The sequence below is a fragment of the Uloborus diversus genome, chromosome 2 (assembly GCF_026930045.1).
Source record: "Uloborus diversus isolate 005 chromosome 2, Udiv.v.3.1, whole genome shotgun sequence".
NCBI classification, from domain to species: Eukaryota; Metazoa; Arthropoda; class Arachnida; order Araneae; family Uloboridae; genus Uloborus; species Uloborus diversus.
In genome coordinates, this window is record NC_072732.1 from 146,383,735 (window position 1) to 146,455,823 (window position 72,089).

Below are 72,089 nucleotides of genomic sequence, written 5' to 3' on the forward strand. Positions count from 1 at the left end.
AAAAAGTTTTTTTTGAAGTTTTCAGCTAAAAAACGTCGTAAAAGAATGATGAACGATTCATTTAATACGAAATATTCTTTTTATAACCGTATTTTCATGGTTTTAAGCCACTATAGTTACTTATCCAAACATGGCGAATACTCAAATTCTTTTCTTTATTTTTATATCTTCTCGGCATTTTTCATGCAGTCATAAGTTTGTATAAGTCCTTAGCATGTTTATGATGCGTATGAAGTCCAGTAATCACTAAATAAAACGAGTTTTTTTAGCATTACAAACACTGCGTAGTTAGTCAAAAAACCCGCAGACCGACAGTTGGCGGGACCGTTTCCAAACTTTGAATAGGGTTCATTTTGTCTTAGTTTCGGCAATATTTGCTTTAGGTGCTTTCCCTGTAAATTAGGAAGGTGCGAAGCCATTACTTATGAATAAATAAATTTTTAATGAAGGCTGTTTTGTTTTCCAGAAACATGACTGGTTTGGAAATATTTCTGATTTTTTCAGAAATATTCCAGGTTAACTTCTGCATGATTTCTAACTTTTAGCAAAAAGCTTTCTTGTTTCTTGCCATTTGGCAAGATTACTTTAATTTAATGGTTTCTTTTAAGACCATTAGAAATTAGTCTTTCAAGACCAAGACTAATTTCTAATGGTCTTGAAAGAAATTAGGCGCATTAGCTGCCCATTACTTTCCAGGAATGTTTCGGAATTATTTTTTACAGTTTTTCAAAATTTGTTGAAAGTGGACCAGATCGTTAAAGCCAAATTAGCTGGTGCTGCTTCCAAATCTCTTGGAGCACTTTTCCTTCTTTTAGTGCTGCGTCGACTTGTTGACAGAATAAAACTTTTATAATATGATTTGGTAATTGCGTTCTTTTGAAATCAAAGAAGAAATAATAGAACTAAAAAAATTGAACCTACCCTGAAATAAAGCCAGTAGTTAAAATTCTTAAATTAAATGATTCTTACAAGCCAAAATTGACAAAATGTATTGTTTTATTTCTATCAATAAAAATCGTGTCTGGAAGCGTTCCAAAGGGTACGACGGTAATTGGGCACCATTTTGGACTATTTCAGAACTGCTCTACTTACCTCCATTTTCCAAGCAATATTGTTCATGTTTACTATTGGTACCAGTTTAGCAGCATGAACTGAAAACATTATTTATAATATCAATGCACTTTATTTTAGTATATTGTTTTATGGTCAAAAGTTTAGCATTGACACTAATATTTCCAGAAATTACCAAAATTAGTGTTATTTTTTACGACAATATACAAGATAAAAATTTTAATAAACGTGACTGCCATCAGGGCCGCGCCGCCCCTATGTGCAAGGTCGTGCGACGCACGACGGCGTCAGAACCAAAAAGGCGCCGAGCTCTATCGATCAAAAATTCTCAAAATGAAGGAAGAAAAAAAAAAACTGCAACCAAAAGAGTAAATTGAATTCTTCATTATATCTAATGACAGCGATGAAACTGTATTGCTCATTGAAACAATTAATCCGTCTCGCTGGAAATCTAAAAAGGAAAATATTTGACTTGTTATGTTTAAACATGCTATTCAAAAGCATAATCTTGTACACTGAAAACAAATGTCTTGAATCTTCAATTAATGCATACATTATATCATTTTCCTTCTTAATGTGGAGCCGTGAAGGTTATTTCGGTATGTCTATAGTACACAAGGTTGAGCATACGAAGTGCAAGAAATTAACTACTCTCCGTTTTTGTTATTGAGGGGAAATACCTTTTTGTAATTTGTGCAATTATGTCTTTGTGCGAGTTTTAATTCGTGGTAATTCCACTGCTTTGTGTTATTATACATAAAAAATACAGTGAGCACATTTGCATATTATTCAGATGTGCGTAATATTTATAGATTGTAGACAATAATGTAGGTTAACATTTTAGTTCCGAAAAGTAACGACTTGACCACAATTACTCGGTTCTCCCCCCCCCCCACTCCCTTTTAATTCTTTAACTATTTGTGTATTAAATTAAAAAACAAAAAAACTTTGGTGAGGCTATGTATTTTGTTAACGGTCTCGTATTTTAGAATTTTTGATTTTTCTAGAAATTATTTCAGTTTTAGATTTCAAGAAAGAATATCCTCTACGTCAATTTATAAATATATTCAGTACTCTGTTGTCATGGTATGACAGGCACAAAACTTTGAATAATTACATTTATCAATTAGAGATAGAGAGATATTTAGAGCGGCGTCAATTTTGATATTTAAAAAATTTTCTTTTCCTAAGAACGCATTAGCATATAAAAGGCAGGGTTCGTCAAACCGGGTTCAGCCCGAAAACACCCGCCATTTTTGTTTTTGGGCAGGCATACTTGAAAAAATCCACTATCTCGGTAAAGTGAATTTTTCAAAATTTTCTACATTTTGAAACATTGACTTCAGAAACAAACTAAATATTGATCAATGCAAAGTCCAGAAATAGACATCTTCCTTTCTAGATAATAAAATTCCAAGATTTTTTTAAAAAAATTTTGCGGTAAAATGCTTTGATTAACTGACATTGGTCATCGTTTTTAACAGCAGCTCAATGCAAGGTTTCCAAGGGAAAAAAAATCGGATTTCAAAACTGAATTTCAATCGCCCCTCCCTTTCATCCGCTCTACTCGAAATAACTTCGAGCCATGAAGTAAAATCATACACTGAGTTTCAAATTAAATGCCAATCTTTTTTTTTTTCCATGTTACATTTGTCTACAAAATCTCACCCTAGGTGTTCACTATATTCTGCTCGAACGTTACTGCATAAAGGCGCTCAAAGGACACTTGCACGACGGCGCCGATCAGGCTTGGCGCGAGCCTGACTGCCATAATTAATAACTAACATAAATGTAAAAGAAATCAGTATTGAACACAGAAGAGCTGTTATCATACTAGAGTGTGCGTTCCTTTACCCGAAAGTAATAATCTGGCAACCGACGTAAGGAGAAATTAGTGGTCAAATTAGATACTTGAGGTCTTTCTCGCCACATAATGGTGAAGTTTAACAAATGTTTAACTAAGTTTGGCTAATATTTGGCTGAAAGTGAGACCATTTCGCTCGCTAAACAGCACAGTTTATAACATTTTCATGCGTACATCCAAAACTAGCCCAAGCGCTCGCTTTTTTTTTTTATCTATATATATATTGTTTTTTTTATATTCAACGTTAACATGAAACAAAAAGCATGCTTTTGGCTAAAAATGTGTCCAAAAACCAGCATATTTTTCACTCTCTCTTTCATAATATTTGTTTGTTCAATCATGCACATTTACATTTTTGCGGTGTAAATAAGCTGCAATGAAAATAACACGAAAAAAAGCGTTTACATTAGCAACAAACCATGTAATCTGATGGACGTTAATGCTAAATTTCACTTAAAAAAAAAAAAAAACTTCGTTCCTTTCTTGCCTATTACGAATAAAATATTTAACGCGTATTATATAAGTTAAATTAAATATATATATATCAACTGAGGAGGATGGGGGCATGCGTAAACCAATGGAGTACTTTCCATCAGTCAAAAGTACTTCTTTTAGTCACTAAAGTTGATAGAATGAGGGGAAAAAATACATGGAGCGAGGAAAATCTTTTATTTTCAAAACATTTAATTTTTAAGTTTTTTTTATGTGTCCAATTTTTTTAAACAAGGCCTGGTCTTTGTGACGTCACAAGCGATGAATTTTGGCACGTACCCCACTGGTGAGCTGAATGCTGACGCTTGATATCTACCGCGTTTCCAGCTTATGATAAGTCAGAAGCGAATTAAATAATATTGCGCTCTACGCTTACTATCAACCATATGGTTTCCAGTGCATGTGAGTAAAGATGCGAATTAAATATTATGCTCTGCGCTAATGGCATCAGTGAATAGATTTTCATCACTTGTGATGCTATGTGCAGAAGCGTAAAAAATAAAAATAAACCTGCGCACCATTTAAAAATATATATATTATTTAATATTAAACTTTGTCAAATTATTTTAAAAATGGTCAGAGCATTGTTTTTTAACAATGCTCTTTAGAAAAAAAATGCTTTTAAAATTTTGAAAAGGACTCCATTCCTATAAATATGTTTTATGTAATATAGTGTTATTTTGCTCTTGTAATCAAAATACTAAAGATTTGGCATTTTTTGACTTCTCATTTTTACATACAATGTGCCCTCTTTTTGTGTAACTTATGTTTTTGCAGGAAGTGTATTTTTTTTTTAAAGAAGCTTTTTTTGAAACATGACAAAACGTAAAACCTGGATTACAAAATAGTCTTAGATGTTAGGCATCTTAGATTACTTCTTTTCAAGTTAAAGAAATTAAACCTTTTTTTAAAGCCCAGGAATAATGTCACTTGTGCAACCGATTTAAAAGGTGTAGTGACGTATAATGAATAACATTAGTTTTTCTACTTCGGATTTAGTTTTATAACTGCCTCAAAGGCCAGAAAATAAAATTAGCACGTAAATTGTGCCTACATTCTTTAAGAAAAAGAGCCAATGAATAAAAGAAGTCCTTTGCTTCTTTTTTAAAATATTTTCCTCTACTTTTTAGCACTGCATTTCTATAATTTTTTTCAGAGTAAAAACGGAATCATTATTTTTAAGAAAACTTTCATTGAATAAACAAGGTTTTAAGTTTCTTCGTCTTCCATTTCTCTTGGGGATAAAGAAAATTGTTGTTTTTAAGTAATCTCACGGAACGTTGCTGTTTATTAGGTAAAAGAATGGTTTATTCAGAAAAAGATAAAATTCCCTCAAGGAGAGAAAAAAACGAGGCAAACCATTTCTTATTTCACCTTCTAATTTTATACTGGATTAAAAAATTATTCTTTAGTATAAAATCGGAGAATTTTTCTTTCGACGTTCAAAATCATTAACAATAGTTTTACTGATTTCCTGAAACATTTGGTTTTTTAAATATATTTCCTATGTCCAACAAAATGTTTTGCACATGCATGTACTTTTTTACTTTATGAAGAAAAATGTAATACTTTTCAGCATTTCTTTGCAAATTAAGAAGCATTATAACATAACCTTTCTTAAAATCAATATAAATCTCTATTTTTAGCCCTCTTGTTTAAACTTTCAGTTTTCCTTGCGAGAAAAGAGATGAACAAATACTAATATTGAAAACAATGGTGTTTCATACAGCAAAAGTCGTGCGTATTTAAGGAACTAAAGATTGAAGGTAAGGTAAAAAAAAAATAGGGTTCGCATGCGCGCGTATAAAACATGACGTGACAAATATAATGTTTAAAAGCGTGCCTCAAAGCAGAAATTCAAACGTGTTTCAATCCTGTAACAGGGTTTTTTTTTCATTTTGGTTCAGAATATAGATCTTCTAATTCATTCTGATTTGAAATTTATAAATTGTTGATTCAACAGCATTCACTTATGTTTAAATTATGTTTAAAAATATATATTTAAAATATATTTAGCACAACTGATCATCTTCAAACTGTTTTTAGAGCAAAAGTTTTTAAAGAAATGGTGGAAACAATGAAAACGAACAAAAGAAAAAGAAACTCTTAAGATTCGGAAGATTAAAAAATAAAAGAAAAAAATCATTAATTAAGCTGTTAGAGAAATGAAATTTAAAAAAAAAAAAGTTATCTGTAGATATGTGTTCTTAACCCTGTGTAGATTTGTAGTGAAATTTGCTCCTGTGTGAAAAGTGTAGGCGGAAAGATCGAGTATACTGGAACCAGTGAAGTTAAATATTGAGTGGGCATGTCCTTCTGCTAAAATAGTTAAAGCATTATCTAAACAAATATAAAAAGAGAAAGAAAGTAATGTTAGTTTTTTTTAATTGCGGAAAATTAGTGTTTCTGAAACTGGTAGCGAGATGCATAGTATGTCTTCTAAAATCAAGAATGCTGCAATGTATTTTTTTCTTCTTTATGTATACTGTTATGTATATTTATCTGAAGCTAAGTAAAAAACTTAGTGGATACATCTTTATGAAAATATGTTTCCCTTCACAAATGTGATTTGAAAAATTACTAAATTAAAAGTTTCAAGGTAAATGTAAGCAAATATACATATTACAACATTAATTTGGGTAATTTATGAGCTTTATAGTTAAAAGAACATACATATATATTAATAAAGCTTTGTAAATAATGAAAAAAAAACGATCTTTAACCATTAAAAGAAATCTGTTTCGAGAACTTGATGCAAAATTCTGTGGGAGAACTTTTTAACTGCCTTAGTAATACACCAGGTACACTTAGGTGGTACAGAATATATTTAAACATAGTCAGTATGATAAATCGCATTTTAAAAACTGTTTATGAGCTATCTGAAACTTTTCAAAAGCAATAAAAATGTTGATATAAATACTTCAAACAGGCCTTCATGCTATGAAAAATGACTTGGTTTGAAGCGAAAGTAAATATCAAGCATAAGCATATTTATCATTCCTGGTACTCAATTACTGTTTTTTTTTCCTACTGTTAGTGCCCATTCAGCTTGCAAACAGAAACTCGCTTCAACAGTTTCTCTAGAAATCATCGACAGATATTTTATCTTGTATTTGAGATGCTGAAATATTTAGTGAATGCAAAAGCCTGTCGGTTTTATCTTGAAGACTTTCAGTATTTATCGTAGCAATATACCCAAGAACTTCCCCTATAATAAACAACAAAAACATAATTCTATTGAACAATAAAACTTCAGATGCTCGATTTCTCTTCCATCCCTTTTAGCTGCATCAAAGTTCGTAAATCTACCATCGCGGAACAAGTGCCAAGTGAACCTAAGAAAATGAGGATATATTTCTTCTGCTGCTTGGATATAAATATGGGCTGGGCCTTTAAATGTCTACTCTTAATAATGCAAAAGACGTCAAGTGCATTTAGATAAAAGTGGTTTAACTTTGTTTTTTGTATGAAAAGCTTCATTTTTCATGGAAAGTTTATGTTTGAAGAAATGTTCCTTTTGCTTTGTAGAGCTGAAATTTTAAAATCAATACTTTAAACTCAGTACAGTTAAATCCTGTTGCAACGAACCGCAATTGACAGAGAGTTTTGTTGGTTGTAATGATGTTTTCTTTGTAATGGAATCAAAGTAACGTAGTGGAAATCAAAGAGGCACTGAAAATATTTTGTTGAAACGTATATTTCGTCGTATCGGTATTCGTGGTAACGAGATTTCTCTGTTTATGGAAAATTATTGTCAAGTACTTGTATTTATGTACTCCTTCATTTTGAAATCCGTCTGAAAGAAATCTGATTTATTTGCTTTGTAAACTGAACCTTTAAGTAATTAAGCGATTTTCTTGTTTGTTCGGATCTTTCTCGGACTTTGATTTTTTTTAAATCTTTGATTTACAATAATGAATATTGACCTTAATGGAGGTGTGGAGAAGCCAGGATCTTGTCTGCACTATTATTTCAGTCCACTGCAACTAAATGTTATTATCGGTAATTCGAATTTCGCACGTGAGTTTTGCTACTTGCTCCAAACTGAGACGAGTTGAGTAGTACATAGCCGCTACTTCAGATTACCGAAAATTACATAGAGTTGCAGTGGACCAGAGTGATAGTGCAGACTGTATCTGACGTCCCTACAGAGGTAATTACCTGATTTGAAACCTTTTTGGATTGATAAAACACAAGCACACGCAGCTGTGCTCAAAACATTCGTTCAGTAAATCGAATCTGAAGGACTCCTTCATTTTCAGGAACTAGTTCTTTCAACAGTTCTCTCACTCTTCCGTTAAAGAAAATCAATAGGTGGGAAGAAGGGACATAGTAATTGATAATTAATTGTTTTTTTAAAGTACTGATGAGTCAAATTTAAAACACTCTTCTTGGCTGTCGGAATTTCAAAGGTCGTCACGTCCCAACATCTACCCATGTGAGCAATTTCACCTTGGAATAGTTTAATTAGGAATAGAGTAATGATTAATAGTTTTTGGTACCTCAATTGCGGGGGAGGCGTTTTGTTCTCTCATCACCACGACCCTGACGTACAGAGGTGCTCAATACACCTCTGGCTATATTTTACCAAAATATATTGAAACAATTCAACCCGGCTTTCATAGTTCAGATGTTACTAGTGAATAAAGAAACGATATACGGCTCAAAATTCATTTTTCGGATGTCGGAATGTCAGGGGGAGGAAATATAAGCTCCAATATACGACCATGCCCATGACCCTTAAAATTAATTTAAAAAAACCTTGTGCATTGTCTATTTTACTAATAAATTTCTGGCAAACAAATGTACTGTAAATAAAAGGTTATTTTTTTATGACTTTCCTATTCTGGGGAAGGGAATTTTTTCCCGAATCCCTCCTGAATACGAAAGTTTATCACAAAATTATCTGCGATTATTAAATAAGAACTCTTTAGGTCGCAAAATCAAAATGAGGTAAAAAATGGCGATGATTAATACACTGTTCGAGATTGAAAATACAACACATAAGGCGTGGTCAGAAATTTATGCAAGTTTCAGGGTAGAGGTAAGTCAAACTTGTTAAAAAAAAGTTAAATGTGCAGCTCTCTAGCGCACGTGAAGTAAGATATAAAAGAAGGAATTTGTAGTGCGGGCAATACTTGTGCCGTTATGTCTACCGGACGGATCATCGAAGTAATTTTGTTTTTGTCTCAGAGAAGACGCGTAATAGGAGAGATTGCAAGGCCACCGTCAACGGAGGCACTTTCAGCAGACAGACGATTTTACGAGGGGTATGGTGATGGGCTGAGAAGGACAGGTTGGTTCTTAGGTCAAATCGCAGCTGATACCAAAATAAATGAGTCCAGTCAGAGTGATGTCAGCATGCGCGGATCGACGCATCTGTCGACAAGCGTAGCAACCCCGCAAGCCATGTGTACCCCCATTCTGATGCACGTGCAGGCAACATAGTTGTTCCCATATTGATCAGAACCATTCCCAGCCGATTGGATGCAAACCACCTGCACTCACAGCATCCGATAAGAAGACAAAGCGTAAACGTCAATGCTTGGAATATTGCCATGCCAGAACGACTTGGATACGGAATGGCGGAACGTCATTTTCTCAGATAAGTCACGCTTGTTTTTCAAGTGATAACAGCCTTCGAGTCGAGTGTGACGTTGACGTAGAGGCAAGGGTAATTCGGCAGCAACTGTGGAGCACCCACCACTCCATAAAGCGGCATCAGGGTTTCGGTGTGCTATAGCGTATGATTCATATCACTGCTAGTTCGTTTTCAGGGCACTATGACAGCCAAACGATAGCATACATTAAAAATTACTTACAAAAGCACAGGTAGCCCATGTGAGAAGTTACTGTCACATGTGGATGACTTTACAAATTCATTTTTACGTTAAGCAAACAGTAAAGCATGTACGAGATGATTTTTTTCTTGATATTCTTATTTTTGCTTGATTTCTTTTTTTTTATTTAGTTTTTTTACAAAAAAAGATCGGGAAAAAATTATTTAAGAAACTAAATCTGGCAAGATGTTTTAAATGTCTTTGTTTTGAAAAGGATTGATTTAGTTCTAGTTATAAAGCCTTTGTTAGTTTCTAATTTTGAAGAGCTTCTAAAAAGATAATATTGGATTCACTTTATTGTCACATTTAGGTATCCTTCCGCAAATTTCATTTCCGGAGACCAGAGCTTGGCATTTAGTAAGATGTCTCCCGAGCGCACAGGAATGACTTTAAACGTGTGACTCAGTTCCTCACCCGGTTTGGCACCACTAAAACAAATACAAAGCATTAACATAAATAATCTTAACATAAATTAATAACAAAGTGCCACTAAATCTACTAATTATTTTACTTCATACTAGTGGTACCCGCACGGCTTTGCCTGTAGTAGAAAATTAAAAGATCATTTTATCCGTCTGTATATTTCCAAATAATGGACGATGAATTTCTCGCGAATTTGCTATGTTCATTTTCTTGCCTATGTTATGATTCCACGTTATGATAATTTGGTAATTTACTCGTCCACATTGTGATAATTTGCTCGTTAAAATTTTCTTAAAATTGGAATAAAAAAAGAAAAAAAATCGAATTTTCGAAAAATTGCTTCAAAGTGCTATATGCATGCTATAAACTAATTCTGTAACAAATTGCATGGAAATCGGCCGAACGGTCTAGGCGCTATGCGCGTCCCAGAGATCTTGACAGACAGAGACAGATATCCAGACAGAGAGACGTTCAGCTTTATTATTAGTGAGAATAAATATAAAGATTAGATAGCAAACTTGCATATTACGTAGGATGATCCGTTAAAGCGAAGAAAAATGTTTACTTAATAAAATTACCGGTGAAATGTGCTGGGGTAATTCAAGAATTAACGCCAAAAAGGGGGGGGGGGCACTAGTTCACATTGGAGATGCATATGTGTATAAATTTTCGCCCGAGTTTATGCTGTAATAGTTCATTAGAACGGCAAAACTAGTCAAAAACGTTCATGTAGTCCGATATTTTCCCAAAATGGAAAAATTGAATGTATTTCAATGTATGTATTCCTTTAAAAAGTGCAAATCATTCAAAATTTGAAATTCGAAAATTTTTAAATCCAATTCTATAGATATAAACAAAGTATTCAAGTAAAGAAAAAAAGAGAAGTAGGGACAGATTTTGATAATGACTTTTTTGATTAGAAATAAAATACTAGGATCAAAAAAATAAAAAGGTTTTCAAAAAAAGAATCTTGTTACATTATCTTAATTTCTAAAAAGAACTGAGCACCTAATATACATATGTATCTTTCTTTCAACAATTGGCAAACCATGCGTGTAGCCCTTATAAACGTAAAACAAAAAGAAAAAGTAATCATACTCCCATCATTCCCCTAATGCTTCATCAAACTTCGAGAAACAGTTTCAAGAATATTTTTGTCAGGTATCGGTGAAAACAAAAATAAATAAATTAATTAATTAATTAAATTAAATAAATAAATAAATAAATAAAAATACACAGCTTGGATGATTTCTGAAAAATTTTCACTTAAAAGAACTGGATTCCAACTGGTTTGTGACCGTTTGATTTAATTGCATCGTTCAAAAGATGAACTGTTCATCCATCTAGGCAGGAGCAATAGTGTTTAAACTACGTTTACAGCACAAACATTTATCTATTTCAAAAATTAAAAATATTTCTATTCAATATGTCTTAAACTTTTTTTTTCAGCTGACCTAATGGTTAACGCATAACTATATATGTACTCCTTGTAGGTATAGTAAATTGTAAAATTTTAATTGTTAAGCAAATTTTGCATCAGTGAGCAAACTGGGGAAGTGAGAAAATCCTAACGAAAGAGAAAATTTTAATAACTCCTAAAGGAATGCAAATATCTTCTTGAAGGTTCACATACGCTCATTGAGTTCACATAACTTTGAAGGAATATCTATTTTTCAGTCATTATTTACATTTTTTCGTCAGTAAATGACTCAGGCATTTTCAACAATACGCCGTACTACTTTTCAAATGATTCACATATACGTCAGTTAATCATCAATACTTTTGAAATTAAGATAGTGAGGGAATCTCCTTTCGGCTGGAGTATAATTTAACGGATAAAGATAAAAAACCATTTTTGCTATACATGAAAATTTGGATCCTTTCACTTGATGCATGCAATACTACGTTTCTTTATTGCATGTATTGTAATACTTTTTGTACTCAATATTACGTCTCTATGGCGAATCCTGTTACCGATGAAAGACATATATCATGCACAAGTACGACTTTTTTTGACGTAAAAACATGTCCCATTCGAAAGATTGATGTAAGTGCTTTATTCAAAGTATGTTCTATCGCTTTTTATGCATTTCCCCGCTTTTTGTACGAAATGTAAACGCCACGCCCTGTAAAATCTTGAATTTTTTCTGACATTCATTAATAGAACCATTTTTTTTTCACATCCTCGTCCGAATCAAAGGGCTATTCAACAAGTGCGTTAATCATCGATAAAAAAAGTTGAAATCAGAAGGAGCCAAGTCTGGTGAGGAATTCGTATATGGTTAATTCCCAGTCCAGTGCTTAAACGGTGTTACGAAACTATTTTTCGTATGAGATTTCGTATTGAACATGGCGAAAATTGATTTTGTGCTGCATTATTCGGGATGCCATTTTTTTTTCATTTGGAAACAGCTCGTTATCAAAGGGAAACTTCTTTAGTGAGCTTTTATTTATTTATTTGAATTATTCTTTTTTTGCGCTTGTGACCCACTTTTGACAAACAATGCTTACAATTCCACCTCTTTATTTTTTAGGGTTTACTCCGTTTCTTGTCTGCAGAAGCGAAACCATAATTTTTGAGCCTCCTAAAATATCATTTACACGTATCTTGCGATAAAACATGTTAATCATAAGCATATCGAAGTAATCGCGCAGTAGTTTCCTTCAAATGAAAATAATAAAATTTATGGTGTTGGCGGATGCTCTTTGATCGATATAAATGTCGACATATTGAACTCAACAGCACATTAATCTGTACCCACTTTTCCAATTTTTAACTCGAGTGCTTCTGACACATGATGATAACATAAGAAAATGGTCCAGCGTCCAATACCTCTCCTACAAAGTGCCATGGTGAGGCAGTACTCTCTAAAATACACATGTCATACTTGGATAACTGGTAAGAACTCACTTTCTAAAGAGGTGCTTCTGACCTTCTCCAACACCACTCCCATGCAATACTATGTAAGCCTTCGATATGAATTTAGGCAGAGTATTCTTAAACGTGGTAGTCACTTGTAGCGGCTTACCTTTTACACGCTCTCCATGAGTCTGAAATGGAGAAGAAAAATCTTACATCAAACAGTTAATAAATGTAACTATTGTTGTAAAATGGAGGTTTTAAAAGGCGCAGAAAGTTTTACATCAAGTTATACTGAAAAGAAAACCGACAGTAGTGTCTAGACACTGACTACTGCTCAAAACATTTAGATCGCCTTTTTCCGATACACCTTGAAATTCCCTCGAATTACAACCGATTATTAATGTAAACAACGTATGAAATATCCCCGCGTTCATCTTGTTCTGTTTAATCATCACAGCACGTGAAAACTTTCTACTTGTTTACGTAGTTTTGTTTTAAGAAAGGGATTAACGGTCAAACGTTCCATCAACAAAGATATTAGTACTTTTTACTGTAAATATTCAGATTTTTTTTCCCTGTGCAGACATACGTTTGGCACTGAACGTGGCATCTGTTTTCTAAAGTATAAAACCTTATCAAATTTTGGATTAAATACATTTAGCACTAGTTTAAAATTTTTCCCAGATGCTTTCTGAAGGTTTTGGTCGTTAAAATTAAGAGTTCTGATTATGCCGTATTCCCTTGCTATGATTAAGATCTCAAAGTACTATAATCATTCAAAAACCGTATCATTGAAATTCGATGCCTGTAGAGGATGTCCATATCACCCACTGGTCTAAAGGAACAGATTTCACTAGCAAAAGTAACCCTACCCAAATGTGAATCTCCGATTTTGAATGAATAATTGATTCGTTACTCCATGATTTTGTCAATTTCCATTTTCGACGAACTAAAAACAAGGACAAAATAAACTAACACAACTTGCCACATACACGCAGTTTGGTGAACCACTAACAGCTCATTAGGTGTCAGGCAATATCGCGGACGGTAAGCGGGACGAGCTCGCGTCATGGCTCCTAGATTGTATGAGTTTGCGTATTTATTGGACAGAGTATGTATGCATGAACAAAAGGTGTTATGTAAAAGCTATAAAATATTTTTTTCATTTCAAACTACGCTTTATGCTGATAATTTATGGCTGTTGCATTATACAAAAGTACAAAAAAAAAAAAAAAAAAAACGAAATTCATTATTTTTTTGAAAAATTAAAATTATTAACATATTTTTTAAAACCTTTCAACCTCTTGTTCGAACTAAAGATGTCAACTTTGTTTTTTTTCCCCCAATGGAGGTACCAAACTACATCTTTTGAGTGGTAACGTGATTCCGAAGCAAAAAAATCGATTTTTTTCGAACCTCCTTACTGTCTAAGAGTCCAATGCATGTAGATTATAGGAGTTATAACAATAAAGATAAGTAGTTTGATAAGGATTTCTCCAGAAAAGGAGATACGAAATGTAAAGGATAGATGGTTACTCCAGAAAAGAAGGTACAAAATGCAGAGAATAGGTGGTTACTCCAGAAAAGGTGGTAGGAAAGGTAGATACAGGCGGTACAACAATGTAGATCAGTAGCAACATAATAGTTACTCCTGAAAAGTAGGCAAGAAACGCTGATAAAAGGCGGTATAACAATGTAGAATACTACTAAGAAATTGGCTACCCCAGAAAAGGAGCTTATGTACTTACGGTAACTTGGATATCCGGCGCTCGGACTCGGAATGACTGCTTCAGAAAATAGTCCAGTTTCAGTTCTGGCACACTTGCCAACATGTTGGCTCGCATATATCCTTGTTCCTTGTCCATTTTTGCATATTCATGGTAGGGTACCTCCATTAAAATTTGATCCGCTGAAAAAACCGGTTTCATGATTTAGTTTCAACATATTTTGGAGAGAGATATTGAAATGTAAGATAATTGCCACTCTACAGCATTTAATAAAATCTAAGTTTAAAAATTTGAAAGCTTTTCGTGTGTTTAAACTACACGATATACAGCTTTGTGCAAATAGCTATACTGTTAAAATTTCTTCTTCCCTCAATCTTAAATTTATTTTTCATTCAACGCTTTATAACTAGCTTAAAATCAACTGCATTTTTTTAGTTTTTGTGTGTTGTGTTAAGTATATATCGCTTACGTAAGGATATATCAAACGATATATCCCATATTTAATTTCTTTTCACTGTTTTAGAAGGACCAAATTCATAAATTTGACTTTAGATTAAAATTTATACATTTTTTTTTTTGTTTCGAAATGTATTTAAGATGAGACCGTTTGAAATTTTAAACATGTTTACCCCTTACCTATGTTAAAAACATAAATAATTCGGTATTCAGTTTGGTTCTAATGTAAATGTATTGCGCATAAGGAGAAAATAACTTATATTAACCACTTTTCCAATCGAAATATTGCAAGATTGTACTCTCAATTTCATAAACGATGCAGTTGAAAATTAAATAAATAAAACACCTCTAAATAAATAACTTTTACTTACATCAAATAAAGCCTCAAAAGTCTGCATTATTAATGAAGTTTGAAAAACCTAAAATCGGGAAACCTATTTTTGACTGAGGTTCAGTGTTAAAAATAATTTAACTTTATCAAAAAAAAAAAAAAAAAAAAAACTGTAGTGTGGATCGGGGAGGGATACCGCATTGTAAAAAATGCTGTATCAGCAAAAAACAGTTTGCCAACCAGTTGGAGTGAAGTCGTTAAAATATTTAGTTACCAACGGTTTTTGTTGATTAATTACAATTTAAGTGTTGTTTTAAAATGTGTCATCCCGGTTGTTCTTGTAAATGCTTGAGTCGCATACTAACATATTTTACTAATCATAGAGGTCACAGTTTTAATAGAATACAAATGATTCGGCTAGTTTTAATCAGTTGAAAGTGCAGACAGTCTATTAGTCGCACAATGGGACCCGTCTGTTTCTGCTGCATCGTGGTAGATGAACTGGCATGCTATCAAATGCTTTGAGGGACGATGACAAAATTTCAAAGCTGCTGTGGCAGCTCAAGTAGTTTTCCAACAAACACCGTTTATTTAATGGGTGTTTTTTTCTACTATTAGCAATTCTTTCGTTGTACCAATAAAGAAAAAAATCGAAAAGAATTTTTTTTGGCTCGGCATACTATTTACACATTGCACCCCGGAAAGGAAAGTGACACGACCCAGAAAAAACAGCTATGAAGAAAATCAAAGTTTTACGCAACAGCACTTCGATTCAATTTTGTCTCAAATATTACAATTCGTGCACAAAAAGTATGTGGTCTATTTTTTTTTTGTCTAAATTAATAATACATGCTTAAATTTCGAAAATTCTTCTCTAAAACTATGAAATTTTATTGATCCGTCACTATTGATTATATTGTCTTCGCGCCACCACGTACCAGTTATGTGAGCTAACTTTGTGCTAGTTTTGTGACAAGTAAGAGCACAAAACTTAGATTCTGAATCCAAAACGAGAACGTTACTTAAAAATTTGGAGTTGTATCACCTTCCTTTCCGGGGCACGATATGTATGGTCACCAGTATTAGACAAGAGTCAAATAGCAGGCAGTCATAAGTTTGGATTTAAATTATAAGCCCTTTAGGCGGGTAAACAGAGGTTGCTGTGTAAATACGGTGCAACCATCTAGTGTTATCAGAAGCCGCGTTCGCAACAAACTTTTTGCGACCTCGTAAATAACCGCTCCGGCTCCGAAAAAAAAACCGGTTGAAAATTTCCCGTTTACATGTAAAAAGTGGTTTTCCGTTGTACGAGAGAAAGCTGTTTTTACCCAGCATCCAAGCGGCAAGCCCAGGAAGTAAACGAACTTGTTTCGCGTGATGAATTCTGGGTAAAAACTCCGCTTTTACTCCAGAAGGAAGCAGGAGGAGAAAAATTCATCATATACCCCTCAAATAACCTGAATGCGGTGAAAAGCAGGTTTTTTCCTGGGTCGAAAGTGCTCATGGAAACGCACCTAGAGTGAATTTTATGAGCCAGTTGATATTTACGAGGTAGTAGTGGAAGATTAGGAACAGCTACCACCAAGGTCAGTTGGTGTTTCATGTTCATATGTTTTTAATAAGACTTTAGTTCTTAAAATGGATAACTTTTGCAAATTTTGAAGTTAAAAAAGAATTTTATCTCTTACTCATCCTTTCCTTATTCTGTAATCAGATTTGTCGGTGTCTGTTACTGGGAGTCGGGCCGTTATTTGATATCGAGCAAATAAAAATAGACTTAACCAATTCAGAGGATCCAGAAGCAGCCAAACGTTGGAGATAATGTTGTTGCATGGGAGAAAACAAAAAGTTTTGAAAGTCTAAATACATTAAAAGGTTCATAAAATTGACTTGACCTAAAAGCGATGTCTTAAGCATGTCTGTGACTAGTGCCATTTCCATACACATTTCTTTATATATGTATGCATGTGTGTGTGTTTGCGTGAGTGTACTTTAATGATAGTTGATGCTAACAACGGATAACCTACCGTTTTTTCCGACGACATGGTTGTACACATCTTGCTTTATTTTACCTAAATACTTATTTGTGTAAGTGACGCTTTCCAAGGTCAACACGACTTTAACTTTTAATTCATTATGCTTGCTCTTGTTATTTGTGCGAATACGTATCTGGAAAATGAAAAAAGAAAAACCACATTGATCCATAGTGCATTAAAAAACAATACTTAATACATCCCCCCAGCTCAGTCATTCAAGCCGAGAGCTGCAGTTTCGTGCTTATTAGCACTCATCAGCCCGGCATAGAAAGTGACTAAGCTGGAGGTCAGAAAACCTATTAAGGAAGCCAATACCTTGCTTTTCTGCCTTAGCCCTGGCTATAGGGCGGTAACTTACTGAAAAGACTGAGTAGTTTTTAGCTATTGAAACTATATTAGTCTTTTTTGTCAGTTAGCTCGTTATTTAATTATAGTCTGTGCCAAAACTTATATAGAAAGGGCAATCAATTTCGGACTAAAAATAAAAACAAAATATTAAAAAACTCATTTTAATTTTGCATCTTTGAACTCAATGTTTCTCGAAATCATGGATTGAGATAGGTCCCTACTCGTTGAGTTTCTTGTTCCTACGCATGGAGTGGAATGGAAATTCAGTAGAGATTCTAAATCGTCATATTATTACTGCTGATTTTTTAAATAAGATCATACAAGGTATGCTCATAAAGAAGAAATGGTCATTAGAATGCGGAAATAAAGATCTAGTTATTTGGCAAAATTTTCACCGGTATGCTTTTTTATTTCTCATCAATCTTAAATGAGAAAGTTTTGCTTTTAAAGTTCATCCATGTTGACGATTTTCCTGAAAAAACGTAATTTCACACCCCATTCTTCTTTTTTAAAAGTAAAATCCGCTTAAGTTTAATCTTAAATGAACACGGACGATTTGCAACTTTGACGACGAAAATGTGTCCTCTTAATTAATATTAAAACAACGAGGTAGACTTATTCTCGTCGTAATATAATTCTTAAAAATCAGAGCAACATCAACCTTGGTGAAATGAGCTTAGTAAGCAACTTGTGATTGATAAAAAAAAAAAAAAATCATTTCAAAGATGCTAGACTGTTGCTGATTCGACTTAAGAGTATATTATTCCGGTTATGCTTTCAACGATCATTATATTTGGTTTGCACAAAACTGGCAATTTTTTTTGAATTCAAGCAAATGTTTTATGAGTAACAAATAAATGTAAATATGAAGGAAACAAAATGTTGGTTCAGCTAAAAATCAGTATTACGTTTATTTCTCTCAATATAGTGGCAGCAATATTTATCACAAACATGCAATTGCGTCGATAATGTAAAGATTTCAATTGCAAGCTTGCAGCGTAATTTAAACTGCGATCAAATAAAAACTTCCGAGTTGCGTGTTTACAATTATTTTCAGACAATTTTCTGATAAAGGATGAGTTGATAGTAGAAGGAGGTTGATAAGGCTGGCACATTAGCATTTGGCATTCTGCATGAATAGAAAACGTTTAGATACTGAAAAGATAAATCTGCTATGTGGCAATTTCAAAGCATTGCATTCGTGTGAGATGTAATAAGATATTATGATGCATCACGTGATTATATCTTAAAACAAAAATGACAAATTAATAATAAGAATCTATTAGCATGGATATAGTAAAGCTCTGGCATCTTGATCTTGATTTTGGAAGAGCTCATTTATGTTATAGCTTATATTATGGGTTAAAAGAAAACAAATTCTAAAACTGACGCACCGCCAAAAGCCATTATTACAACGCAAACCAACTTTTTCAGACTATTTTGTTAAAAATGGAGAAGTTAAAACTTAAACAGATTGAATGCCTTCTTGTCAGAGCCCGACTTTACCGAGCCTCGCTGGTAGCTAAAAAGGACAACATAAAGTTGTCCTTTATACTGAGAAATTATCAGTTGTGTGTGTTTTTTTTTTTTTTTTCAACATTGAGTTTTCTGAGTTGGTTATGGAAATAGGTTCAATATATAGAAACAAAGCTCTTATTAATTTTGCCTGGTGCTAGAAGATTATTTCTGAAATTAATACTAAATCCTCACGATGCATTCTTGTGCACACTACCCTGTAAAGAACAAGTGTAGAACTACTTAAAGTATGTAAGAAACTAGTAACGATAGAGTAGTAACGATACGTTTCTAGTAACGATACAGTAACATTTCGTTTTGAAATCAGTACTAAATTCTAACTGCGTTCTTGTGCACACTGTAAAAAAAAAAAAAAAAAAAAAAAAAAAAAAAAAAAAAAAGTACTATTTTTAAGTCTTTTTGAAACCGGACTTTTATAAGCATTTCTAATTGCGACGCAGCTTCTCCTTAAGCAACATGACACCGTTATTCAAGAACCCGAATTGTTACTAGATTCTTTCTTGCAATTTCAGTTTTCTTAAAATTATCTAAAATATAGTAGGAAAATGTGCGGCAAAGTGAAACCGTGAAATATCTAAACCGCACTACTTACCTAGTAATATTTTACCTATGTGGTAACACATGTAGACTATTTCAATCAAGAAAAAATTACCCATAAAAATTAAATCATATGATAATACAAGAAATTTTAAAAAATGGATACCCAAATATTAATTTTTGTTAAATCAAAAATTATTTTGATATTATCAAATGATGAAGTTCTTCTTTTTAGCATTTTAAACATTAATTGGGACATTCTAATATTCGGTGCAGTAATTATTTAGCTAATATTTAGCTCATTTATATTTTTAATATTTTTCGCAATTATTTAAGCTCATGCGGGCAAAGTGGATGTGGCAAAGTGAAATAGTTTATTTTCGCTTACTTATTCAATCATTTATTAAATCACTAAAGTATTCATTTATTTAATAATTTACTTAGATTCGTTTACAAAATAATTCACTTATTAATTAATGCATTCACTTATTGTCTTATTCATTCAATATTTTAATCTCTCATTAATTTTTTTCTCATGAATAATTAACGTATTTATTTGTTAGTTTATTCTTTCATTATGTTTTCATTTATTCAAACAGTCATATCAATAGAAACTATTTCATTCGTAAAATATTTCATTCATTACTTTGCTCTATGGTAAAAAAAGTGAAAAGTTTCCTTTCTTTTTTTCTTTGAAGGTTAATTTTACCGCCAAAAATTTTAAAATGTTTCAATGCAAGTTTTATTACAAAGTACAATCTTCTTTCTTTATGTGTACTGTAATTTGAAAAAAAAAAATCAATTTGTTCCCTTCGAAAAAATTCAGTCATCTAAACCACTATGTTTCACATTCCCCTACAGCAGATTTTTTTACAGTGTAAGTTGATCTTGTAAAAAATGTGTATGTGCACCATTTTTTACAAGCTTTCGATTTAAACAAGCTAACAATGGCGCTAGATTGAAACCGGAGTTATTACCGAGAGAGTTTCTCCGAGCATCACGTCTTTCGCGGGATCCAATGAGAATTTCATCTCGGCTGATTCTTTGTTCTTTTCAAAGCGAGGGAAAACGTCGCCCATACGCTTCCAAGCCCAGTTCATTATATTGCGCTCTTCTTTATTACCTGAAAGGTTTAAGATTTGTAATTTATGTTTACGAAAGTATTATTTCTTCTTCTTTTTTTTTTGTGTTCAGAGTTTTTAATATATTTTAATTTGCTTACTGGATGCTGTATATAGTTTTTATTAACTCTTAATGTGTTATTGTTGTTATTATTATTTGCTCGCTCTGCAGAGAAATACTTATTGCGAACTTGGATTACTTTTTCGCTTAATCTTGAATGATAATTTAATGCTGTTTTTTAAAACTTTCTTCAGAGGTATCAGGATGCTATACAATCAATTGAGAACATATAACTTCCAATCATTTCCTCCTTCTCTCCTTGAGTCAGTACCAAATTTGTTTCATAAGTTCAGAGATCACACACACTTAAGTCACAAGTTATTTTATAAGGATTTTACCACCGTAATGCCAGAGAGATCAGTTTTCTTTCGAGTTATTTCCTTACTGGCCAAGGAGTTATATGATATAGTTATAAGCATGTACTGGTGAAAGTGTTTCCAAAATTAAGGTTTAAGAGTGTGTTTCTAAAACTAGTTCGACCCTAAATAATTGTAGAAAATGGATAATGCCTGGTAAATTAATGTTGTAGAGTAATTGCATATCATCTAAAATGTCTGGAAAAAGGTTAAACAAAATCTGCAAATCATGTGTTTCAATATAATTATAATACTTAGCTTTGGAAATGTGACAGCTAATTTGGAACAATATTTTCAGTCGAAATACAGCGAAATACTTGAGACAAAATGAATAGCAAACTTCTGACAAAAATAATTAATGTATTTTTTTTTTTTTTTGGCTTCTGCGTATTTTTAAGCTAGCTCTCTGATACTGCACAGATTCTCAACAAAGCTTAATTTTAAGCAAAATATTTGGCGGAGTTCTATATTTTGTGGATGTTATTAGTCAAAATAGTCTAAACTCTACCAAATACTCAATGTCTGTAGATGCTACCATGATGCCTAACGCAAAGTAAACTGATTCTTACTAAAATAAAAATTTCGCACTGTTTCAGATCAATTTATCAACGAAAAACTTAAGATGCCTACGCACATTAGACAGACAAAATAACCGGTTTGAAACCCAAATAGTTTCAAGTAGTTACGTTATTTTTGCTTGTGTAGTAGGCAATGCTAGTCAATAAGAACAAAATTTTATTTTTTTACAAAACATCATTTAAAAAATATTTCACATGTAAAAGCTCAATAGTTGTCAACTTTAACGAAATGTAGAGTATTCACATACTTGACGTAAATAAAAGCGGCTTCTAAAACAGAGCCCAATTTCCCAATAGGCAGAGCAGGCAGCTGCTTAGGATGACAAAATTTTCAGGGGCGCAAATTTTGCTTTAACCCAACAAATTTTTAAAAAATTTGTTCTTGAAAGTAAAATATTAGCATTCTTTCATTTTTCAAAGTCAATTTTTTCTTGTAATTTAATAGTGATTACTTTCACACATCTTACGAGAATCAAATGTATTTCAACCGTGGTAATTGATCAGAGTAAAACAGTAAGTGAAGACGAAAAACGGGCGTCGTTGCGTTTGACCAGAAGTCGCAACAAGATTGGAGTTTAAGATTTTTAATGAATACTAAAGTTTATTCAGAACTGATTTCTTCAGCGTAATTGACTTTTTTTTTTTTTACATTATTAATATTTATAATTGTTTTCTGTAAATATTAAGTCTCGGAGACAAATGAAAATGAGCGACAAGCGAAAAAGGCTGAATGATTTTAAATAAAGGAAACATGGTAAATTAAAAATCGAAGAACAAAAAAATGTCTTTATGTTTTTTAATGTGACATATTTTCTCAAACGGGAAGTTTGTAAACGCAGAAAGGAGAAGAATCTAATGAGAAGAATCGTTAGGCACCATTAAAAAACAATTTTAAAACTTTAAAAGAAGAAAAAAGAATATGTTGCAATATTATCACCAAATTTTACGAATCGTCAGAAAAACTTGCCGAATAAGGAATTTTTTGGAAGATCATTGTGACCTCCCATCGGGGTGCCGCGATCATTTTCATACGTTTGACAGTTTAAATTTCGGGAGCACTTTTTTCACGTGTTTGAGTTTTTGCTTTAGTTTTGCATAGAGCTAAATTCGACCCTGCTTTAAAAATTTTTGAATTCGAGCTACAGATCTTCTTCTTCACGTTTCATCATTCATTACTTCAGAAGGCAATGTTTATTTACAGCACTGCCTCTTTCTAAGCCCAGAAGTATAATCCAAACTTTTTATCAAAATAGATATTTTATCACCAGCGTGTTCCTTGTAACAAATTTTACTTGTATGTAGAATGCATCGTGGTCATTGTGACAAGGAAATGCTGCTTAAAAAAAAAGGAAAATTGTATACGGATTCAAAAATATATAGTGGCGTAAAACTTTGACACGGAGTAGAAGAAGGGTTCTTTTATTGGAAAAAGTTATTTATTTTGTTTGTTTGTTTTTATTCATCTAAATCATACAAAAATTAGAGAACTGATTATCTTAGGCTATATGGTAAATAAATGAAACATCGAATACTCAGATTTTAAAATTTCATGTTTATGTGTTTGAGACAATTGTATTTATATCCGAACGAAATAATAGTTATGCACGAAAAGTTTTGATTTCCTTTACTTTTATACTGCAAAATAATTTTACGCTGTTTTTTTTACTGTAAAATGTGTGCAAATCGAGCACGTACTGGTTTCAAATTGTTTGATGACTCCCAACAAACATCAAGATGAGTTCCATCAAGAATTATTTTATCAGACTACAGCACTGGGTTACTTTCTGTGAAAATTTTAATTTTCTATATATTGTCGCCTCAGAGCAACAGTGGGATATCTTTGTGTTATTTCTGGGATTAGATGTCTTAGTGTTGCCCTGAGATACCTTTTAATTGGTAGGAAATGGAAGGGGTTAAACATATACAGGGTATCCCCGAATGCCGTGTGCGATGTTGAAGAGGAGGTAGAGAGAAGGATAAACAGTAAGAATTATACTGGATCATATGATCGCAAACGGAGTGTCGACACGTTACGTGCTCACAAAACCAAAAACTGATGGATGTGAAACAGGTTACAAATTGATTTCACTAAGACGAATTCACGGAACATTTCAGTTGAAAAGAAAGTTTTAAAGCTACTGCTAAAATTTGGGGTATGTCGTATTAATACAATCGTCCCAACAACAACGCTGCAATCGATAAAAGCTTGTGAAAATGAATCCTCATTGCAACGACTCGTGCCTTGACATTGCGACGCATGTAATATAACTGCTGGCCTTAAATTTTAGCAACGGCTTTATGCAGTTCGTAAAAACTGAAATGTTTCGTGAAATCGTCTTTGTGTAATAGATTATTAACCTGTTTCGTATTAATCTGTTTCTAGCTTAGCGTACATGTATTATCCGTTTTATTAGGTGAAAGCACTTCGCCCTGCCTCCTCGAACGCAGAGTTCCATTTTATGCTTGGTTGATCCGGTTCGCATTCCTCGCTCTTCCAAATGAGAAAACCAGACAATCTTAACTTGGGCGTGTATTTTAATGTACAAAAATGTCTTAATGTCCTTTACATCACTTGTCTATTGTAATTTTTGGAATTCTGACTTTTTAAAAAACTGCTGCTTTTACAACAAAATTCTATGATCCGAATATACTTTCTGCCGAAAACAACGAAATAGTATCATCGGATACCACGTGACGAGGGAGGAGTTAAGTGTCTTATCTTGGAAAACGGACAATAGTATGTTAGATTTGCGTTTGCAGCCATTGCCCCGGTATAATTCTTGCTTGTCATCGTGTTCTCTTTCCCCTCGAAATTTATACACAGCATTCAGAGACACCATGTGTTTAGAACATTGAATGTGATCATCAACACAAAAATCAATAATACCACGTATAAAGCATTTCCAGCGTTGAGAACATCTGACTTCTTAAATTAGAAGTGAAACAAAACAGGTAAAACAAACACAGTGCTAATTTCAGTCCGATTGTACGATTAAAAACTGATGTGATATTTAAACGGTACAGATGCATCTATGGATTACACTTACTGCCAAGTACTTTGTAGTTAGTGATGATATCCTCCCTTTCATAGGATCCTAGTTTTTGAGTGACAATACTCTTTCCGATGCTAAAAGAGAGAAAAATAAACTTACGTCACGAATTTATATATGAAGCTTGTATAACACATGTAATTGCGCTCCATTATGACCTATTTCGTTTTTCTCTCTATTTCTAACTATATATCTATCAATTTATACATGTGTCTAATATATCTACCGTGTGGTTTTAAAATTTGTCTCAATCTGGAGCTGTCTGTAGCTTGAAGAAAAAATCCGAATGAAACAAAAATTGGTAAATTTACTAATCTGAAATGGGGAGGAAAGATGAAACATCCGCGTATATATAATAGCCAATGATCGAGTAACGCTCGTGTTTCAACAATGAAACTAGCGCCACAACATGATAACTTGATAATGTGTTTTGGTAATGTTTTGGTACATGCAGGGAAAGGCTTTATTGTGACAAGGCTGAATTCGATCCGTTAACATGACTGTTTTACTGGCAAGAATGTGTCATTTCAGGGGAATGAAGAAACAAAAAGCGTTCAAGTACGAACGCTATCTACTGCAGTTTAGGGCTAATCCACTGGAGTTAGGGTTAAAATTTCACCTATCAAAATATCACCAAACAGGCAATTGCTTCGTTAAAATGTAGTTGAAGAGAAGCAATTTTCACCCGTCATACCTTGACGAGCGACTTTCTAGTTAATAATAATAATTCCTACAATTACCAACATGTGGCACTGGAATGTACAAGAGATAATGCTTCGAGTTCTAACAGTTGTAATCTTGAGTAAAATCAAGGACCAGCCCTTCCTGCTTGGTCATTATGGCTTTTTTGTTTTGATTGGTGAAGGATAAACAAACTTGTAACATGTATGTCTACTGCACAAACATAGCTGCTCATTTTGCTATCATACTAGGACAGCGGATGGGGAGTAAAAACATTTGAATTGGGAAGTAATCATGAATTAACAATAGGACCCTACTCGTTGGGTGTCTTCTTTGTACACTTTGAATGGAATGGACGTGTAAAAGACACTTTCACCTCTCACATTATGATTCGTGATTTTCCAGATTAGGCAATACGAGGCATATCCATAAAAAAGAAATGGTATTGAGAATGCGGTAAAAAAGATGTAGTTATTATGGCCATTCAACACCCATACATTTATCATAAAGACTCGATTTGCATTATGGTACTTTTATTTCTTATTAATCTCTTGGATGGGAATTATTAGTTATGTGAAAAATTCATATTTAGATGAAATTTTGCTATTGAAGTTCATCTGTCGACGTGGTTTTCCTAAAAAAGCGTGATTTTACACAGACAATGGAAAAAAATAATTAACGTAAAGTCTTGTTGAGTTCAACCTGAAATGAAGACAAACCACAGACGATATGCAACCCTCACGCTCAAAATTAGTATCGCTAAATAAATGTTAAAAACAACGAAAGAATTTCGTCGTCATGCTTAGTCTGAAAAAGCAAAGAAACGTCAAAAACGATCAAGTGAAGATGAAAAGCAATTCATCATTGCTCAGAAAAAAAAGAAAAAATTGAAACAGCTCATTTTTTTCTGTAATCACTTTAAAGTACTTATTTTTGAACGGTATGTGGCGCAATCTCCAATTAATTTATTTCCTCTTACTTTGGCGAATCGTTCCGTGCTACTTCCCTGAATGGCCGGCAAAAGCCCGAAATCGAGAAAACATTGGATTTGGTAAGTTTAAAGAAACGTTGACCAAAACGTGAATCGGCTGGCTAATTCGCGAATTGGCCGATTTCGAGGTTTTGCTGCAAAATATACAAGCAAAATTAAAGTGGGAGTAAAAATTAACCTTTTCATTACTCAGTTATAAAATTTGCAATTTTTAGAAAGGACTCAAAAATTGTCGTCCAAAAAAATTAAAGAAACAACATAGTTATTGTCAGAAAATTTACAAAATAACGTCACGTTCCTTTGTAATTCTTGTAATTTAAAATTTCTCTATTTTCGTTTTGCAATACAAATTATCCAATAATCCGCTCAATATCTCCTACCATGCGAACAAATGAAAACAGTGCGATATCACTTCTAAGTAGCACATGCGCTAACACTTCTATTTCCGTAGAATAAACCACTGTGAAATCTTTTATTTAAACAAGGCCAAAGCTACTAAGAGCTTCTGTTTCTAACAAATTTCGTCAAGGTCAGTAACTTCATGAAAAATCGTTTAAATGGAAATTATTTTACTTATTTTTTTTCTCTATAAAATTCGGAGAAAAATGTGAAATTCAAGCTCATAGTTTCGTTAAACAACGCAAAGTTGCGATATTTTACCGTAAATGCTCTGAACAACCAACGTGCACTTTCATCTGCACACTCAAATACTGACTTGTACAACTACAGTTGAGACAAACCTAACCTGCCAGCACTGTGAAGGCTACGCATCTCCTATTCACACCACTTAAACGCTGGCAAGTAATGTTTGCCCCAACAATAGATGAAGTCTTTACGCGCTATATAAATTCTACTCCCAACCCCCCCTCCCCGAAGCCTTTTGTGCGCAATTTCTACTTCTCAGATTCTACGGTGTAGAGAATCACTATCATAAATGTATACGACGGTGTATACATACAGTGTGTTTTTATTATTAGTAGAGGTACCTATACGTATTTTACACTCGAACCCGCTTAGTGGAATAGCCACTTTGCCACGAAAAAATATTCTAATAAGCAGGATATTCCATTAACCGGGATCAAAATAACACAATACTTTGGTTTAGTACATTGAAAGTGTATCGTATTAAGCGGGATATTCTTTTAAACCGATATTCTAATAAGCGGGCTCGACTGTACCACTTTTGTATCCTTGATTTATTTCATAAAAGCAAGGAAATTAACAATGCCGTTCTTTATTCATCTTAATGATGAAATAGTCCATACTAACGAGATCAGAGGAATACTTGCAAGTTCGTTTGCCAGTTGAGTGCTTTGACAGGTTTTTCTTGGCCCCTGTATAGCCACCTGACGTAATCTGCATTCACTTCTGATAACACGTACGGCACGTCGTATGGACGTTTCACCTCACCCATCTTGACAGCTGCCACGCTGCACGGCCCCACTCGATATACTCCTGCAAGAATAAATGCCATACAAAAAAATTAATGCACCTTGCAGATATATTTCAATTGAAAAGCAATAATTATACACGATATTGAAAAACCTTACTGAACTGGTGTTTGCCCAGTGGCAGAAATTTGACCTTAATCTATATCTGAAAATTTGAGGAAAACAGACGAATTTTCATGCTTTCGATTCTTTTTCCATTTATGTACATTACATTCTATCACTTCACTTCTGGAAACATACAATTTCATATGTACTTAAATTACCTAACAGAAATAATTTATTCCAGTTTTGCTTTTCGTATGTTATTCTCAAAATAAATGAATGTAAGGGAATATTTAGATTATTTGGGGAATTGGGAAGTAGTCATCTTCCAGTCGTGAATAAATTTATTTTGGTAACTATGTTGCTTTCTGAGAAACCTATGCAAATACGCATTTCCTTATTATTTGTTTACGTATGCGAAGGGGGAAAAAAATCTCGCGCTGTCAATGGTGCCAAAAATTTTACGCCAATCGATAAATATCACAACTTTCCAAATTTTCGAAATCATCCCGAATGAAATGAGAGAACAAGGCTCGATTAATACACATGACTTCTGTGCAAACAGTATTCTTTGTAAAAAGGCACAGTAAATTGCACCTTTGTTATCAGAAATATAAAATTTCCAACTATAAAATGAACGAACTCGACTAGCAGGTAAATATAATAAATTGTTCATGAAAAAGCACGTGGCATAATAAAATGTCTTAAAGGGAATGTTTGCATGGGTTCCACCAAACCAATCTCGATGACCTGAGATAACGTTTTCGTGCAGAAAGAGTGAGTTCAAAAATCAATTTAAACTTAGTATTGCACGCTACTTATAGCTGCCGTAAACATAGAAAAATAATTAAAATTATGAGTTTCGCTAATTAAAAAATGATTATAAGTTAATTTTTAAGGTGAACCTAGGTTATTGCATTTTGAACATTTAGTGAAAATTTTCGTTTGGGATCTTTTTTAAGACTTTTCCAACGATATCCAATAAGAAGAAAACTGACCATCCATTCGCGTAGAAAAAAGCTATTTCGGGAGAAAATGCGTTTAAAAAAATCTCTATAAATTAGCCTCTAACTTTTAACATTTTCAACATCGGTTGACAAGCAAAGAAGAAAGTGGGACCGAAAGAAAACTTCTCACGCACAAACGTATACAACTGATTCTATTTTACGCTTTACTTTGTTGAAATTTTTTTAAAAAAGTTAATATGCGATTTACTGTCTGCGAATCATTGCTTTGTTTCCTGATTTTGACTATAACATGATTGTTGCTCAAAATCCTGAAAAATGTTTAAAGAAATTAAAAAAAAAAGATGATTAATTTGAATTCTGAAATTTTGAATCCAAATTATGTTTTTCGCAATCACGACTTGCGACAGGGCCCTACTCATTGGGGGCTATGGTTTCTAGAAACAACTCCTGTCCCCCCAAGCCTACTCCTCCTCCTGGGCGGTTACGTGTGTATAGTTGTGTGTGTGTGCAGGCGTGTGTGTATGTGTAGGTGCGCGTGCGTGCGTTTGTAGGCTTGTGTGTGTGTGCGTAGACCTGTGTGTATGCACGTAGGCGTGTGTGTATGTGTGTAAAGGCTTGTGTGCTTGAGCGTTTGTGTGTGTGTGCTTGTGTGTGGGGGGTAGGACATGGACGCCCCCGACCAGGAGAAACGGTTTCAAGAGGGCAGTGCTCGGAGCCGCGCCTGAAGAGGCCGGTGGGGCGGTGGTGCTGGTGTCTCTGGTTCAAGCTGAAAAAGGAACCACAACATCAAGGATGGTGAAATGAAAGCAATAAGCAATCGTGATTGCTCAAAAAAAAAAGAAAAAAAAATGAAACGATTTATATTAAAAAGTTTGCTAACTTATTTACAAGCAATACTCTAGAACAAGTGACATTTGTTTTTTATAGCTCGTGTGCAACTTTTTCACAACACTTGAGTTTATTTTTTTATAGTACAAAGCTGTGGTTGATAATACGGAAGATTATTGAAGCTTTTGCTAAGCTGTTTACAGCAACTGTTTTTTCCTTTTTTTTCTTTTTTTACAGACATATTTCATATGTCTAATAAAACAACCAAAGCCTTGAGTAAATGAAAACTTTAGCGCAATAAATACTAACTTAATCCGCGCAAAGTATCATACGTCGTGTAGCTCAACATTTTTGACGAAAATCTGAGAGTCACAAGGACGCACAAGTGGGTGTTTGACACCCCAAAGAGCTTTATTATTCGAACTTTTTAAGTTCTCTAATTTGAAAATGGATCAAACTCGGTGTAGCTGGTTTGAAGGTCACTTGCTGATGGGGGTATATTTACTGTGTGAACTCCTGCAACGGTTTCCTGGAATTCCTTATATGGGGTGTAAAACACCCCTTGCGCGTTCTTGTGATTCTCTGATTTTCGTCGAAAATGTCGAGCTACATGACGTATGGTGAGGATATGAGACGTTTGCAAAAGCTGTAGGATGAAGTTTCCACTAATGATCAATCGATAAATGAATCTGATGAGGAGGAGCCTGATAATAGTGTTAAATTACAGTTGCCACGTTTCTGATAGTGAAACTGAGAATTTATCTGAAGATAACGAAAAAACTGGTCGTAAAAATGAAACTTTGTCCATTGGATAAGAGGGTCAAATAGAAGAGATTAAAGCTAGTGGACTCGAGCTGGCTAGCCACGGGGGGGTAAATGTTTCTTCTGGAATTCCTCTTAATCGGTTACTTGTCTGAGTTTGAATTATGTATTAAAATATAGAACCACAACCGGACAATCGATTAACTCTCTGTTTATTGTCTAATCTTTGTTCCAACATGTTCGAGCGTTGGTTCATCTGGTGCCATGACCAGGATAGTTGAAGCACCGATTTGAGAAAGCATGCGTATATGCATGCAATTTTTTTTTTCTCCTTGCACCATTCTGTTATAGTTCAGCTCTAGGCATTGTTGAAGGAAGGCGTAAACTAAGCAAAATAACTATTTTCTGCAATTTTGACTTAGTATTCGTGCGTATTCCGGTCTGAGCCACGTGCAAGTTTTTTCAATAATCTGTTAGCATCAGTCACTGAATTTCAATGAGGTATAAATGTTGTTCTTGATCTTAATTCATAATGTTTACTGTAGACAATTGTACAGTTATTTTGTATATTTCTCAAGACGTTGCAATTAGCAACACAGAATTTCTTGTTTGTGTCACGTGCTGAAATATTGGGTATAGCTGACGCGAAATTTCTAGTAATTTGTTACTTTCAAATTGTATTGTTTTGTGTGCTCGCAAATATTTTACATTCTTGGTTATTAATTTGGTCTTGTTCCATTTGAGAAGTTAAAATGAGTTGGAGGTGACGCAGGCAAAACAATAATACCGTATCGGGAAATTCGAGAGCTTCTTTAACAATGAACGCTAACTCCACGGTTGAACCAATTTCCAATATTTCTTTACTGGAATTAATTCCTAAATTTTCAGGGACCGCTGCGCTTCCCTGAACCCGTGAGGGCATTTATAGCAAAAATTAACGAGATTTCTCAAATAAGCGGGTGGTCGGATACACAGAAACTAATAATAACAAGACTAAAATTGACCGATGGGGCGGAAAGTTTTGTGCACGCGTATCCGAGGGCTTCGACCACACGAAGTTTCGATGAATTAGAAGAAAGGTTGCTATACAGGTTCGATAATCCTCTCCCCTTATTAACGTATCTGAACGAGCTCGCAACTTGCGCACAACGTACGAAAGAAACAGTTCATGACTACTCAACGCGGCTAAGAGTGTTAGGGAGAAATATAGGTTCAGTTCAGGGCGACAGAATATCTCCAGAAATTCGGCAAGCAAGCGACAAGTTATTGCAAGCTCGTTTCGTGGCAGGACTGCGCCCCGAAATCCAACGACACGTCTTAAGCCGGGAACCCTCAAGCTTCGAAGAAGCTATATCTGTCGCTTTGACGGAAGAGGCCAATAATAAGATTTTCGAGGGATCTTTGACGCGTCGGGAAAGTGAACGCGAGCAGGCCGATGTGTTTGCAGTGCTAACCGAACAAATCCGCGACTTATCGGTGCAAGTACAAAACCTTAAGGAACAAGTAAATGTAAATATTATTCATCCCAGAGGAATGAACGGTGCGCCATATCGCAGCAGGGCGAATATCAAATGTTACTTTTGTGGAGAGAAGGGCACTATCAATATGAATGCAGAAAAAAGATGAACCAACGCTCGAACATGTTGGAACAAAGATTTTACAATAAACAGAGGGTTAAATTGTCCGTTCTATATTTTAATACATAATTCAAATTCAGACAAGTAACTGATTAAGAGGAATTCCAGAAGAAACACTTAACCCCCGTGGCTAGCCAGCTCGAGTCCACTAGCTGCTGGTCTCCCGGTCGTACGTCGCACCCCGTCTGAGTTCCTCTCTCTCTCTCCTCCACCCTCCGGGGCTCGGGGTTGCTCGAAGGAGGTGAGGGAATCCCGAGCTCTCTCGCTATCTCTTCCTTGGCTCGTGTCTTCGAGACACAAATAATATTTCAACACCTTCAGAAACATTGTCATATTAATTTCGTGAAAGCATTCTGAATTTTATAATGAAGTCTACTAATAACTATTGAAAATTTTAGATATAATTATACTAGATAAAGAACTGCCAATGATAGCAGCAAAGATGAACTGAAGGCATTAATTGGTTAGCTGCTTGTTCTACAGTATGGATTTTTTTTTTTTTTAAAGGTTAATATTGGTATTTTTGTGTCTTTTAAACATGACTACAATCAACTGCAGAGTTTTGCTGCTCTTAATCAAAAAAGCTTCTAAAATAAGTATTAAAAAAAGTGAAGACCATTCATTAAAGACTTGGTCGTTCAACTTGTCAATTACCACGTGGATCAGTGAGCGATGCCAAGTCTCAAGCAAAAATAAAATTTGAGAAGTAGTGAAGTAGTTTTTCAAGTCCAAAAAAAAAAAAGTGTCATACAAGTGCTGTTATCTCTGTGGTAGTAAGAATGGCCAACAAAAACCTGTTTGAAAGCTTAAAATTTTTTTGCAAAAGATATTTTAATGCCATGTGTACCGAATGCATCACAATTGTGAGTATTTATATGAAATAAATCTTAAAATTTTGACTTAATGTGGCAAAAATCACTCATTAAATAGGTTGTTTTGCAAAGCTTAAAGTAATACTGATAGTACGGATTAAAGGAGATTCGAATAAAATGTTAAATTACTAATTAAGGTTTAGACACATCCTCCAAAGTTCCTAGCTGTTAAGGAAAAAAAATCAGAATCACATGAGAGAAAGTTTAAGCGTACCAAAAAAAAAAAAAAAAAAAAAGATTGTTTCATACACTAGTCTGCAAAACTGTTTAATAATTATTTCTCATTTCGAATAAGCTAATTTTTTCCATACCACCCGATGTCTCCTGAGGAGTTCCATCAATAGCCTGCCATCCACCATAGATCTGCTCTCCAGTCTCGGCCTCTATATCTGGTCTAGTCATCCACATCTCGTTCCACACATGGTAGTTCCTGCAAAGACATTAACGTACTTGATAATTTGAAAAAATAACTAATCTGCAGTACATTTTTATACATTATTTATCTTCACATCCATCTACATAACATATAAATAAAATAAACATTTTCTAAATGTCCTGTATGTAAGGCACCTTTTAAAAGCATTCGTTTAAAAACAAGATTTTTTTTTCCTTTCCTAAAACTACTGATCTTTCTATATAAATAGGCATCTATTTATCTCACCACATATCTCTAACTTTATTATTATAGTCTCTCTATACTTGTAGTCTCGGTTCGATCAAATTCGCTTATTTTTTAAAGTTTGAGTATAGTCAAGGTTATTTTTTCAAATGGTACCTTTATTGTCAAAGCATTTTTTTTTTTTTCAAATTTCAGTGCTGCAAAAACTGCAATCGAGGAGATTGATATGTGGATGGCCCTGACCTTGCATAGTTCTTAGCATAATGCATAACGTGAAAAATGATGAAAACGATAGGCTAGGAAAAATGACGTACATGTTAAAGTAGTCATATTTAGAACTCGTGCCCAGGTTTATTCCCCTAGGTGTCTCTGGTCTAAGACTAAGTGGCGACACCGGTGATAGTTTTTATTGGTCACAATCAAGAACACTATTTTTTAGTGGAGGTTTCACGAGTCCTATTCCTATGTGGTGTTGTTTGGAAACCCTCATTCTGGTTTTGGAAAATGTTAGTGATAGTAATGCTATTTGTAATGACTCTTTTTAGCCTAAGTTCCTAGAAGGGTAAAAACGACAAGAAAAAAACATGAAAGAAAGCTTAATGCAACTTTTAAATATCGCTTAAAACAAAATAATTGGTATATATATATATATATATATATATATATATATATATATATATATAAATTTTAAATACTGAAACATTAAAATTTGAACAGGACGATTTTGAGATAGGAAAAATATCGTTCTCTCTGTCGATCGGTCTGTCTCCCCCCCCCCCCCCACACACAACTCAAAACTTTTAAATAAACTGTCTGCTTCGAACATACTTTTTTTCTTTTATAGATCCCGGCGCGGATGCATCATTTCTATATTTCAGTTTTTAATTTATACAATGCTAGCGGTACCCGCACAGCGATGCCCGTCCTAAAAATTTAATGAAAGTCCGTTGAATAAAAAAATTGACGCACCCTCCCCCTCTGATGTGAAGTGATCGTTTTTCTTTGTATAAAATGCGTACACAACTATTCAAAAAAAAAAAAAAATAGTTTAAGTTTCTTTGGAATTTAAAACTTTTCGTCAAATCATTAAATTAGACTTACAGCTGCTTTTAAACTCTTTTTAGCGAGTGAAGTGGTTTTTGCTGCAATTTAAAATTTTTTGCCAAATAAACAAAAAAAGACATCAAACAATATCTTTCAAATGTAAAAATAATTCTGCAGCTCTATTGTTTATCGCCAAACTTGCCCACCAACCACGCTATCATAATCCATCCGACTAACAAAAAAAAAAAAAAAACATCCCGTGGAACAGTCAAAAAACCATCGTCAAAAAAAAGAAGAAAATGTCGTACATTTCATACGGATAAAAATAAATCAAAAGTTTCTTTTCTTTCAAAACAAATCGCCAAAACAATTAATTACATTAACGGTTGCCTTAAAAATTAATCCTAGACTGAACTGCTCAGCGCCTAACCTGACAAGCGATCACGCTACCGGAACCCAGCCCTTTGCGAGTGAAAAGGATGTTTTTTCTTTGGCAATAATAAATGTTTCGCCAAACAAACAAAGAGGTATAAAATCACATTAACAGTAGCTTTCAAATCTTTATATATTAAAAGCTGCTTTGCCCGGTCTACCTTGAGAACAAAAATTGTGTCAAGAGACATATATTCAGCAATTAATTAAAAGAATAACTTAATAACTTAAAGAATAACTTAAATAAAAGAAAAAAAAACACCATGCAAAATTTCCTTCCAAACAATGCCGATATATATTAAAATACTTTTAAGAAATTAAAATGCGAAAGATGGATTTTAAAAGCGTAACCATGGAAACATGAAATAAAATAAGTTTAAGAAATCAGAAGCAAAATAAGGGACGAATAATTTTAGCAAAATAAGGGCGCTAAACAATGGATTCAAAAAGCGTAACCATGGAATCGCGAAAATAAAATGTTGGCCAACTTGAATCAAAATGACATATTTCGAAATTGATTAAAAAACGCTTGTAACTTTTTTTCCCTTGAAGAGAGAAGCTAATTTTTTCGACCATAGGTCGAGAAAGATCTGGAGTAAAAAATCTCGTTTTTTCCAATGCGGTCAAAAAAAAAAAAAAAAAAAAAAACTGTGGGACAATTCCTTCACTTTTTATTGAAAGATTTAAAGAAGAAAGTAGTGCCTAAATTTCAGCTAAGCCTATTAAAGTTCGAGCTAAAAACGCAAATAACTCCCGCCGTATTTAAGTTGAAGCATTAAAACAAATTGCGTAGAACGCGGAAAATTCTTTCCTTTCTAACGATATATAATATTAATATGTGCAAATAATTTCTCACCCCTTTAATAGCCAATAATAGGCAATTTACGTGAAATTTGGGCCTAAATTTGAATAAAAAAAGAACTGTTAATCAGATCTTTTTCGAATTATAGCCTATGTTACTCAGTAAGAAAGCACCTTTCATATAGTGAAAGAATTTTTCAAATAGGTGCAGTGGTTCCGGAGATTATATGTTCGAGGTAAACACACAAAAATCCGCCCTCTCTCTTTATAATATTAGTAAAGATTTCGTTCACTTTTGAACAGTTCAAAAAATCTAACAGTAGCGCCTATGGGGAAACTTAAAATCAATATAGATTTAGCACTTAAAGGTGGATTTGCTATAAACAAACTTCATTCGGAAAAAACTCTTAAAGATGGACGTGTATAGATACTTTATTTTCTTTTTATTTAGCTATTTTAAGCTAAATAAAAAGAAAAATGCTCTTAAAATAGCTATTTTCAGAGTATTTTTTGAACTATTCAAAATTTTTGAACACTCTAACAAAAACTTTAAAATGTGTTTTTTTCGCACCAAAAATTTTAAAAATTGTGCAGATTCTGAATATATTATCAAATTTTAGTATGAATCTATAGAAAAAAATTTATCAATACAAATCACAGTGCTTTATTTCACAAACTCTTACCAAGTCGTGTCCTCGGTCATATTTTTCAAAGTCTCAGCCATTTCATCAATGAAGTTGTCAATGGTGAGGGTTGAATCTGAGTCATGTCCACTGTTATAGCAGGTCACAGTGCGTGTCGGGATGCCCATAGCTCGAGCCACTGAAGCCAAAAAAAAAAAAAAAAAAAAACTACAATAATTTCGAAAATCATAAAACCAATATCATCTATTAACAGTCCCCTGCAAGACTTCTATCCCAAATGCTAGGCGTCCTAAAAACACTGGCTAATCACTGCTGTGCTAGATTCCCTCGATTAGAGTATAAAACAATTGAAATAAACTACACCTCAATAACCCAGTTTTCTAACGAATGTGATAAAAAAAATGACGTCATATCAGGTGTTAGTGAAAAAAAAATAGGCAGTCATGGGACTGCCGACAGTAGTTAAAACTTAATAGTACAAAAGAAATTTGGTTTGTTTGCACGCGCGCGCGTGTGTGTCGTTTGTCTTTCATTTTCATTTAAAACTAATTAGTTTCAAAAATTAAAATTTTATAATTTGTAGATACAAAATATCAGCTGCGGTTTAGTTTTAACGTTTATCAGCAATGAGAGCATCAATCATATACATTTTGGTTGGTCAATTTCTGTTCGTTTATAAAATAAATATTTATGCAAACATAAGAAATATTCAAAAATAAAGTCTCAGTTTGTGTTATTCATTTTTCCATGAATAAAAATAACAAACAATACATATACTGAACTTTCCACGCAATGAATTTACTGCATCAACGTTCTTTAGCTGACTTGGCGGAAAAGCCGATATGCCGTGAGATTGACCAGCAAGCCGGGAAATTCGAATTTTGAGGCATGCCATATGATTTGGGTTTCATTTCAAAAAAAAAAAAAAAGAAAAAAAATCAGATTTAAATTACAAAAATATGATTTAAACAAAAAAAATCTTTTTTTTTTCAAATTTATTTATTTATTATTTATATTTAATATTATGATTTTTTACGCCATGATCGTCATCATCATCATTATTATGTTCAAAAACCAATACTATAGGTTTATGGTAACACAAAATCTTAATATATAAAAATCAATGTCCTGAGATAATATATATATATATATATATATATATATATATATATATATATATATATATATATATATATATATATATATATATCGAAATATCAATTAGTTCGGGAGAAATTAATTAAAACCCCTTAATTTCTGCGAAATTAAAATCCTGTCATTGAAATTCAAATCCCTTATTTTTGAAGGCTTTCCTCCATTCAAATCATTATTCAGTACTTCATCTCAACTTTTGGTCGATAGCGAACTATAAATTTGATATTGTTTTTTTTCTCACGTGATTCTTCGAGGCTTTTCTCAAGTAAAATCATAATGTTTCTGTCTTTTGCTTTTATTTTTTCAAAACTAGAAACAAAGTTTTTAAGAACATCATCACAGGCGGACTATCCTTTTGAATTTAGAAGAGTGCAGTTTCCTGTTCAAGTTTGCTTTGCAATAACCATTAATAAGTCACAAGGACAGACATTAAAAGTAGCAGGGATCGATTTAAGAGAAGACTTTTTTTCACACGACCAATGTTATGTAGCTTGCTCCAAAGCCAGTTCATCAGGCAGTTTAATAATTTTAGCACCAGAAAAAAAACTAAAAATGTTGTACACAAAGAAGTTCTAGCTTAAACATAGGTATAACAATAAAATGTGGATGACCTCTGTTTGCAATGATAATCAATACTTTAAAAGGATCGTTAATAACAGTTAACGATCGGTTAAGGACAAGGGCATATATATATAAGGAGTCCACGGTCCCCGGGATCCTCCCCAAATTAGAAAAAGTTATAGGTAATAAGTAATTATTATAGGGGATTTTCGCAACTAGGTGCACCAAGCACTGTTAACCCCTGCTAATTCCATTACCCGAGCAATGCCGGATACGGGAATGCAAATAAAAATCTTTGATTGCAATCGGTTTAAATACCGTTTAAAGACTGCATCAACTGCACTTTTATATATCGTTGTACTAAGATTGAAATCATCGAACATCGTTAAATTTAATTCTCCATTTAAAAATTCAATTAATGGTATATTTTTAACATTTGCAAAGTTGATGTTGAAATCCTTGCTCAAAATCCCAAATCATCAAAGCTTTTTCCAATTTTATCTTGAAGTAATGCAAAAGCGTCTTTAGAATAAATAAATAAATATTCATTCAAAAACTCTCGTATTGCGCTTGAAGACTTTTTCGGTGAAAAATAAACTACAACCATAACAATTAGCTGTCCATTTTCAGAGTGGCAACGGGAAACACAATGTCTCCTCGATATCAGAAACATTGTTTTTTCTCATCTCAAAAAATTCCCAGGGCCAAAATAAGTTTTCACTTCAGAAAATTATATGAGGGTGAGGACCGAACTTACGGTTAGTATCTTGTTTCGATTCTTGAGACTGATGCGCTGCCGATCGTGCCACTGAGCCTCGTTATCTTAACGAAAATATTGTACATAAAGGAGCAGAGAAAAGCCGCGCATGCGCTGTATTCCGGTGTTAGTAAGGGGATGGCTTTTTGGGTGTCGGGAAAAGCATGGTTTGTCCCCACCTCAAAAGTACTCAACACGCCTAAAGAAGTTTTCACTTCAAAAAACCTTTGAAAGGAACATCGGTAATTGCATAAGTTTACATAGCTATCTTTTCATTACAGCTTTACTGCAAAAGAGGTATGAATCCCTGCAGCAAAATAATTGATGTCATTATTTCTTTTTCCCAAAACCGGTTATCACGTCATATTTTTTCTGGCATTTTTCTCGAAAACCATGGGTCTTGCAGATATAGTTATTTTGGTCCTTTTATGTAATTGAAGCGACAATTGAATTACAGGCAAGGGCGCTGGCAGTACTATGTTGATTACAATGTGTCCTATATGTCTTGCAGCAAGTTTTCAACAGTAGTAGATAACATCAGAAGCAGTTATAATAGCATAGATACGCATAATCGTAAACGTCAAATGGAATAGTAAAAATTGTGAAAAAATGTAATGGAGTATACGATTAAAAAAGTACTTTTTAGACACAACGAAATAGTCGGTTAGACAGGTAGACACAAGTTGTCCATTTTCCCTACTAAATAAATAAAGTTCGTAATATTATAATAGATAACCACTACTTTAACGTGATGCTAACGGATAATCGATTTTTCCATCTTGAGACAACTACCTAAGTCACGGTCAACTAAACCAGCAGTGAAAGTACAACTCGATACTACCAGATGTTCTTCAAAATAACACTTCCGGAAGCCATTGAGGTTTGAAAGTGCTCGCAAATTGTTTGTCAGAATACCTTCAATTTGTTAAAAGTGAATAGCTTTGTTTTTCAACACTCTCCTAAAGATGCCGGGAGTCAGAAAAGTTAAAAATCCTCTGCTATAAGTAAGTACAACACTTACATGTGGTGATGAGCCCTCCGAACACCCAGCATTGTGCGAATTTGACCGATTTTCCGGTCTCAATATACTTTTGGATGATTTTGGCGCTGCTGATCCACGCGTTAGGGCTAATGCCATCCTTGTAATTGCCATCCCAACAGCCCTCCATTATCCCAGTATCGTCTTGAGCATTTACCTGAAAGTTTAAAAAAAAAAAAATTATATTGTTCTCATTACTTATGAAATTTTATTGGTTTATTTCCAGTGAAGTAATAGTAATAAAGCAATATTATTTGTTTAAAAAAATAGGTTTTGCTGTAATTTTAAAATGCACAACGCAAAATGTTTTAACATTTCTATAAAGAAAAAATGTGTACTAGGCATTAAGAGAAAGCTACCCGTAGAGCGATTATATTCACATGAAAACTCCATGCAGACGCTCCGATTTCCATCTGAATAGGCAATTATGTGAAATTTTAGCTCAAAGAGTTATCAAAAAGAAAAAAAACGAGCTCCAAAGTACAAGCACGAGAAGATCCAAAGTAATTTTTTACCAAATTTGTATAATGTAAGTGCTATGCGTTCCTCTTGAAAGATTGCATCCATATTCACAATTTCCTTGACGTTACACTTTCTAACAAAATGTTTATGAAAAATTGTTTGAGTGCTCTATCAAGAGTGGCTGAGGAGAAAATTTGTGAGAGGGACATCATTTACTGCCGAAATGGTACCGATTAAGAATAACCACAAATGCGTCGGTTTCATGATACAAAACTTTTGGTTAAATACTACATGAACTACAACGTTGAGCATTACGAAGTTATATTGGACGTAACAGTCATGAAGCCAAATCATTAAGGCAATGGAATGTAAAGCTAAAAGAATCGAACATCGTTGCCGATCTTATTAGAAGTCTGAGTAAAGTTCCTTTTTTCTATCTTTTATTTTTTTTCCCTTGGGTATAGTAGAATTTAACCTTTGCTGCACCAATAGCTGACGTCAAAAAACTAAAGATAAAATAGGGTCTGGTGGGGTAAAGTGGTCATAAAATCGTAGGTTTTCAACTTTGGTGGATAATAAATACAACAAATAATTTAAACACCTCAACTTTTTTTGTTGTTATTTTACATTGCATTATTAAAGAACACAGTACATTGAAGTTTAGGAAAAAAAAATATTGATTTAATTAGTTTTATAGCACTTTCTTTTCCCTTTGTATTTATGACCACTTTACCCCATGGGATGGGGGAAAGTGGTCATAGCATGGGGTAAAGTGTTCATAGTTAAAAATAAATGCAAAACCGTATTAAATAACCATAATATTTGTATATTTCAGTTATTTTTATGGTTACAAGTATATGCACTAATATACGCGTGTATTCACGAGTATATACGTGTCGTGTAAACATGAGTAATCACGTTCATATATGAGTAGATACCGTGCATACCTGAGTATATACATGTATAGTAGACGTATATACGCATATATGTACAAGTGTACATGTGGGTATATACATAACTGTACATAAATGTATATACGGGTATACACGAGTTAATTCGTGGATGCATCCAGTGCGTGTTTGTACGTGTCTACTCACGTATATACACGTATAAATGGAAGCACGAGTATATACGTATGTATACGTGTAAACACAATTATATACCTGAAAAAAGGTATATACGTACATTTATGTGTCCGTACATACTCGTCAACCAGTACATATATGTATTCACGAGTATATACGCTTACATACATGTATGCCTACAGAGTGAATCCAAGCTCTTGAGCAAAAATATAAGTGGTGTGAGAGGTGAGGATAAAAAGCAAAGATTAATAAGGAATTTATGGTCGTTGACGCGCTACATGCACACAAAGCCACAAACTGATGGATGCAAAACAGGTCACAAATTTTTTACACAAAGTTGATTTTACTCAAAATTTAGTTTTTAAGAAATATTTAGAGCACTTTTTAAAAGTTACGGCCCGTAGTAGTTCTAATACACGCATCGCAACAAAGGCGCAGCGACGGATGAAAGTTTTTCAAAAGTCGCGTTATTAAAACAGAGATTGCTCTGTGATTGCGACGCATGCATTACAGCTGCAGGCCTCAAATTTCTTTAATCGCTTTAAAACCTTCTTACAACCTAAAATATTGTGCAAAATTGTCTTAGTGTAACAAATTTGTGACCTGTTTTGCATCCATCAGTCTTTGGCTTTGCGTGCATGTAGCGCGTCAGCATTGAGTTTATGACCATATGTTCCTTGCGATTCTTGCTTCTTACCCTCCCCTCTAACATCTGTTAAAAATTTTCCCAAGAGTTTAAACTAACCCTGTATACTTGTATGTCATATGCTTGTATGTAAGTATCTACTCGAGTACGTACGTGTATATACGTGTCTACCTGAGTATATAAGTGTTCGTATACATACGAGTAAAAGCAAGTATATACTTGTATAGTCGAATGTATATCTGCAAAGATAAAAAAATACCCATATCGTAGATACCCATATACGTATTTATTGGTGCATTTATGTGAATACGTTTGTATACGTGCCTACACGAGTATATGCGTATGCATACGTATATACTCGTATATTTAACCCCATTTACGGTAAAAACAATACATATTAAGTGAAATTAATATTTAATTCATATATGCCTTACACATAACTTTTAAGTGACAGTAGAAGAACAATATTCGTTAAGCCTAATATTATGACCACTTTACCCCATCTTACTGAAATTGTTCTAAAAAATGATCTAAAATATATTCAGCTAACTGCTAATGAGTAAGCGATCTTAAGACATGTAGGAAGCTTCCTGTGCCGTCAATCTGTTCATAATTCTAACAAACAAAATTTCCCAAAGAAGTTCAAAGAGGTGTTTAGATTTTTAAAATTTTTATATTTACACAAAATATATTTTACCAAATAAAATTTTGCCAGGTTTAGAAATTTTGTATTCAAAATGTAGTTTTTATTTCCCCGAATCTAAAATAAAATTTTCACAAACATTCGAACATTTATTTCCAAGCTATAGTCATTTATTTGACGTATGACCATTTTACCCCATTGACCACTTTCCCCCACCAGACCCTATAAGATGATTTCTGCATTGTAACGAAAGGTAGGTAAAATAACACTTGACAGTAATTGGAATACCGCTTAAACATTCTCCGATCTAACAAGAGTGCAAGCGTCGAAGCTTATTAATTTAAATATCCCCATAAAATGTCATGACTGTACTTTAATGCAGAGGAGGGTGGAATACATTGGAGGTGCATGCAGGGTACAGTGAGGCAGCTATTTTTTTTTTTTTTTTTGGAGTTTTAAATTATAATCAGGAAATGATGTTAAATATCTATAAATCTGTAGTAATTGAAGTTTTGGATTCTGGGAATTATGTTGTTGCAATCAAATGATCGTAGTTTTTCTTATTTCAGGTCAGCTATGGTTTTTTTCCCCGACTCTCGCATGCATCGAATTATAACATTTTCTTTTATGAATAAAAATTAGCCATTTGATGATTTTCATTGTTCCAACTATGCACTTAGTTATCATTAAAAACATTTAGGATAGGCTTTAACCAAACTCCTGACAATGTGGAATTAGAAGAAAATGTAGAGTGTGAAAGACTTAGTGGGAGCAGAGTGATCTCACTGTGACACATCCTGATTTCTGGTTCAAAAGGGATGTTTTATTTAAATTTATTTTATGGTCCAATAATTTTCAACTTGCTGTTTAATTACTTTACAAGGATCTTTATTTTATCAAACATGTGAATTAAATCACGTAAGCTGAAAATATGGACATTTTCTGAGGACTCCATCAGAAATTCATTGTAATTTACCTTCTGATTCCAAGTGACATTTCAGATAAAGTAGATCAATATTATCTGTAAATTATAGATAAAACTGATACAAAAAGTCATCTTGCTCTAGTGTAGCAGTGAGTGTTTTCTTAGGTTTTTAGAGCTTCAAAGGATATATAAAAACCGAAGAGAGAAAAAGTTGAGTAATAAAGAAAGAGCATCAAAGGGTAAGAGCCATCATTGCAAGATATGCTCCTGGGAAACAAATTTTAGAAGAAGAAAACACGAAAACTAGAAAAAAAAGTGGCAAAAATGTAAAAAAAATGTAGGCTTATTTGACACAACTGATGAGGCAGAAAACATTAAATGGCGCATCTGATATTCTATCCGACCATGTTGACACGTGCGAAAATCTACCTTCTGGGTTGAAGAGCTGGATCGTTGACACTTAAAGTTCGGATAATATTTGCCATTAAACATGTCAGAAAAGTTCTAATGGTAGCTGATAACGATGGAGACTTTTATTTATTTATTTATTATTATTATTTTTTTTGTCCATAAGTAAAACTATTTTGACTTTTTTTTTGACGATCTGTACTAGATGTTGCATCCGTTCCAGATAAAAGTTTTAAATTGTTTATAAAAGATCCTACGTAAAGCAATTATACGAAAAAAAATCATTCTTTTTTTGGTCTGAAAATTGAATTTTTATATAAATGTACAATGAAACTTGATTTTTTTCATTAGGATTTGAATTTCATTTTAAACGAGGAACATAATGTTTCTGACATCACTATATGTTGTGTCTCTGTGCTTTGTAAGCTGCTTCACTGTGTTCTATGAGTGGTGTTCAGTGAGACAAGATTTTACGTTTTCTTTTTTTATATTACCTTTAAAACTTTAAATAGCATTGAACTGTTTTGTGTCTTAAAAGTTGTATACTTAAGCTTCATTACAAATCCACCTTAAAAGTTTTCTTACGTAATCAACATTTCGAAATTTCTTGAACTTCATATTTTTCGTCTCACTGTGTCCCACCTTCCCCTACCAAAAGCTAAACTTTACCATCTTTCAGTTCTTCAATACCTTTAATTACGCAAGTTTAATTGGTTCTGAAAGCTCACTTTTAAGTCAGAGGCAAGTCAGTGCAAATTAATTCCTGATCCAGTATCCTCAGAGGTACTGATTTGTAGTGTGAAACTAAAGAGGAATTTGTGACCATAATAGATTTAACGTATATCGGTCACCATCAGCGTATACAGAAAGTTAAAATAATGTTACAAATCGGAGAAAAGCTTTTGCTTCACTCTGTTTTGCGCGTATCTTTATATCTGGCTGTGTGTCAATATTGATTAATAAGGGAGAGTGATCTATGGGGGATGTTGGTTCCCGTTGCTTTTTGTATGACGGTATTACTTACCAGCGCAGCCAGAAGCCTGGAAATCTTGACAGGATCGTTCCTATCGCGTACAGATATTTGGTCAGATGTCATCATTAGGTTGCAGCATTCTATTACACCAGGGCAATACTACAAGGAATAGAAAACGCGGTCTAAATTTTATTTTCAATTAGTATAAACCTTTTTTATCTTGGTTGATAGGTGCTTTTCTATTGGTCGAGCAATAATGGAAGATAATCAAATTCAAGCGCATAATTTTAAACATTGATGTCATTAACGAATTTCTTTCATATTTTAGATATAAATAGGTTAAAATGACTAAATTCGATTTCGGACGAATTTTAAAGAACTTTAATTTCCTTTCTCATTTAATCTCTCACCTAATCTGCGAAAACGATTCAAAATTATGCAGCATTTATCTGTTTCGACTATTCATTTATTGTAATTCATTCTCTCGCTAATGTGATCCTTAAATTATTCCTTATATAAGGATTATTTCATTCTTATTTTATTATGTCTTATTTATTATTTGTCTTTTCTCAATACGTATTCATTGTTCGTTTAATTACCTATTCATTTTTTTTCATTTGCTTATGCTTAGGTTCTTTAAGTCTTTATGAAAATAACTCATTTTTATTTCGTTTCTCATTTTCTAACCGACTTTTAAATGGAGTTGGTTATCAGCTTGTACCTTATGTATTTTTGTATGTTTTTTTTTTTTTTTTTTTTTTTTAATCTTACAGTGTCTCACTAAATGAGCCTATTTTGATGATTCCTTTGATCAAAATTTCTCTTAAAAGTTGAAATATTTTTTTCTTTAAACACCATTGATATTTCTTTGAAACATATTTTTTGAAAGTATTCTTTTATTCTCATATTTATTTATTTTTTATTTTCATTTGTATTTTTTTTTCACATTTGCTTATTAGTCAGCGCACTTATACTTATTTAATTTTGTCACTCGCATTTCACTCAATAATTCAATCAAGTTCGGTTCTACTTTCCTCCCACATAAATTGGAAAGTAAACAATTACATAAGATGGATAACGCTGTAAAATTTATATAATCTGTATTGTAAATTAAGCATTGTTCTACTGCAAAGTCAAATCTGCGTCACACCAATCAAACGATAATTAACTGTAAACCTAGTGTGAGCAATACGAAACAATAGCAGCAATTTTTGTTGAGATAGAAAGTTTTTGATAGCATAACTATCCACAGTTCGCTCACTTGATCGTACGTCCAAGGTTTCTTGTCCATCTTCTTATGAATTCCACAGAAGAGGATTCCTTCATCTCTCAGCACTAACTCTTGCCTCATTTTTTCATCCTGCATGTACACAGTGTCCTCTGTAATATTAAAGGGTTACAGTACCTCAAAAATGATCAAACGATCAAAAAATATTTTACTTATTTCAAAACTAAAAATTACTTTATAAGAAACTCAAATATTTAGAGCATGTTATACCTATAAAAACATTAAAAAAAAAAAAAACGATTTTTCACATAACTAATTACAGAAGGTTTTCTAATCTATACTAATATTATAAAGATAGGGCGGATTTTTGTGTGTTTATATGTTCGAGGTAATTTCCGGAACCACTGCACCTATTTGAAAAATTCCTTCACTATATGAAAGGAGCTTTCTTACTGAGTTACATCTACTAAATTATAACTAAGTGACTATAATTCGAAAAAATCCGATAAATAGTTATTTTTTTATTCCAATGTAGGCCCAAATTTCACATGAATTCCAGAATATGGGAGTGAAAAATTACTTGCACAAATTAATATTATATATCGTTGAAAAGGGTAGAATTTTCCGCGTTCTAAACAATTTGTTTCAGTGCTCTAACTTAACTACGGCGTGAGTAATTTGCGTTTTTAGCTCGAACTTTTTTAAGCTTAGCTGAAATTTAGACACTACTTTCTTCGTTATAATTTCTTCTTTAAAGATATACTTGTGAGAAAAATGTCAGCCTATGCAAATAATTCGTTCTTTCAGTAAAATTTGAAACATTTCTTTTTGCACAGACGTACGATCTACATTTCATGGAATCCATTACATCTAGCATTTAGTAAACTTTGCAATCATGTTCACTTCCTTAGGCCGATACATATTTTTCAGTAAAAAAAAAAACAACTTCTTATGTTCAAGAAAATGTTCACTATCTGATGCTGATATCTGTTTTTGCAGATACAACGCATATTTTGTCTAACAATGGTAACACATAACGCTAATTTTCATTGTTTTACTATTTGTAATCAGTAGCTGGGGCAGTTAGAACTCCTCGAGTAAGATACCGGCATTTACAAACACAATGAAACATGGAAGATAAAAAGTTGGATACTCGCCTACCATCCTGTTTCATTTTTCTAAAATATATGTTTAAAATGGAATTCAACTTACTTGGGTTCCAGGGGTTAAAGAGAAGCATGAAAGGTTTTTTCATTTTGTAATTGAGCGCCCGTTTCTTGTCCTCCAGCAGGTTCGTATCAATTTGAAGGTACCACTCCCCAAAGTAACTTTTTGATGACGTTGTAATCTGTCGTAAAAAATTAAAATACATTAAACAAATCAATTTGATATTTGGCATCTTGGAGTTCACATTAGTTTTTTCCTAAGCATGAGTTGCAATAGGACTATGCTCATTATGCTCGTTAGGTTTATTAATTCTACGTATGACTCTTGTTCCAATTCTGCCGGACTGTCACAAGATATGACTATCTTGTGATAGTCCGGCACTATCACAAGATATCTTTGTCGTACAAGAAGCAATAAAAATAAAAGTTTTTATAGCAATAGGCAATAAACATTTTTTAACAAAGGATGTTTTTTTCTTTTACAATTTACCTTCAAATGAATGGGTAGTTGCTGTGCATCTTTCTCCTGTGGATTTTTGTGTATCTTGAAGAAAAAAAAACTGCACTGACAGATTCGTTTTTTTTTTGTTTTTTTTTTTTGACCCGAAATTAATAAAAATTGTCTAATTAAATCCAAGATGAAAACCAAAAGTTTTGTTGTTGATGTTGTTGTTGTTGCTTAGTGTAATTGAGTAATGATCAATGGAGTGATGAAAATTAGGATTCAAACCGCGAATAACGAAAAGATTAGAAACTCTGCCGTGAAGCATATTTTTCTTTTTGAGTGTGGTTAAGCATATATAATCAGGGAAGGAGTACTTTAAGTCAAACTTTATCCGTAAGAATTATTTTATGTATGCCTCAAGCAAGCGTAATATTCATAAGGTATAATAGCCATTCACTGATTGAGTAACATTGACGTCACCAACAATGAAATTCGCGCGATAACTTGTGAGACGACATTATTTCGCTGTTGCATCACTTAAATTCAGTAATTTTATTTATAACTAGAAAATCTCCCATCAAAGTATGACTGGTGAAAATTGTTTCTGCAATTGAACGAAGCTATTGCCTGTTTGGAGATAGTTTGATAGTCAAAACTTTAACCCTAACTCCAATGGATTATTAACCCTGAACTCCAGTAGATGGCGTTTATTGTTGACCACTTTGTCTTTTTTTTTCCTCCGTAAATAGACATACCAGTAAAACAGTTAAGTTACCGGGTGCAGTCCAACTTTCTCGAAATAAAAGCGTTTCCTTGCACATTGGCGTGCGCACGGGGGGTCACCAGGGGTCACCTTGGTACCCCCATTAGCACGTAGAATTGAAAGATAATACAAAAGTGACTAAAATTTTACATCTTTAGGTTTACTAATTTCTTCTCATAATCTTTAAAAATGCTTTTTTTACTCAAAATATTCAAAAATATTCCTTAAGCGAGCAAATATGGGAGCCTTTTAAAGCGTAATTTCAACCTCCTGGTACAGTGGTACCCCCATTTCTGAAGCCCTGCGCACGCCTATGTCCTTGCATGTCAAACGTTTCCAAAAAATAATATCCAACTATTAATGACTTAATGAATTTTTGGTCATCCAACAACGAAATAATGCCGGCACGCATGCTATGGCTCAAGTTTCATTTTTGGTGATGTAATTAACGTTACTCGATCAGTGAATTGGCTATTATATATATGATGATTATATAATATTTTTTTGGAAGCGTTTGAGAAGCAGAGAAGTGATTGTTTTAACAAGGGCAGAACTAGATCTAATAAGCAACTGCTTTACTGGTCAAACATTGATTAAAAAACTTGGAGGTCCGTTTTAAGCCATCATGGGAGTGATGAATTTATTTTTTCCATAATCATTGTTAAACATTTCTCTATGATATGGGTGATACATTTGAAACGCGTCAAAATTTGCGGGAAGTATTTCTAATAAAGAAGCAACTTGCACCCGTTATACCATAAGGGGCTATTTTCTACTTGTCATTAAATGTTTAACATTTTAGACTGGTTGTTATAGTGTTGAAAACCACTCAAAAACGTTAGTGAAAAAGAGTGTGCTTCCTTGGGAATTTAACATTATTACGTCTTGCGAGAAAGCAATTCTTAATAAAAAAAAACACTTACTTCCACTGTGATTATGGCTCCTTTTGCCGATTGTTCGGTTGACATCCCTTCCCCACCTCCTGTTTCAACGATCTGGGCAGTCCACTCGTGAGGCGCCTTTTCTTTTGGGGCCGGAGCCACTGGCAAAAAAATCATCGTGTAGCCCTCCATGGTAGGAATTTTGACACCTTAAAAGGTATAAATCATCAATGCATTACTTAAATTCCTGGTAGCACAACATGTCTCAGAAAAAAAAAAAAAAAAAAACAACGTCATCGCTGCGAGGCACAGTAGTAGAAAAATTTCACTTCAACTATAATCTTACATTTTTCAGCGACGGTCAAGTGCGTTCACTGAGACGTCGAGGCAAAAATTAATTTCTGTTTGTAATTGGTGAAAACCTAACCCGGCAGCATCAAAATGCTGCTATTAGGATCTACGTAGTCATCATAATGCTGCCAGGTTAAGTTTGCTACGACTATAGTCACTTTAGGTCGATATAAAGACGTCACTACGCGTCATTTAGCAACATTTTAGCTGAGAATCATTAGTAAGTTGCTGCATCCTGTAAATTTTAAAGTAATGCTTTCTGACCATCATGTCAAGTTTACCTATCAGGTCATTATATTCGCTGTCTTGTTAGGAATGCATTAAACTACTTGCATAAGTAACTACTAACTTGACAAGCATGAACGTACTAAAGTAAGACAAAACAACGTTAGAAGAAGCACAAATTTGTAAATTACAGCAGACACGTGTTTCAGCGTTATAGGGAACGCCTTTTTCGGATGTCTTTTCATCCATAAGCTCATTATTTTTTGCAATGAAAAAGGCGTTCCCTGTAACGCCGAAACACGTGTCTGCTGTAATTTACAAATTTGTGCTTCTTCTAACGTTGTTTTGTCTTACTTTACTGTTCAGCACAAAGGTATTATTTATCTTATGAACGTACTAGTTTACACTCATTGTAAAGCAACAGCAACAAAACAGTTCAATGCTCGCTTATTATACTTCCTAGAAATAAAACAAAAATGACAAATCACACGAGTTCTTTGAAGCTTTTTAAATAAAATTTTCATGGTTGTAGCAATTGACACAATGGTTACATTTTCGTTTTTTAGCTCCCATTTTCTTCAAAAACGAGATTTTAAGACTGAAAGGAGCCGTAATATCAAATTTGGTTGGCAAAACGTAAGTATGGTAAAAAATATATGAATTAAAACTTAACATTTCGTATTGAACTTAACGTTCGTCTTCAATTCAACGATTCAAGTGCCCCTAAACACCTTTTGTTCCTGTAACATCCAAGTTTACCAAGCATCGGAAAATAAACAAAATATATCATCTAGATCTTTTCAAAGAAAATAACTAAAACTACTCTTTGTAGTACTTATTTTTTAAGCAACTAATTGAAAACGTTTGGATAATTTGACGTTATTTATCTGAATAAAAAAATACGATTACAGACTTAAAAAACGAACACCATTCTCGCATTTTGCATTATAGTTTCGTCTATAATCGGCAAGCTCTAGTAGCTTGCGTGGCATAGAATCTAGAAGACAATTACTATACTGGAATCATTTTGACTTTTTGCACGATCCCTGCTTCATGCGGTACAACTTTGTACTATAATGTTGGTCATTAATTTTTTTTGTGTGTTATTATTGTTTTTCATGCAGTTAATTTTTGTACACATGATTGTTGGGAATTTAGAGGGTAGTATAGAAAAGTAGTTTATTTTATTTTTCGCTTGAGGCTTTTATGATTTTTACACTACTCTTTGTTTAGATCATTAAGTCAAAAAAAAAAAAAAAAGATATATGCAACTATGAATAACGATTACGAATATATAGGTTATTTAAGTTAAACCTGGGCACAACTAAACGATGTAATAAAATGTTCCAAAAATATTACATTCAAAATATTATTAAAAAATATAATAATATAATAATAGATTACAGAACGATTATGACTATTCGTAGATGAACATCATGGCTTTTGAAGACAAACGCCAGTATTTACCAGACGAAATCGACCCTTTAGTCAGTCTGTCAAACCGCCAATCAAGATGTTTTCAATCAAAAAAGGGATCTCCATCTGAGGTACAGGTGTTTGACCGAGAGTCGAATAGTCTGGTGAATAAGGATGGTAGTTGTATCTTAAGTAGTGACTGCTGAGAGAAAAGCCACTCACCTTTCAGGTAGAAAATGAAGCTGATAACGTCAGTACTCTCATCATACTTGCGGTTGCATACCAGGTTGATCCGGAATTGCTGGCCCCTCCTTATGAGCAGTACGCCCTCTTTTAGAAGGGAAAATTTTGTTGTGTAGTGCGCCTTTGCATTATACTGTAGGAGTGGGTCTACCTCGAATACTGTCAAAACTTTACTCACTGCGAAAGACACCAATTAATTTGTTGGGATGAATTATGATTTACACAAATTAGTCGAAATAGAAATAAAATTTACTCTATATTGCGCAAATGAATAGGCACAAAGATTTTATTTTACGTTTTTAAATTTTTTTTTCAATAAAATTCATTTGCACCCAGCATGCTACAGCAAGTCATACTCAGCAGTTTATCTGCTTCAACAACATCAGTATGTGTATTTTAATGAGTTAGAATGGAGTATGAATTATCATATTTACTAAACAAAATTCGTCCTTGGTTGCTTTTGGAAAGTACACGGTTTCTACATGTGAAATATCGGTTTTTGAAAAGTCATGAAGAGTTGAGGCTATGCCTTAGGTTAGGTCGACTAATTATGAAGGAAAGAGTAGCTCATTGAATTTTTATGCTGACCAGTTTTAGTTTATTTTCAAAAGTAGATTGAAAAGAAATGATTTTTTTTCTTTGTACGCCTAAGAGTAACATTTAATTTATCAAATCCTAGCTATTTGATTATTATTTCATACGGCTACATTATCTCTAAAATCTTCTACTTCACAATTACACTCCGATAATGCAGAAGATTCGTGTTTATGTCCTGTAGCCATATTTCGTTCATTTGAACATAGCATGTACTATATCAGTCATCTTGACTAATAATAAAGCTGAAAGTCTGTATGTCTGGATATCGGGATCTCGGTATGTCTGTTACACGTATAGCTCCTAGACCGTTCGGCCAATTTTCATGAAATGTGGCACAAAATTAGTTCTTATCATATTCTTTTTCTATTCCAATTTTAAGAACATTTTACCGAGCAAATTATCTTAACGTTGAACATGGGCGAGCAAATAAACATAGCAAATTGGCGAGAAATTCATCATCAATTATTTGTAAATATGCAAGCTAACCAAATGATCTCTTAATTTTCTACTACGAGCAAAGCCGTGTGGGCACCGCTAGCCATTACTAAAACAGATTCAATGGGCATGGGACAGTGGTATTCAATAAAGGTGAGGAGCACAGCCTCACCTTAAAAGGGTTACAGAAATTTTAGAAGGAAGAATACTTTGAAAAATTAGCTTGAAAATGTGCCAAGATTTTAAAATTTGTTAACTTGATTACAGAAAAGGGAAATGTCTCTTATAATCATCAAAGCGCGTTAAAATTATGTATTCCATGGTGTTATGAAATCAGGGAGTCATAGTTAAAAGTAAATTCCAACAGTAAATACTTACTGTCCGCTCCAGAAACAGGGTTCCTTGGCATAGGCCACAATTCAAGAAATTTTGGAATTCGATAAACTGTCGGCGGCATCTGTGGGTCGGTGGTTTCTTCGAAGAAGGCTACAAGCTTGGATTGATTGGCACCCATATTGGACAATATTCTGTAGAAGAGTCGGAAAGGCACTTTCAGGAACTGACCTGAGAGTTTATATGATAATACTTGTGCTGCAAAAGCAATTTAAGGGGGGTCCGGGACACATTTTGAATTTTTTTTTATTATATACTTTAGAGTTTTGAAATTTTTTGCACTGATTCACCATTTATTTAATAAGCAAAATCATAACATAAAGATGAAAAAAAAATATTTAAATTTAATTAGTTTTTTTTAATGGGGTTGCTTTAAATTGTTATAACTCAAAATATTCTTGATCAATTTTCAATTTTTTTTAAAATAAATTTCGCACAAATATCTAAGATTTATTTTTATTCGGCAATTTTAAAAATATTGATTAAATAAAAAATATTTGAAGAAAAATTTCGAAAAATTCGAAGATACCTTTAAAAAAAATCATAATTTTTGCAGTAAACTTTTTTCAAATTCGCCGAATAAAATTTAAAGTTAACTGTTTGAAAAATATATGCTCCAAGTTTCATTACTTTATCTTTATCGGTTCCTGACTTATAAGAGTTTGAATGCAAGAAATCGGTGATTAAAAATTATATCATGGAGAAAAACGCGTTTAAAGTTTTAAAGTTAAGTACACATTAGTTAGGTGCATGCAACAAAAATAATTATATCTTTCGTTCTGTTTAAGATAAAAACAAGATTCAAACGTCCTTTTAAGCAGAAAAAAACGGAGTAATTTTTTACACGATGAAAAAAAAATTGCAAAATTTGACGATTTTTGAGTCTCGGACCCCCTTAAATTTAAACTGCAGTTTTCGATATCCCGTACATCTGTAAACATACTAGTTCCTTTTGCAAAAGTATGACCACATTTTTAGAATTTCTTGATGTCAAGTAGCACTGTGACATTTGTCAAATCTTCAAACCTGTTGCTTGAATGTACATTGTACATGAAACTACCATTTTCCTGCATTTTGAAGATATAATTCAGTTGTGAACTAGAGAACCGGTTCTGTCGTAGCAGGTTAAATGCAGCAACCGAAAGTTTCTCATTTTTTACTTCTTTGTATTTTTATTTTCTAGTGTACGTAAAAGTGCGCCCCACCTCCGCCCGTCTAATTCCAACATATCTCTATGGATAGTACGCAAAATGAGTTTTTTCTTTTAAATATCTACAAAAACTTATTTCTCCAGATACTGGTCGGGAAAAAACTACTGTACCGGTGTGTTTGTGGGGTTTAATAAATAACTTCGGGTCGTAATTTCTAAGTACTTGAAAAATACTAGGGTATCCAGCCCCTGTTCGCTGTAGCTCAAGAATTGACGGGATGACGACCAGTTCGCTCGAATAGCTTTACGATCCAAACTCGCCGTTTTCGTGACCACTGTCTAAAGTTATTACATTTATAGTCTAGGTGGTGCGTTTGATTTCAATTGTAACAATATATTCTTAGCACTAAATGTTTTTGCCCTTGCAACAATTTTTCCAGTACGATTATTTCCAAAAATTCGGTAACTCATCCAAAACGCCTATTTTAACTTCAAATGATTGTGTGAGACGTCAAAATAATATGTAAAAAAACGCATAACTACTAAGTGGCTCTAATCCCTCCTGGTTGACTTTCTCCACTCTGAAAATGGCTTCGCAATCTTATTTAGTTCGCAATGATTTTAAATCCTCAAAAAGGAAACTAGTATGTTGTGGCCATCACGAAACTTTCTTCTATATATATTTTTTTTCTGATCCCTCCCCATGCTTGACGAGGAAGCAATATTCCCAACAAAAACGAAATTACGCATGCAAAAACTTGACGACCATCCCAATGTCTGAATTATTGCAAAAGCAGAGCAAAGAGCGAAAATTGAAAGTTATCTTAAAAGCCTTGCTTGAATTAATTACAAATATTTTATTTGTTAACAAACATAAGATGGCAACAGTTAAAAATTTTAAATCATTGAGATAATATTTCCTATCATTTCCATACAATTAAAATCACGAGAAATACGCAGACGACAATCTATTACGATTTATCTTTCTTATTGTTGCATTAATAAAACTATTTTTATTCGCTAAAAAATAATGATAATAAAAATAAATCAGCACCTCTTGGCGCGATTGGCGCCAAAATTGAACCAAAGCCTGTTTACATATGGATTCACATATATTCCAAATTTCAACCAGAACGTAGCATTACTTCTTGAGAAAGGGCACTCACAATGCAAAAAAAGAACGGGCGATTGCGCTACCCCCTTTTTAGCTGTTGACACCAAAATAAAATCAGCTCTTATACCTACTTAGGGCTACTTGCCGATAAATTTTTCTTTCATTCCGTTCATTATTTCTTGAGATACAGCAGTCACAATTGACGACAAAAAACGTTCTATAGCTCAACCCCCGTTTGAGTTATTGACACCAAAATTGAATCAGCACCTGTTCCTGTTAATGGCAACATATGGACCAAATTTTCTTTGATTCCGCCAGTTACTTCCTGAGGAATAGCAATCACGCGTAACTCAAGAAACGTCCCATTGCTCCACCCCCCCCCCTTGGAGGAATTCGCGCCAAAAACCAATGGGCAGCAGTTCACATAGGGGCACATATATGTACCAAGTTTCGTTCGATTTCATGCGGTAGTTTTTGCTGTAGAGCGGCCACAAAAAACTGGTCATACACAGACGTGACACACATACACACACACACATACACACACACACACACAGACGGACAGACATTTTCCAAAAATAGTCGAAATGGACTCAGCAGACCTCAAAACGTTCGAATCCGTCAAAATTCGAAATTCGAAAATTTGCACGAATCCAATACTTTCTTCTATATATAAGATATAGAAGAAAGTAAAAACAGATGAAAATACGTTTTAATATTATCACAAAATGAAATCCCGCCTCCGGTAGAAAATAAAATTTAAGCAAATACGACATTATAATTAGAAAAATATTGAAATCTCATTCCCACGTGAAGACAAAAATAAGTTGATAGAAATACGCATAGTCTATTAAAAAAAATCGCTTTGAAAGATAACTTCTTCCCTAGTTTCCAAACTAACTAGGGAAAAAGTTGTTACAACTTGCTTGTTACAACTTCAACTTGTGACTTGTTACAACTTGTTACAACTTGCACAGCTATAGGTTCTAAAAGGGATCCTTTGCATTGCAAAACTGTTGCTCCGTTCATTCGAAAATTAATTTTCAAATTAATGGAAGACCTAACCTGGCAGCGTTGTCATGCTATGATTAGGTTGTGCCTGGCTTTTACAATGATAACAGGTTAGGTTTACTTCAACTGTAATAACTGTTTGAGCTTTAGTTCCATGCTTGAACTAAGCTTAGCTTAGGACTTTTCCTAAAATAGGTGTGCATTATACAGAGTGACCAGTAATTAACGCGCTGGTGTTTAAAATGAATTCCTTAAAAACTACTAATTCAAAAAATTATATTTAAATTCTGACACATAGTACAATACGATGTATGTTCGATGTATCTTTTATCTCTAGCTATAATAATTCGTAATTGAATAGCGAAAATCTGCACCATTCACTAAAGGTCGAAGTTTTAATGCTTTCAATAACAATCTGAATCGCAGTGTAACAGTGGGTTTTATATTTAATTATTTAATAGGGAAATAGCATGAAATTTACCGTTTTTTGCACATAATTGTTTTTCTAAAGAACAAATATGGTCAAAGTAATGGGACCTAAGTTGAGCCATCCATTCAATTCTCCTATTGAAAGATTTTATTAAGTCCATTCAAAAAAGGATCATACATTCGGTATGAACTGATAACCGCCTCCATTTTAAGTCGATTGAAAAAGAATCGCTCCGAGTTGTGCAATCAATCGGAGCTAAAAATAATTCCACTTAATATTTCAAGGTCGTAGGTAGGAGAAAGTAGGTAAAACCGGGATCCTAAGGTTTGCAGGCTTCCAGAAATCAATTTTTACCATAAAGGAACAAAATTATGCAAAAGTGTGCACTAGTTATCTATTAATGCATCCACAGTTTCAAAACAATAATTGTTTCGTTTTTTATATTTTTATTAATGTTTTTGTAAAAAAAAAGTCATTTTAACCGGTTTTGCCCCACTGATGGGGTAAAACCGGGCAGACATGTTATTGCTATGGGAAAATAAAAAAAAATAAAATAAAAGTTTCTACAAAATTCTAGTTTTATTTAGTGACACATGTTAACTATTATCATAACATACTAGAATAAGTATAAAAAGGACACATATTGATAAGATGACAGTAAATTTTAACTGTCTTTCTCTTCAAATTTTGCTGTAATATAAGGCCTATTGACAACAGTCGCAAGTGAAATAGTTATCTTCCTCTTCACCCATAAAAGTAAAATAGCAATAAGTATAAAGAACAAAATAGTATTGATTTAGAAACGAAAGCACTATATTTAAGCATATACAAATTTCCAAAACATGAAATTATTCTTCTCATGTTTAAAAAGATTAATCTGTTGATACTCTTTTTTTTAACATGGAGTCTAAAACCTTCTCTGTATTGCTATTGACGTTGCTCGTAATCCCCTTATACATGCTTTAGTTATTTTGGGAAATTTCAATCAATATGGGCTCTTGGTGCGATTTTACCGAATTTACGGGAATCGTTTTGGGATACCTTCGATGATGCTCCCTCCTTCTTTCCTTACTTTGTAAAACGATCTATTAATTTTCGTTACAAAGATATTATCGCCAGGTGCTGAGATACTTTTGGTCACCATAAAATGGCGCTAAAGAGTTTCATCCAAAATGTTTCCAAAATAAGTAGTAAAATTTGGCGATTGTTTGAAATTGTGCAAAAAGGAAAAATTAATGGAAGTTTTTGTGCTGTTTATGGATATGCCTAATTTAGTTGCTGGATTATTTAACACAGTAAAAAAAGTTTTTTAAAGATTCTTTGATTGGCGATATTTTGTTTACATGGTGAAAACTGAGAAACATTACAACGTAGTCTTCGGCTTCAAAAACAGCGACATTGAAAAAAACTGCCAAATGCATCAGCTACGGAAATATTTCCGCAAAAATTTTGGCGATCTGCTGGTTGATTGGATAATGAGTAAGTGTTTAATCAGCATAATTAATAATAAAAACCATTAATTACATTAAAGTTCCGTTTAAATGGAAAATGAATCAGCCAAATCATGTATTATTTGCCAATCTTGTGCAAAAATCTTACTTCAAGATTTGACATACATCCAAACATCAATACATCCATACATCCATACAGACAAACTTTCGCATATATAATAGTAGTAAGATTAATAGTAACTGTGGTGATAATTTTAAATGAAGGCTTCTCTGAAGCAAGTATCAAGTTTCTTCAGTGCATTGCTTTATAGTGGGGGTCACAATGTTACCAGGTTAGGTTAAGGCCTATACAGTGGCTGGGGGTTAAGTTTCTCTGAACTATATATATATATATATATATATAATTTTTTTTTTAATCGTTATCATCTATACCAATAACAGATGATCTAGTTTAAGTAAGGAAATCGCATCACAAGCAATTTGTATGCTGTGAAATGTTAGTTACTTAGGAATAACGTAATATTTAAATGGTTATAATTAAATAAGCACACAAGTGAATTCCAGAGAGGAACAAATATAAATTTTTAGTGCCAATCGCTTGAAGTTCAAGGCATGTTCAGTTTTTTTTTTTTTTTAGCATGGAGCGTTTTTATGAAAAAAATAAGGTGAAGTTTCGTGACGGTAGCTTCTTACTATTTCTGAAGTACATTTACACTAAAAAGGATAAAATAAAAAATTTTTGAAAAAAAAAAAAAAAAACAAAAACCACATTAAAATTGTTCTAAAAAGTGATAAATAATTTTATTCTTGAAACACCATCGATAATACTTTTAAACATAATTTTTGAAGTTGGCGCAAAAAAGATAGAGAAAATCATTCACAGCCATGACTTAACTATAAATTTAACTAGGCATAGTTCCCTTCACTACATTATGCATTGATAACAGCATATGTGAGTAACGATATAAATGTTTCATTCCTAACTTTGGATGATTTTCTGAAAAAAAAATATGAACCAAGAATGGTTACACTGGATTTTACTTTTTGTTTTTGCGACAACTTCAAAAGTTATGTTTATAAGTATTATCGATGGTGTTTCAAGATTAAAATTATTTTTACTTTTTAGAGCAATTTTAAGTCGGTTTTTTTTTTCTTTTTTTTTGTGATTTTCGTTATATGAAAATTTTTAAATGAGGAAAATGATAATAACGTGAAAGATGCCAAACTGTCAAAAAAAAAAAAAAAAAACTACTTCGGCGAAAAAATTCGAAACCGCTCCAAATATTCCTCGCTATGGGAAGTTTTCGATCCTTGGGAAATTCGTGATCTTTATCTATTGGTGTTAAATTTTCTACACCAATATCTGCGCGAGAGATGTTTTTCTAAATAAAGATTAGCGACACATATTTATTTGCTTACGGTTATTAAAAAGCAACTGGGTTACCAAAATAAAACTATTCACAAAATTTGACGACCTTGTCAATAACCCAATGTGGTCGTTTCCAAAATTATAGAAGTATTTTTTTTTTCTGAAAGATAATGCTTAAAAACATAGGATCTGACCATTTTTGATAAATTTGATTACGTTTAATATTATTAAAAAATTTCTTAAATCGGAGCGCTTTTATTGTTTATGGCTTCAGCTGATGACATCACAAATGAAGAAATGCCATTCAATGTTGCCATTCACAGTGCAAAATATTTAATTCCCTTTTTACTTCCTTTTACAAAAAAGGAAGTATTGTATTCGCGAAAAAATTTTCACTCAAAAATCGCCCTTAATTTCCATTTTGCTCACCCCCAAATGAATGTTGAGTTTTTTTTTCGATTCGACCACATACGGAAAAGTGCCTAAGAATGTATAGACACGCGAAATATCCATTTTGACCATCACCGAGGTAATTACAACGACTTTTCTCGTGACGTCTGTATGTATGTGCGTATGTGTGTATGTGCGTATGTGCGTATGTATCTCGCATAACTCAAAAATGGTATGTCCTAGAAAGTTGAAATTTGGTACATAGACTCGTAGTGGGGTCTAGTTGTGCACCTCCCCTTTTGGTTGCTTTCGGATGTTCCTAAGGGGGTCTTTTGCACCTTTTTGGGGGGAAATCATTGTTAATTTCGATGTAAACTCAAGTGGCGTTATAATTTGTCGGACACTTGGCGATATATCGCCAGTCTTTCGGTCGCCAAGTTTTGTCGCCAACTTGGCGACAAATTTGGCGGAGTTTTTTTTTGGTTTCAATTTGGCCATTGTTGGTGATATTTAGAGAATAAATATTGAATCACATTAAAATAGCGAATAATGGGGAAATGACATTAAATTGGAGTAAAAGGAAGTCATGTGATGCACACATCAGCTCGTTTTTCACGTGTATTGGCAACGATATGGTTGATAGCAAGCGTAACACGAAATTTTAATTCGCTTCTTGATTGTCATAACGTGGAAACGCGAAAGAAAGATGCGCCAAAGAGCATCATTTATGACGTCATGAAAACCACGCCTTGTTTGAAAAATCGGACATTTCAAAAAATTAATTAAAAAAAAAAAACTGTTGGAAAATAAAAGTATTTTCTGGGACTATGTTTTTTTTTTTTGCTTATTCTATCCATTTCAGTGACTAAAATTAGTACTTTTAACTGAAGGAAACCACCCCATTTTCGGTAGCGCTCCCTCTTTATAATGGGGTTGTTTCCCTTAGTCAAAAGTAGTACTTTTGATCACTGAAATTGATAGAATAAGCCAAAATAATAATAATAATAATAATAATAACATGGACCCAAAAAATACTTTTATTTTCTCAACAGTTATTTTTTAATTATTTTTTTTTACAATGTCCGATTTTTGAAACAAGGCGTGGTCTTGATGACGTCACAAATGTTGCACTTTGCCGCATTTTACTACCGCGAATCAACGTTATGATAATCAAGAAGCAATTTAAATATTGCGCTCTACGCTTGCTATCAACCATATCGTTGCCAATACACGTGAGTAAAGATGCGAATTAAATACTTTACTCTGCGAATAGCAACACAGAATGGTATTTCATCATTTGTAATGTCATCGGACAGAAGCATAAGCATTGAAAGCGCGCCGATTTAAGTAATTTTAAAAAATATTAAACTTAAACAAATTACTTAAAAAGTGGGTAGATCCTATATTTTTAAGCATGCTCTTTTAGAAAAAAAAAAAAAAAATGGAAACGACCCCATTATCCCAAAAATGATTTGATTCATTTTTACTTGACGGATAATTTTGAATTTCACTACACCTTCAATACATTATTTATTTGACGGGGATATTTCGATAATTGGAATCTGGCGATTTTTTTTCATTGACGTTAATTTTTGGCTCCAGCGCCTGCGCGAGAGGCATTTTTCATTGCAAAGCTAAACAAAGAGAACGGAAACATGTCATTACATAGGGTTACTATAAATCAGCAGGGTTAGCAAACGAAATGTATTTACGCCAAAAATGAGACGACTGCGCAAGATTCCCAATTATCGAAATATCCCCTATTTGACAATTTAATTTGCTTTTTAACGGAAGTTCTATCTTCCCTAACATCATGAGTTGTTCAAAAGAAATTTAACGTTGGAAAAATATTAATTTTAAAATTCAGCTACACTTCTTTTATACTGTTTGACAGAGAACATGATGTTTAGATTAGTTTGGCGATATTACCCACCAACATCACTTAATATTAATTCCCCTATCGTTTTGTTCTGTATTATCAACAAAAATGAAATGCGTTAACTTGTAGTCTTTAGGATGGAAAACAGTTGATGACACTTGAAAGAATTGGGGAAGATTTCGATAGTTGGGAATCTGGCGATCTTTCATCATTGGCGTCAGTTTTTGACCCCAGTGCCTGCGTGAGTGGTATTTTTCGTTGCAAATCTAAACAAACATAACCGAAACATCTATTCACATAGGGTAACTCAAAATCAGCAGGGTAACCACAATAAAATTATCTACGCTAAAAATGAGATGACCGTGACAGATTCCCATACATCGAAATATCCTCAAGAATTGGCTGGAAGCTCAATCATTAAAATCATTCATGCCTTTTCTCTAACTGAAATATCTTCTTTCATTCTCAAAATGCTAAGTAATTAAAAATAAAAAGTTAAACTTACAGAAATATCTGTTGTAGAACGATGATTATAAATGCTGTTAGTATTGAGTGGTCCAAATTTAGGTGAAAGAAGTTTATTTATCTCTGAACAGTCAGGAAGACGAAAATCATTATCAAAAAATTTGAATGTTTAGGTTTTCAGAAGTGAAAGCCGAAAGGAATGGATTCTCCTGAATTAAGAAAAACGCAAAATAAAGGCTCCGATCAGTCTTCGAAATCAGACATATTGCAATTTTCGACCGCACAGTATTAAAGCAAGTAGTTAACCAGTAGCAAAATTTCCCTTCTGGGTGCGGTAAAGAAAATTTCTGGCTGATCTATTCGAAACTCCAGCGCTCGAATACGCTACCTTGCGGTGATTTACATAACTGCCGGAAAAACTAAAACATGGCGTTCCTCGTATGTCTGTTGACGTAAACATAGGCAGTTTGTTATGAGTATTTATTAACGCATTCGATGTGTCTTGGATTGCTTTCAGCAACAGAAAGTGTTTTGTTCCTTAATTGTATTCTCGAGCTCCTATAAATAATGTTAGTTTTCATTATTTCCCTCTAAAAAGTGAGTTGACTGTCGTAAATGTAATGTCATAATGTCTTAAACACAAGAAAATTCTGGATTAACAAACTTCGCATTTGCAAGTCTATTCGAAGCATTTTTTTTTTCCCGAAGAGGATAACTTTGTCAGGTAATTTTTTTTTATTGTTTTGTGTGAATTTGAAAGAATATGTTTTTTTTTTTTTTTGAGCAATCACGATTGCTTATTGTTCTCACTTGACCGTTTTTGGCGTCCGTGCCTTTTTCAGCTTGGACCAGGCCTGCAGCACCACCGTCCACCGGCGGCGGCGCGGCTGGTCCTGAGCACTGTCCCCCCGAGATCCACTTTTGCTGGGCGGTGGCGTCCATGTCCCACACACACGAGCGCCTACACACACACACACACACACACACACGAACGCCTACACAGACACACACACGAACGCCTACATACACACACACGTACACAACACTCACTCACACACATGCATACATACACTTACGCACCCACGCACCCACACACATGCGCCTACAGAAACACACACGCTCTTGATTGCGAAAAACATAATTTGAATTCAAGATGCCAAAAATTCAAATAAATTTTTTTCTTTTTAAATCTTATGCTCAAAAGAAGAATAGTATGCAAAATATTTTCTTGAATATATAATCGTAGAACGGAATGAAAAATGTTTAACGCTGAGAATTTTCATCGCCAAAATAGTGGTATTTTAGTTTAGGGTTATAGTTTTAGTATTGTGCGCGCGGAGTACAATTGGCGAGATTTTGCATGTCAGTTGTTTACCATTATTATTTTGTATCCTGTGTGGATTAAAATGTTTGGAAGATAACAGAATTCGATAAGTTTAAAGAAATAATGGAAGATCAATTAAAATGAAAACTACCGCTATGTATCCGTGCGAATTTTATTGATGATGCATGACAGAATTAAATCATAATTCAGAAATTAGAAACATACGAAACCGAATGTAAAACAATTAGCGCTAGCCAAACAAAACAAAGAACTTTCATCTTCCTCTTTTGATAACACTGATAAACAAAGGTTTATTTACATGAAATATTTACAGTGTTCATATGGCTACAATAAAAATGTAGTTTCATCAAGAACTGTTAAATTTCGAATTCAACATCGTGGAAATGGCTGCTTCAGAACAACTTACTGTGTGTTCTGCATTAATTTTTTATTTTCGTAATACCTTTTGATTTCTAATATCTTTCTACATGGGTCAGAATAACCAAAAGACTTTGAAAAATCTTTTCAAATGAATAAAGAACAAAAAAATATTGCATGCGCACAAAAATTACTCTCATTTCCTAAGTTTAGAAGCAATTTATACGTTACAGCGTGAGTTTGTTTTAGTTTTTTCATTCGCCATTAGACAGTGACTGCAGCGCCCCCTATAGTTTGTTGGAGTTGCGAATTAATATACTGTCGCCTTAGATAATATTTAACATGTAGGGAAATGCTTTATTGTGACGAGGCTGAACTCGATTCGGTAACTTAACTGTTTTACTGGGAAGACTGTGTCATTTCTGGGGAATGAAGAAACATAAAAGCGGTCAACTATGAACGCTATCTACTGGAGTTTAGGGTTAATTCACTGGAGTTGGTTAAAATTTCATTTATCAAAATATCACCAAACAGGCAATTGCTTCGTTAAAATGTAGAAGAAGGGAAACACTTTTCGCCCGTCATACCTTGACGAGCGACTTTCTAGTTTTGTTAATAAATAGAGATACTATTCAAGAGTGAATAACATGCTACAGCCTGCAATAGATAAATTATGGACCCACTTAATTCTTACAGGATGTGACAATCGCTGAAACTCATGGCAACAAAGAGGGCACCACAGAGGACACATAAAACCCATTGTTACTGTTTTGTGGCACCAAACTTTTGTAAGATTAATAGTAACTGTGGTGATAATTTTAAATGACGGCTTCTCTGAAGCAAGTATCAAGTTTCTTCAGTGTAATTGCTTTATAGTGGGGGTCACAATGGTACCAGGTTAGGTTAAGGCCTATACAGTGGCTAAGTTTGTCTGAACTAATATATATATATATATATATATATATATATATATATATATATATATATATATATATATATATATATATATATATAATGTATAAAGAGTGTCCCAAAATTAACGCCAGATTTGAATTTGCCGCCATTTTTGCAATAAATGGTTGGCAACCCTGAAAAAAGTACAATTTGACAGCTGAGAGTTTAGGGTAATCAAAACTGGAGCGTTATACGATACGATAACGCGCTTTCATTATTGAACAATTGTTTCAAAAATAATGAAAGTTGAGGCTGGTCAAGCAGTTACTGTTATTGGCGCTCGGTATCGTAACACGGTAATGCACGGGTGGTTGTGGGCTTGTTGACATAGACCTTTGAATTTAAATAGCCCCATAAGAAGAAATTTAAAAGTGTTAAATCACACGATCTAGGGTGCCAATTCTGATCACCGAAATGAGAGAGTACGCGACTAGGAAATGCCTTATGCATTAATTGAAATGTTTCACTCTCTCTAGCTGTATGGTACAATAACACCCCATTTTTACTAACCCTAAACTCTCAACTGTCAAATTGCTCTTTTTTTCATGGCTACCAACAATTTATGGAAAAAATGGTGGCAAACTCAAATCTTGCGTTAATTTTGGGACACCCTTTATATATATATATATATATATATATATATATATATATATATATATATATATATATATATATATATATATATATATATATTAGTATTTTTATCGTTATCATCTATACCAATAACAGATGATCTGGTTTATGTAACGAAATCGCATCACATGCAATTTGTATGCTGTGAAATGTAAATTAGTAAGGAATAACGTAATATTTAAATGGTAATAATTAAATTAACACACAAATGAATTCCAGGGAGGAACAAATATAAATTTTTAGTGCCAATCGCTTGAAGTTTAAGGCATGTTCAGTTTTTTTTTTTTTAGCATGGAGCATTTTTATGAAAAAATAAGGTGAAGTTTCGTGACGGTAACTTCTTACTATTTCTGAAGTACATTTACACTAAAAAAATAAAATAAAAAATTTTTGAAAAAAAAAATACATTAAAATTGCTCTAAAAAGTGATAAATAATTTTATTCTTGAAACATCATCGATAAAACTTTGAAACATAATTTTTGAAGTTGGCGCAAAAAAGATAGAGAAAATCATTCACAGCCATGACTTAACTATAAATTTAACTAGGCATAGTTCCCTTCACTACATTATGCATTGACTAGCTTTTGCCCGCGGCTTCGCTCACGTTGATGTAGTTTTTTTTCAATTGATTCAAGTTAATGGGATTACAGGCAGAGGTCAAATAGTTACTAAAACATTGTCTCTAGTTTCGCCGACATTTCAAATTGCCTGCCCCCTTAAATGTATCAAAAGGTGTGATTAAAACTGAAAATTAGGGGGAAAGAGAGTAAATGAAATGTTGGCAAAACCGAGAAGAACCCCAAAAATCACAAAAAATAAATCACGAAAACGTTCAGGAGTTGTAAAGAAAACAGTTTGGCTAATTCCCAAAAAATCCAATTCGAGTGAAGTTAACTATTCTTAAATAAAGTGAAACAGTTTCCTTATAATCCCGATCTCCATCAAATACATAATATCGAGCGCTACACCGGCAATCTAAATTATTGTATAATGTGTAACTTCATACCGTAGAAATCGTCCCAAAATAGGGTCAACAATGATGCTACACGAAATGTTTCCAATAAACAGTAAAAATTTGGCAATTGTTTGAAATTGTGTGCAAAGACAAAGTAATGGAAGTTTTTGCACTGTTTATGAATTTGCGAATTAGTTGGCGAATTATTTTACGTGTAAACAAATTTAAAGAAAGAAATATTAAAGAAATGGCGATATTTGGTTACATGGTGAAAACCGAGAAACAGTATTGCGTAGTCTTTAGACTTCAAAAACAGCGACAGTTGAAAAAAATGCCAAATGCCTTAGCTCTTGAAATGATTCCACAAAAAAAGTTTGCCTAGTTTTTAGCTGATCTATTAAATACCCAGTCAATACAAATAAATAAAAAAAACCATTAATTGCCTCAAATATGCATTAAAATGAAAAAAAAATCAGCCAAATCCATGTATTATTTGTCAATCTTGTGCAAAAATCTTACTTCAAGATTTGACTTGAGATAAGCATTGAACAGTCACGAAAGGCAAAGATAGTCAACAATACAACAATAGTCGTTATCGACAGGGAGTTGAGGTAATACACTAAATATTGTATTGAGTTAAGGAAAGCCTTCGAACATGGAACTAAAAAGCTCATAACTCGTTTTTTATTCTACTTACAAATTTCGAACAGGTGCCATCTTCAGCAGAAAAATCAGAGCTTTCGATGGACATATAATGTTAATATGTGCAAGTATTTTTTCATCCCCATATTAGAGAATTTATACGAAACTTGTGTTTTATTGCCCCCCTAAGGGGGTTCTGCCCCCCATAATGGGACGAAAACTACCCTATGTGTTATTCTGATGCATAAGCTATATTATTGTAAAGTTTCATCAAAATCCATTCAGTAGTTTTTGCGTGAAAAGGTAACAAACATCCATACATCCATACAGACAAACTTTCGCATATATAAAAGTAGTAAGATAACAGCATATGTGAGTAACGATATAAATGTTTCATTCCTAACTTTGTATGATTTTCTGAAAAAAATATGAACCAAGAATGGTTACACTGGATTTTACTTTCTGTTTTTGCGACAACTTCAAAAATTATGTTTAAAAGTATTATCGCTGGTGTTTCAAGATTAAAATTATTTTTACTTTTTAGAGCAATTTTAAGTCGATTCTTTTTTTTTTTTGTTTGTGATGTTCGTTATATGAAAATTTTTAAATAAGGAAAATGATAATAACGTGGAAGATGCCAAACTGTCAAAAAAACTACTTCGAAGAAAAAATTCGAAACCGCTCCAAATATTCCTCGCTATGGGAAGTTTTGGATCCTTGGGAAATTCATGATGTTTATCTACTGGTGTTAAATTTTCTACAAAAGAATTGGGGAAGATTTCGATAATTGGGAATCTGGCGATCTTTCATCATTGGCGTCAGGTTTTGGCTCCAGTGCCTGCGCGAGTGGTATTTTTCGTTGCAAATCTAAACAAACATAACCGAAAATTCTAGTCACATAGGATTACTCAAAATCAGCAGGTTTACCACAATAAAATTATCTACGCCAAAAATGAGATGACCGTGACAGATTCCCATACATCGAAATATCCCCAAGAATTGTCTGAAAGCTCAATCATTAAAATCATTCCTGCCTTTTCTCTAACTGAAATATCTTCTTTCATTCTCAAAATGCTAAGTAATTAAAAATAAAAAGTTAAACATGCAGAAATATCTGTTGTAGAATGATGATTATAAATGCTGTTAGTATTGAGTGGTCCAAATTTAGGTGAAAGAAGTTTATTTATATCTGAACAGTCAGGAAGACGAAAATCATTATCAAAAAATTTGAATGTTTAGGTTTTCAGAAGTGAAAGCCGAAAGGAATGGATTCTCCTGAATTAAGAATAACGCAAAATAAAGGCTCAGATCAATCTTCGAAATCAGACATATTGCAATTTTCGAACGCACAGTATTAAAGCAAGTAGTTGACCAGTAGCGTAGAGCAAAATTTCCCTTCTGGGTGCGTCAAAGAAAACTTATGGCTGATCTATTAATATACTGTCGCCTTAGACATCACCACACTAGTATGGTAGTGCCTCCGAGCCACACTAAGATATATTATCCCAGAAAAACACTAAGTTATCCCACTGTTGCTCAGAGGCAACGATATACAATTGATCATATTTGATTCGATCAAATCGTTAGAATTTAATTTTTCTCTTATGCCCTCCACCCCTCACCCCCGCCAATAATATGTATGTTTTAAAAATATAGTTCAAGCAGTTCATAGTTATATTTTAAAAACCCTCAAAAATCAAACATGGATACGCACCTTACAAGTATTTCGTAGTATGGGTCCAATGTTTTATGTTCGAATTTTTGTCAACAACTTCAAAAAGCAAAGCGACTAGATAGCTCAAAAGTTGCTAAATTCACATAACTAAATATCGTTAAATAAAATACGTAAGAAAGATATATTATTGTGCATACCTAGTAACAATGCTTTGAATTAACGCTCAAATTGCTCATTTATAATATATCTTGTGTTCGATAGTAATTTTTTTTTTAAATAAAATAGTAACAGATAGTGCGTCAAAAATGTTCGAGTGATCGAAACGTAAATCGTTAAAGATTAAAAATTCATTTACCTAAGCATTTTTACATTTGAGCTTGCAACTTTCGAAAATTATTATTCGCTAACGAGCATCGAATTACTCTTCATTAAAGGGAGGCAATTTTTAAGGCAAAAATACTTTTGAAAAAAAAAAAAAAAAAAAAAACAGAAAATCATCTACCATGGTAATGTGATACATTTTATTGAATGAATAAGTTATTCATATTTATTTTTCAGCTTCTAGAAACTGGTAAAGTGTTTTTTCTTTTTTGAAATATTATGAAGTCACACTAAATCTAATGCAAATGAGGTTTAAAGCAGTTATTCGATAGTATTCTCGAAGCATTGTAAGTTAGAAGCCCTAAATATTTCTTAGTTAGAAATTAACGATGGTAATAGTGTCGAATAATTTATCAGAGTAATGTTTCAAAAATAATTTCGAAGCAGTTCATCACTCTTCGCACATAAAAATGAATGCAACAGCTAGAATTATGTACACTGATGCGCTCTCATGGTTTGATTTTTATAAACATACCTGGGAGGGGGGGGGGGTACTTTTTTTGCTCGCTATGACTCAACAAATCGATCCAACTTCTCTCTTCTTATTCACCACATACTAATTACATCAATGTAGTTTAGCAAGTGTGAGGTCGAATATATGTTCATAATAACTGTATATTTGGGGGCCAAATGTTTTCAGCCTTGCCCTTCTTGCCTGGTTAACTTCCACCTTTCAACAACCATACCTCAAATTTTTGGATTATTTAGTTAACCTGATAAACCCCTAGGGTTTCAAATAAAGATCTTTTTGTACCACCCGGTATGTTTTAAAGCCTTCTGTAATATTGAGAAATTGAACGTTATTTTGCAAGGCAACAAAACATAAATTACACACCACAATTGTAATTTACAGTTGCAAAGATTCTTTATGCTTTAGCAAAAATATGTGTTTCAAAGAAAGCACTATTTTTTGGAGGAAAAAGCTACCTGAAAACAATTTTTACTAAACTACGCAATTTTGTTTTGGATTGAAAAACGTTTATTTTTATAGCAGCACTAATGCATACTTAGCACTAAAATTTCGTTTCAATATGCTGTATTTCCCTATGCTATAGATTTTATAGCACAATGCATAAGAAACCAACTTAAATGCTAGATGTTAGTTATAAATGTATGCAAATAAACATATTATTGAGCTGCTCGTAGAAAAACATGAGTATTGGTTTTGACTGGTATTTGTTTTGTTTGTCAACTATTATTGCATTGCCCGGCTTTGCACGGTCCATCTCAAAAATAAAACTAATACCAAGTGATGCATGTTCAACAATCAGGCTTCAGTTAGAGAGAAAAAATATTGTAAAAGTTCCCGTAAAAATAATCATTCTTAAAGGAAGAAAATGGCAAATTAAAAATTCCTGATTTAAGTAAACACACCCCTTTATAAATGCAATTGAAACCCTTGATTATTTTCTGCTGGCAATACACAAAAAAAAAAAAAAGAAAGAAAGAAAGAAGATAAGACGCCAAATAATAATCAAACGGGGAAGACTTTACTTTTAAACAAAAACAAAATTTTATTTAGTCACAGTCGTGAGAAAGAAAAAGAAAAAAAGTGGCAACCGTCTGAATGGTTTTATTCATGCTAATTTAAAATGAGATCGCGCAAACGATACTTTTCCGATATGAAAATGCTGTTCTATTAATCTTAAAAATGCTTATAACTGATCTTATGATGATTTTGCAGTCTTGGTTTTTTTTTTTTTTTTTTGAAATTCCAAAGAAATGTACTCCAGGGGTAATTTTTGCGGGCTTTCGAATGGCGCTAAAATTGAACTGGTCGGATAATTATTTTCGGTAGAGAGAGCCATTTAATGCCGTTTTCGAGCTCTAAAAAAATCGAACGGGTCGGTACTTTTTTGGCGTTTGAACCTCCGCACACCACGTTCCTTCTTTGGTGCCCAAGTACCTCCCTGTCAAATTTGGTCAAAATCCGACGTAAATTATGAATGTGTATAGAGAACAAAAAACAATACATATGTATAAATATATTCTTTGTTTTATTTATATTGATTCGTTGCGATAATTTGAATTTAAAATGTTGTTATTTTAACAATGTAAATAATAAGTATACATGTTTTTTACGAAGACAATATCGGTAAAAAGACAATATAGTTCAGACGCAGTAGTTAAGCAAATATCCACCAAACACAGAAAATAAAAATTAAAAAAAACATGTTGAGTAGAAAGCAAATGAGTGAATACAGGGCCGAAGAAAAGAATGGGAAAAAAAGGTGGCAACTTTACTGTTCTGATAAACTTCAACAAAAGCAAACTATTTTACTTAAAACATTCAGTTTCGGTCAAGGAAGTACCCATGAATTAAAGGTTAGGTGACTGACTTAAAGGTCAAAAAGCAGAAAACAGATGTTTTATAACGCGTTCCCAACAAAAGCGATCTGCTCACAATATAGTTGTAACTCACGAATCGCCTTATCAAATAGAAAACTCCCGACATTGAATATTTCATTATGGAAGATTTTTACGTTTTTGTATGGCGTTGTGTTGAATTGTTAAACCTCAGATTTAAAAAAAAATATTTTATTCTTGAATGTCTTTTCGAAGAACAGAGAGACTGTAAAACCTTAGGGTTGACTACGATTTGTTAAAAATATAAATGAGCTCGTAGAA

At 33.3% G+C, this 72,089-nt stretch overlaps 1 protein-coding gene across 1 annotated transcript; it reads right to left on the reverse strand.

Annotated features, from left to right (window-relative positions):
• Nucleotides 1-9,556: 9,556 nt before the first annotated feature.
• On the reverse strand, nucleotides 9,557-53,380 carry LOC129216587 (annulin-like). Its single transcript, XM_054850802.1, has 15 exons — nucleotides 53,245-53,380; nucleotides 49,642-49,808; nucleotides 47,557-47,692; nucleotides 46,378-46,496; nucleotides 45,168-45,275; nucleotides 39,957-40,131; nucleotides 36,502-36,640; nucleotides 33,234-33,352; nucleotides 27,709-27,817; nucleotides 24,688-24,767; nucleotides 20,502-20,647; nucleotides 17,095-17,236; nucleotides 14,302-14,462; nucleotides 12,602-12,741; nucleotides 9,557-9,695 (listed from the first exon to the last, which is right to left on the reverse strand). The coding sequence occupies exons 1-15, from the start codon at nucleotides 53,378-53,380 to the stop codon at nucleotides 9,557-9,559; spliced, it is 2,016 nt and encodes a 671-aa protein (XP_054706777.1).
• Between the last annotated feature and the right edge of the window lie 18,709 nt (nucleotides 53,381-72,089).

Excerpts from the sequence above, each read along its gene's own strand:
- LOC129216587 (XM_054850802.1), bottom strand. The coding sequence starts at position 53,380 with ATGGGTGCCAATCAATCCAAGCTTGTAGCCTTCTTCGAAGAAACCACC. Across the intron at positions 20,648-24,687 it reads TAACTACAAAGTACTTGGCA|GTAATAAAGAAGAGCGCAAT; the intron begins GTAAGTGTAATC and ends TAAACCTTTCAG. Across the intron at positions 12,742-14,301 it reads CGCCGGATATCCAAGTTACC|ACTCATGGAGAGCGTGTAAA; the intron begins GTAAGTACATAA and ends TCTCCATTTCAG.